Source organism: Theropithecus gelada, chromosome 9, assembly GCF_003255815.1.
Source record: "Theropithecus gelada isolate Dixy chromosome 9, Tgel_1.0, whole genome shotgun sequence".
NCBI classification, from domain to species: Eukaryota; Metazoa; Chordata; class Mammalia; order Primates; family Cercopithecidae; genus Theropithecus; species Theropithecus gelada.
This window is the reverse complement of record NC_037677.1, coordinates 92,468,819-92,535,875: the sequence shown is the minus strand read 5'-3', so window position 1 is coordinate 92,535,875 and position 67,057 is coordinate 92,468,819. Positions and strand designations below refer to the sequence as shown.

The window sequence follows — 67,057 nt, the reverse complement described above, 5'->3', positions numbered from 1 at the left end:
TCCAAAAAAAAAAAAAAATTTTTAAAATTTTTTTTTTTTTTTTTTTTTTTTTTTTTTTTTTTTTTTTTTTTTGAGACGGAGTTTTGCTCTGTAGCCCAGGCTGGAGTGCAGTGGCCGGATCTCAGCTCACTGCAAGCTCCGCCTCCCGGGTTCCCGCCATTCTCCTGCCTCAGCCTCCGGAGTAGCTGGGACTACAGGCGCCCGCCACCTCGCCCGGCTAGTTTTTTGTATTTTTAGTAGAGACGGGGTTTCACCGTGTTAGCCAGGATGGTCTCGATCTCCTGACCTCGTGATCCACCCGTCTCGGCCTCCCAAAGTGCTGGGATTACAGGCTTGAGCCACCGCGCCCGGCCTGAGCTTTACAAATTTTAAATCCATTTACCTGCCCCCCAATTTGTCCTATTGTTGTCATAGATTTCATTTTATAAATATTTTAAGCCCAAGGCATTATTTTTGTCATTTGATAAAGTCAATATTCACTCTAATATACCCACATATTTACTTTTCCCAGCACTCTTTATTTCTTTTTGTATTCTATACTTCCACCTGGGACCATTTCTTTTCTCTCTGAACAACTCCCTTTAATATTTCCCTTAGTGAAAATCTGCTGGCAAAACATTCTTTCAACGTTTTTGCCTGAAAATATGGTTATTTGCTTTTCAATTTTTTTAATTGTGAAGAATTTTTTTGCCCGTTGTAGAATTATAGCTTTATGGATAGTTTGTTTCAATAACTTAAATATATTGCTCTATTGTTTTCTGACTTTCATTGATCCTATTGAAAAGTCATTTATCTGGCTTTCCTCACTCAACTGCCCATTTGAAAGAAACATCTCATTTTTCTCAGGTTGGTTTTATAATTTGTTTGTCTTTGACTATGCTGATCCCAAGTATGATAATCTGTATTTATCTTACCTATGGTTCTTAGAGAGCTTTTCAAATCTGTGGTTTGATATCTTTCACCACTAGAAAAATATTCTCAGCCAACATATTCTGAAATACTGCCACTGTTCTATTCTCTCTCCTCCTATTTTGAGATTTATACACAAGTCAGAAGATGTCACCATGTTCTATATATTCTTATCTTTGTTATGTATTTTCCATCCTTTTTTCTCTGTGCTTTAATCTTGATAATTTCTACTCATATGTCTTCCAGTTAAAATATCCTGTTTCGATGTGTCAGATCTATTAAACACATCAACTTACTTCTTAATTTTAGTTACAGATTATTTTCAATTCTAAAATTTCCATTTGACCTTTTAAATAGATTCCTAGCATCAGCTGAAATTCTGTCTTTCCCTTTGTTCTATTGGCTATCTTAATCATTGTTTTTAGAAACAATTTTTTCTTTTTTCTTTTTGGTCAGCAATGAAACATGGATCATCATTATTTTAAAGTCTCTGTCTGCTAACTTCAATATCTGAATCACTGTGAGGCTATTTCTCCATCTGTTTTAAATTTGTTTTTTCGTTATGTGGTTCTTCTTATAGCATGCCTCATAATTTTTACTGAATACCAGATTTTGTGTATTAAAACTGTAAAAGGTTTAACTAATGTTTTCTCCTTCCTAAGTCAGTTTTCTTCTGACAGATGGGACAGATTATCTTAATTCTATATAGGCCTGGTTTTAGGCCTTATAAAAGATGATTCAGTTTTTTGTTTTGTTTTGTTTTTTGCCCTTACTCCTAGGATATGGCTTTCTGTGGTATCTTCTAAAAGTCTGTGGTATTTATATAGTTTTTCCACCTTTGCCGATCTTTTTAACTTGAACCTCTGTGTCCCTCCCACCCCAAAGCTGCTGAAATCCCTGTTCAGCTCTTTAGCCTCAAAGATGCTTCTTTATCCTAGATTTCTTGAACTTTCATCTTGTGCATGTAAAGCTTAGCAACTGGCAAATGTCTTGAGGGAAGATGACATGCAAGTTTTCGATTTACTTTCCTTGATTTTCTCTGCTCTGATATTTTGTCTCTCAATTTCTATTTGTTTGTCTCCTCAGCCCAGTGGCACTAGTGCTTTCTGTTTGAATCTATCTTATTTAATCATCTATGTTAAAAATTGCAAATTTCCCTCAGGTAAAAATCCAAGAGTCTATCAAAACTGGCCAGAGAAGTTAACAAAGTACCAGGTAGAATTTCCAAAAAGCAAAAATATAGTAATTGAAAATTAAAACTCTGGAACTGGATTAAACTAAATATTAAAAACACATGAAAAAGTAAGTGAAAGACAGATCTGGAAACATTTCCTGAGTGCAGCATTGAAAGTCAAAGGGATGAGAATAATGAAAAGGATGTAAAATACACAGAAGAAAGACTGGGAATTTCAACACCTGTCTAATCAGAGTTCTAGTAGGAAAAAAAATGCTGGAGAGGCAGTATTTGAAGAAATAATCACTAAAAATCTCTATAATTGATGAAAAGACACCATGACCAAGTGGGATTTATACAAACTATGTGAGGCTGATTCAGTATTTGAAAATCAATTAATGTTATATCCATCAAATCAATAGGTTAAAAAAGAAAAATTACATAGTCATATCAATAGGTGCAGAAAAAGCATCTGACAAAATCCAATACCTATTCATTATAAAAACTCTCAGCAAACTAGGATAGAGGGGAACTTCTCAACTTGATAAAGAATATCTACAAATGCCATAGCTGACATCATATTTAATAATGGTAAAGTAGATGCTTTTCACTAAAATTAGGAATGAAGCAAAATTGCTTCCTCTCTCCACTTCTGTTCAATATTATATTGAAAACCCTAGGTAATTCAGTAGGACAAAGAAAGAAAAGAAAAAATATACAGATTGACAAGGAAGTAATAAAGTTTTCTTTGCTTACAGATAACATACTTACCTATGTATAAAATCTCAAATAATTGACCAAAAAATGCTAGAACTAATAAGTGATTACAGCAAGGTTACAGGATACAATGTTAATTTACAAAAGTCAATTGCTTTCCTATCTACCAGCAGTGAACAACTGAAATGTGAAATTAATAACACAATACTAACTTATATCAACCGCACTCTTGGACCACAGCACAATAAAAATAGAAATCAACACTGAAAAAAATCACTCAAAACCACATAGTTACATAGAAATTAAACAACCTTAAGACTGTTCTAAGAAATTTCCAAAAACATGTAGCACTTAAAGGAATGGCCATTTTCTCTGAAAGAAACTGCTTTGATAGCCATGATCTTATTGCTAGCTGTTTTTACCAAAAGTCTTTTGTTGAAACTACCACCTACACTCTTTAAACAAGTAAAAACTGAAATCTCTTGCCAAAAAAAAAAAAAAAAAAGAAAGAAAGAAAGAAAAAGAGGAGAAATTAAACTATCTGCTCCTGAATGACTTTGGGGCAAATAATGAAGCTAAAGCAGAAATAAAGAAATTCTTCAAAACTAATGAGAACAAAGATACAACATACACAAATCTCTGAGACACAGCTGAGGCAGTGTTAAGAGGGAATTTTATAGGAAGCACTAAACACCCACATCAAACTGTTGGAAAGATTTCAAATTAACTACCTGACATCAAAATTAGAAGAACTAGAGAAAAAAGAGCAAACAAACCCCAAAGCTAGCAGAAGATGAGAAACAACCAAAATCAGAACTGAACTGAAGGAAACTGAAATGCGAAAAACCATACAAAAGATCAACAAATTCAGGAGTTGGCTTTTTGAAAAAAAAAAAATGATGAGATAGATAGACTGCTATCTAGACTAATAAAGAAAAAAGAGAGAAGATCCAAATAAACACAATTGGAAATGATGAAGGGGATGTTACCACTGACCCCACAGAAATACAAAAACCTTCAGAGACAACTATGAACAACTCTATGAACACAAACTAGAAAACCTAGAAGAAACTGATAAATTCCTGGATGCATACAACCTCTCAAGACTGAACCAGGAAGAAACTGAATCCCTGAACAGACCAAAAATGAGTTCCAAAATTGAATCAGTACTGAAAAGCCTGCCAACCAAAGAAAATATCTAGGACCAGGTGCATTCATAGCCGGATTCTGTCAGATGTATAAAGAAGAATTTGTACCACTCCTACTGAAACTATTCCCAAAAATTGAAGAGGAGGAACTCCTCGCTAACTCATTCTATGATGCCACCATCATCCTGATACTAAAACCTAGCAGAGATACAACAAAAAAAGAAAACTTCAGGACAATATCCTTGATGAACATAGACACAAAAATCCTCAACAAAATACTAGCAAACCAAACCCGGCAGTACATCAAAACCAGCTTTATTACTGTGATCCAAGGTTAGTACAATACATGCAAATAAATAAATGTGATTCATCAAATAAATAGAACTAAAAACAAAATCCACGATTATCTCAATAGATGCAGAATAGGCTTTTGATAAAATTCAACATCCCTTTGTCAGAGGCATTCAAACCAGAGTGACTCCATCTTGAATAGGGGCTGGGTAAAATAAGGCTGAAACCTACTGGGCTGCATTCCCAGGAGGTTAGGCATTTTAAGTCACAGGATGAGATAGGAGGTCCACACAACATACAGGTCATTAAGTCTTTGCTGATAAAACAGGTTGCAGTAAAGAAGCTAGCTAAAACCCACCAAAACAAAGATAGTGACTAGAGTGACCTCTGGTTGTCCTCACTGCTCATTATATGCTAATTATAATGCATTAGCATGCTAAATGACACTCCCAGTAGTGCAATGACAGTTTACAAATGCAATGGCAACATCAGGAAGTTACTCTAGATTGTCTAAAAAGGAAAGGAATCCTCAGTTCCCAGAATTGCCCACCCCATTCCCAGAAAACTCATAAATAATACACCCCTTGTTTAGCATATAATCAAGAAGTAACAATAAGTATCCTTAGTTGAGCAGCTCAAGCACTGCTCTGCCTGTGGAGTAGCCATTCTTTATTTCTTTACTTTCTTAACAAACTTGCTTTCACTTTACTCTATGGACTTGCCCCGAATTCTTTCTTGCGTGAAATCCAAGATCCCTCTCTTGGAGTCTGGATCAGGACCCTTTCTGCTAACATTTTCATATTAAATAAAACCCTCAACAAACTAGGCATTGAAGGAACATACTTCAAAAGAATAAGAGCCATCTATTACAAACCCACAGCCAACATCACACTGAATGGGCAAAAGCTGGAAGCATTCCCCTTGCAAACCAGAACAAGACAAGGATGCCCTCTCTCACCACTCCTATTCAACATAGTACTGGAAGTCCTGGCCACAGTAATCAGGCAAGATAAAGAAATAAAAGGCATCCAAATAGGAAAAGAGGAAACCAAACTATTCCTGTTTGCAGACAACATGATTCTATACCTAAAAATTCCCATAGTCTCTGCCCAAAAGCTCCATAAGCTAATAAACAACTTCAAAGTTTCAGGATACAAAATCAATGCACAATAATCAATAGCATTCTTATACACCAAAAATATTCAAGCTAAGAACCAAATCAGTAATGCAATCCCATTCACAATAGCAACAAGAAAGAATAAAATACCTAGGAATACAGCTAACTGAGAGGTGAAAGATCTCTACAAGGAGAATTTCAAAATGTTGCTCAAATAAATCAGAAATGACACAAACAAATGGAAAAACATTCCATGCTCATGGATAAGAAGAATCAATATATTGTTAAAATGGCCATACGGCCCAAAGCAATTTACAGATTCAATGCTATCCTTGTCAAACATTCTTCGCAGAATTAGCACAAACTATTTTAAAATCCATATGGAACCAAAAAGGAGCCCAAATAGCCAAAGCAATCCTAGGCAAAAAAAAAAAAAAACCCAGAAAACCAAAAAACAAAGCTGGAGGCATCATGCTACCCAACTTCAAAACAATCCTACAAGGCTACAGTAACCAAAACAGCAAGGTACTGGTACAAAAACAGACACATAGGCCAATGGAACAGAATAAAGAACCCAGAAATAATGCTGCACACCCACAACCATCTGATCTTTGACAAAGTTGACAAAAACAAGCAATGGGGAAAGGACTCTGTATTCAATAAATGGTGCTGGGATAACTGGCTAGCTATTTACAGAAGATTGAAACTGGACCTCTTCCTTACACCATACACAAAAATCAACTCAAGACGGATTAAAGACTAAATGCAAAACCTAAAATTACAAAAACCTCAGAAGATAACCTAGGAAATACTATTCTGGAGGTAGGCCTTGGCAAAGATTTCATGACGAAGATGCCAAAAGCAATGACAACAAAAACATAAATTAATAAATGGGACCTAATTAAACTAAAGAGCTTCTGCACAGCCAAAGAAACTATCAACAGAGTAAACAGACAACTTACAGAATGAGAGAAAATATTTGCACACTATGCATCTGACAAAGGTCTAATATCCAGAATCTATAAAGAACTTAAACGTAAAAGAAAAATCAACTCCATTAACAAGTGGACAAAGGATGGCCAGGCGCGGTGGCTCAAGCCTGTAATCCCAGCACTTTGGGAGGCTGAGACGGGTGGATCACGAGGTCAGAAGATCGAGACCATCCTGGCTAACATGGTGAAACCCCGTCTCTACTAAAAAATACAAAAAACTAGCCGGGCGAGGTGGCTGGCGCCTGTAGTCCCAGCTACTCGGGAGGCTGAGGCAGGAGAATGGCGTAAACCCGGGAGGCGGAGCTTGCAGTGAGCTGAGATCCGGCCACTGCACTCCAGCCCGGGGACAGAGCGAGACTCCATCTCAAAAAAAAAAAAAGTGGACAAAGGACATGAACAGACACTTTTCAATAGCAGACATACACATGGCTAACAAGCATATGAAAAAATACTCAACATCACTAATCATTAGAGAAATGTGAATCAAAACTACAATGAGATACCATCTCACACCAGTCAGAATTGCCATTATTAAAAAGTCAAAAAATAACAGATGCTGGTGAGATTGTGGTAAAAAGGGAACACTTATACACTGCTGGTGGGAATGTAAAATAGTTCAGCCCTTGTAGAAAGCAGTGTGGTGATTCCTCAAAAAACCTAATTACCATTTGACTCATAGATCCCATTATTAGGTATTGCCCAAAGGAATATAAATCATTATGTTATAAAGACACATTCATGTCTATGTTTGATGCTGCACTATTCACAATAGTAAATACATGGAATCAGCCTAAATGCCCATCAACAGTAGTTTGGATAAAGAAAATGTGGTACGTATAACCATGGAATACTATGCAGCCATTAAAAAGAACAACCTCATGCCTTTTTCAGCAAGATGAATGGAGCTGGAGGCCATTATCTTAAGCAAACTAATCCAGGAACAGAAAACCAAATACTGCGTGCTCACATTTATGGACACAGAGAGGGGAAAAACAGACACTGGGGCCTACTTGAGCATGGAGGGTAGGAAGAGGGAAAGAATAAAAAACTACCTATTGGGGACTATGCTTATTACCTGGATGACGAAATAATATGTACACCAAATCCCGTGACACACAGTTTACCTATATAACAAACCCACGCATGTACCCCGAACCTAAAACAGGAATAAAAGAAAACATAATACAATACCATTAGCATGAAGAAATGAAGTACTTCGGAATAAATCTAACAAAATATGTACAAAATCTATATGAGGAAAACTGCAAACTCCAATGAAAGAAACCAAAGAATATTTAAAAGAATGTAGAGACTATGTTCATGGATAAAAATACTCAATATTGTTAAGATGTTTGGTTTTCCCAACTTTATAGATTCAATGTAATTCAAATAAAAAACCCAGCAAGCTATTTTGTGGATATCAACAAATTCAAATTTATATGGACAGTCAAGAGACCCAAAGTAGCCAATACAATACCGAGGAGGCAGAATAAACTGGAAGAATTAATATTACCTGACTTCAAGGCTTAGCATAAATGTATAGTAATCAAGACAGTGTAGTATTGGTAAAAGAACAGACAAACTGATCAATGGAATAGAATAGGGAGCCCAGAAACAGATCCACACAAATATTCTCACCTGACCTTTGACAAAGGAGCAAAGGAGATTCAATGGAGAAAGGCTAGTCTTCTCAACAATTGTTCCTGGAACAACTGGCCATCCACATGTTAAAACAATATATATACTGACTTCACACATTTCACAACTCATAATTCAAAACAGATCTTATACCTAAATGTAAAATGCAAAACTAAAACTTTTAGAAGATAACACAGGAGAAAATCTAGGTGACCTTGTGTTTGGTGATAACTTTTTTTTTTTTTTTTTTTTTTTAGAAACTGATGTTTATTTTCTATCAACCATTTTTCCATGTTGCTTAAGAGCCCGTGCAAGAACAGCTTAAGACCATTCAGTGGTTGCTCCTACCCATTCAGTGGCCTGCAGTGGGAGCTGCAGACCAGTCTTCCGTGGCAGGCTGAGCACTCCAGTCTTCAGTAGGGAACTGCTGAATAGGCACAGAGGGCACCTGCACACCTTCAGACCAGTCTGCAACCTCAGGCTGAGTAGCAGTGAACTCAGGAGCTGGAGCAGTCCATTCACCCTGAAATTCCTCCTTGGTCACTGCCTTTTCAGCAGCAGCCTGCTCTTCTTTTTCAATCTCTTCAGGATCTCTGTAGAAGTAGAGATCAGGCATGACCTCCCACGGGTGTTCACGGGAAATGGTGCCACGCATGCGCAGAACTTCCCGAGCCAGCATCCACCACATCAAACCCACTGAGTGAGCTCCCTTGTTGTTGCATGGGATGGCAATGTCCACATAGCGCAGAGGAGAATCTGTGTTACACAGAGCAATGGTAGGTAGGTTAACATAAGATGCCTCCGTGAGAGGCTGGTGGTCAGCCCTGGGGTCAGTAACCACAAGAAGCCGTGGCTCCCGGAAGGCTGCCTGGATCTGGTTAGTGAAGGTTCCAGGAGTGAAGCGGCCAGCAATTGGAGTGGCTCCAGTGGCAGCAGCAAACTTCAGCACGGCCCTCTGGCCAGTATTCCTGGAGGATATAACACTGACATCAGCAGGGTTTTCAATGGCAACAATGGCACGAGCCGCCAGCAGAAGCTTCTCCCAGGTCCTCTTCAGATTTATGATGTAGATGCCATCACTTTTCCTTTTATAGATGTACTGCTCCATCTGGAAGTCAAGATTGGTGCCACCTAAGTGGGTTCCTGCTGCAAGGAACTTAAGGACATCCTCCTCCTTCATTTGCAGGACATCAAGGGCTCCGGACATTGTGAAAGTTTCCCTTTAAGTTACGACGGGAATCCAGAACAACGCCGTATGGACCTCTCTGTAGGTAGCGCGGAAAAGCGATAACTTTTTAGATACTACACCAAAAGCACAATTCATGAAAGAAAAAATTGATAATCTGGACTTCACTTAAAGTTAAAACTTTTGCTCTGTGAAATACACTGTTAAGAACATTAAAAGACAAGCCACAGACTGGGAGAAAATATTTGCAGAATACATATCTGACAAAGAACTTGTATTCAAATATATAAAGAAGTCTTAACACTCAACAATAAGAAAACTAAGGACTCAATTTAAAAAATAAGCTAAAGATCTGAAAAACACCTCACCAGAGGAAATACACAGATGGCAAATAAACATATGAGACCACATATACCATACACCATATGCCTAATGACATAATAACACCTTATGTCATTAGGGAAATGAAAATTAAAACAACAAGATACCACCTCACGCCTATTAGAATGCCTCAAATCCAAAAACTGACAATACCAAATACTGGAGAGAATGTGGAGCAATGCAAACTCTCATTTATCACTGGTGGAAATGCACAGTGGTATAGCCACTTTAAAATACTGTTTGGCAGTTTCTTACAAAGTTAAATATAGTCTTACCATACAGCTCAGAAATTGCACTTGTAGGTATTTGCCCCAATGAGTTGAAAATTTACTTTCACACAAAATCTGCTAGGAATGTTTATTACAGCTTTGTTCATAATTGCCAAAAACTGGAAGCAACCAAGATGTCCTTCCAAAAGGTGAATGGATAAACAAATTGTAGTATATCTATCCATGCAATGAAATATTATTTAGTATTTAGCCATTAAAGGAAATGAACTATCAAGCCGCAAGACCTGGAACAAACTTAAGTACATATTGCTTGATAAAAAAAAAAGCCAATCTGGGCTAGGTGAGGTGGCTCACGCCTGTAATCCTAGCACTTTGAGAGGCTGAGGTGGGTGGATTGCCTGAGTTCAGGAGTTTGAGACCAACCCAGGGAACAGGGTGAAACCCCATCTCTACTAAAACACAAAAACTTGGCCGCGCATGGAGGCTGAGGCAGGAAAATTGCTTTAACTCAGGAGGCAGAGGTTGCAGTGAGCCGAGATCACGCCACTGCACTCCAGCCAAAAAATAAAACAAAATAAGAAGCCAATCTGAACATGCCTAAGGTCTCCAATGTAATCTTGAATAGTAATGGTAACAGAAAATATCTATGCATCTATATAACGTCCTAACTTTTATAAAAATGCTTCTAAATGTAAACATTAAGTGGTAATGGTGTTAAGTGAAAGTGTTTATGGGTTTTGCACTGATGTCAATCACGACATTAAGAGGTGTCTTTCTTTTCCTCTTTTGCTAAGAAGTTTTTGTTTGTTGTTGTTGTTTTTTAAGAATCTTGAATAGATTTTAAATATCATCAAACAGATTTTCCTCATCCACTGACCATTAAAATGGCCACATTTTAAAATTTGATTCCTTAATATTGTGAGTTACAATGATGTAATTTTAGTTGTTGAACCACTGTTGTATTTCTGATGTAAAGTTGTCACGGTCTATTTTTTAATACGTTTGAGTCAACGTGTTGATATATTTAATGTGTTTACATCCATGTGCATAAGAGAAATGTGGCTATAATTTTCTTTCCTTGCTCTTGTATGTCTCAAAAAAATTAATAGGTCATGCTTCCTCTTTTTTTTTTTCTTTTTTTTGAGACAGAGTCTTGCTCTGTCGCCCAGGTTGGAGTAGGAGTGCAGTGGCACGATCTTGGTTCCCTGGAACCTCCACCTCCCAGGTTCCAGTGATTCTTTTGCCTCAGCCTCCTGAGTAGCTGGGATTACAGGCACCCACCACCATGCCTGGCTAATTTTTGTATTTTTAGTAGAGATGGGGTTTCACCATGTTGGCCAGGCTGGTCTCAAACTCCTGGTCTCAAGTGATCCACCCGCCTTGGCCTACCAAAGTGCTGGGATTACAAGTGTGAGCCACCATGCCTGGTCATGTTTCCTTTTAAAATAATTTTTTAAAATAATCTTGTAGCAGTTTGTGTAAGATAGGATTCAGTTGTTTCTTGAACATTTGTTAAGACTGCCTATAAATCTATATACAGATAATATCTTTATTGTAGAAGGTAGACATTTTAATATTATTGTTTTTGAATGATTATTTATTTGCTCAGATTTTCTAAGTTTTATTGGTGACTTATATTTTCATAGAAAATAATCTATTTCATCTAGGTTTTACAAATTTATTGAACATGGCTATTCAAATTATCCTTCTAAGGCTTTTTAAGTCTCTACAATAGCTGTTTTTCTTGTTTTGATTCTTTATGTTTTCCTTCTTTTTGTCTCTATCTTTATATTGGTCTGTTTATTATTCTTTCAAAATAAAAAAAATCTTTTGGAGGTATTATGTTTTTCTGTTATTTTGTTTTCTAAATAATTAAATTCTCCTCTGTTTATTTTCTTCTATATTATCTGAGTTCATTCTATCTTATTTTTAACTTCATGAATTAAATACTTGGTTTATTTATGGTTTTTTTATTTATTGTATTCTAAAATGTAAAGCCTATCAAGTTCCCTCTAAGTTCCATTTTAGCTGCACTGCACCAGTTGTTTATCTGGAGTGATTTCACTATCTTCTGATTTCTTAGTTGGACCTTGAGTTGTTTGGAAGTAAGGTTTTGTTTTCACAACTAATTTTTAACTGTTTGTATTGATTTTTAATTTTATTTCATGTTTTTCAGAGAACATTGTTCCTATATAATATCAGCTTTAAAAAATAAAAATAAAGACAGATTCTCACTCTGTCACCCAGGCTGAAGTACAGCGGCGTGATCACAGCTCGCTGCAGCCTTGAACTCCTAGGATCAAGCCATCCTCTGCTTTAACCTCCTGGGTAGCTGGGACAACAGTCACGTGTTACCATGCCCTGCCAATTTCTTACTTTTTTTTTTTTTTAAGAGATGGGGGTCTCTCTATGTTGCCCAGGCTGGCCTTGAACTCCTGGCCTCAAGTGACCCTCCTGGAGGTTTGTTTCATGGTTATATTGTGTGATGCTGAGGTTTGGGGTATGATTGAAGCCGTCACTCAGATAGTGAGCATAGTAACCAATAGGTAGCTTTTCAACCTTTTCTGTCTCCTTCCCTTCCCACTTCTGTAGTTCCCAGTGTCAATTATTCCCATCTTTATGTCTAACCTTTTTTTTTTTTAAATAAGCATCCTTTTATTTGCTGACGCCATTACAAAAACCGACTACATTAGCAATAAAAAAAGTGTTTTCTTGAGTTGAAGTCAGAGGCAGTTACTTCCCAAAATGTTGAGTAAAACAGTGTAGGTACCCATTGTTTAGCTTCCATGTATAAGTGAAAACATGGTATTTGGTTTTCTGTTTCTACATAAATTTGCTTAGGATAATGGTCTCCAACTGTATCCATGTTACTGCAAAGAACATAATTTCATTCTTTCTTATGGCTGTATAGTATTCTACAGTGTATGTGTACCACATTTTCCATTTTAAATTGAATCTAAAAAATTTTTTAAATGCTTTCAATTAAATTGTGAGATGCTTTCTTATCAGGATGTTTATTGTGTGCTTATTGAAATATACCTTTTTGATTTAGACATGTACTCAACTATATATAATTTTTGTATATATAAAAAGAAATATGTAAGCAAAACAAATCATTTAAGGTATTTCTAAAATTCCTTCACATTTACATTTGTGTTCAATCACTTTAACTCAGTGGCACAAGTATCTGTTTTTCTATCCAGTATCATCCCATGTACCATAGAGAAACTTTGTGATGCAGCATTTTTTTAAAAGTGCTCTGGGCTTTTCTTACAAATTGCTGATACTGGCTCAACAGGCTTTAGTGATGGCTATGACTAAGGGAAAAGAGTAAATTAGTACTGATTCTGCATAGGTATGGATCTAGATAAAATTTGGGGCTCTGTGTGTATCGAAGGGGAAAGAGGATACTGGGGGACAAGTGGCAGTCTCAGAAACATGGTAGTCATTTTCATATTATATACACAAGGTAAATGAAGCACAGAGAAGTAGACTAATTTGCCCAATGATGCACAATTACTGCCATGGAGCCAAGATGAAATCCAAATATATGCAGCTCTGCAATCCTACCCTAAAACATAAATCTAGAGTTAATAAGTAATACCAAGTGTTGGGTAACCCCAACACTTTTGCAGACTAAGGAGGATTGCTTGAACTCAGGAGTTCAAGACTAGCCTGGGCAACACAGGGAGACCCCGCCTTTACAAAAAATTAAAAATTATCTGGGCATGGTGGTGCATGCCTGCAGTTCCAACTACTTGGGAGCCTGAGGTGGGAGGATCACTTGAGCCTGGGAGGTAGAAGCTATAGTGAGCCATGATTGCACCACTGCACTCTAGCCTGGGCAACAGAGACCCTGTCTGAAAAAAATATGTAAATGTGCTTCTCCTTAAACTCAACAGTTCCTTTAGGAATTTAGTCTAAAAATACCAGTACAAATGTGCAAACACATATAGGATCTACATGAGTGAGTCACTTCTCCAGACTTTAAATTGGAAACTAGTGTTGTAAATAAGGGTGGAGGGTAAGGTGGCAGATACACTGAAATTTAAGAGTCAGAAGTAGCAGTATCATTATTGGTGCAAGCAATAGCATCCATAACCAGCAAGCACAGTAGTGATGTTCCCACTAGACCAGTTCCGCAGTGTGATTCTGGGAATTTGTCTTGGCAGGCCAGTCTCCAAGATGGTTCTTTGGCATCCCAGAGATTCTGTGAGCTGCTAAGTATCTTTCAATAAATTCTCTTCCTGCTTAAACTGTTATATTGGTTTCCACTGATTGCAAGGAGAAGTCTAACTGATACACTGGCCACCTCTCTTTTCCTCCAAACTGCCAAGTTGTTACCGCCTTAGGATCTTTGCTTTCCATGTTCGTCTGCCTTGATCACACAGGGCCCATTCCTTTGTATCATTCAGGATATAGGCCAAATATCACCCACCTTGCAGCAGAAATGACCCAGATCCTCCTCTTTTTTTTTTTTTTTTTAAGTGACAGGGTTTCCTTCTGTAGCTCAGGCTGGGGTGGCACGATCACGGTTCACTATAGTCTCCATCTCCTGGGCCGGGCCTCAAACAATTCTCCCACCTCAGCCTCCTGAACTCCTGTATATCTGGGACTAGAGGAGCATGCCACCATGCCCAGCTAACTTTTTTATTTTTAACTTTTTGTAGAGACAGAGTCTTGCTATGTTGTCCAGGTTGTTCTCAAACTCCTGTACTCAAGTGATCCTCTCACCTTGGCTCTTCAAGCACTGGGACTCCATTGGTATGAGCCACTGCTTACCTCCCCAGATCCCCCTTCTGAAGAAGTTCTACACCCACATCTTTCCCTTTGTATGAAATCTCCCTGTTTTATTTGTCTTCACAGAACTTATCACTAGATGCAATTATTTAGTTCACACATATTTGTTTTCTTGTTTATTTCTTCCCCCCTCTACCAGTAGAAGCTTGAAAAATTACTTGCCAAGAAAATTGTCTGGCATGTAATATGGGCAATATATTTCTGTTGAATTAACAAATGAAGCAAATAATTATATACCTTTGTTTTGTAACACCAATTAAATTGGGAACATCTTTTGAATATATATCAATAGGAAATTAGTTAGACATATAGGGGCATAACCATACAACACGTCTACTAAAAAGACAAAAGTGTATTTTCTGTATCCTGACACAGAATTCTGCAATATAACACTGAGTGAAATAGTGATGAAAGTAGTTTATAAAGATATAATTTCACATGTGTAATAGGCATAGAATGAACATGGAAAGATATTAAGAAAACTGTTGTGAGTAGTTCATACCATAATGAGAACAGTAAGGTAGAAGGAGAGGAGAAAATCCTTGCTTTTTGCTTGATAATTTTTTGTACGTTTTTGCAACAATCATGTATGCAATGAGACTTCCTTATGGTTGCAAACAAACTAGGCTGAAAATACAAATTTATTGAAAAAACATCAAGGTATGATATTCTTCATAATGAAATGAAGGGTTGAATACACAACTACTGAAAGGGTACACCATAATACTGGGTCTCAGGAGACCCCAGAAACAGTGATATAAAAATTTTCAGATCTCTTCCCATCAATCTCCTATCTCAGCTTCTCTTTACATATCAGCTTTATCTCACTGCAAAAAAAAATTTTGTCCTGGTAGTAAAGAATGTTATTGTTTCTAAGTCTTTCATGGCATCTCATCTACCCTCATATTTCTATCAGTTGAGAAAGACTAATCTGTCTTTTCCAGGCCCAGATTGAAAAATTCCAAACTTTTGTCTGGGCGCGATGGCTCAAGCCTGTAACCTCAGCACTTTGGGAAGCTGAGGTGGGCAGATTTCTTGAGCCTAGAAGTTTGAGGCCAGCCTGGGCAATATGGCAAAACCCCATCTCTACAAAAAATAAAAAAAAAATGAGCTGGATGTCTAGTTACTCAGGAAGCTGAGATGGGAGAATCATCTGAGTTTGAGAGTTTGAGGCTGCAGCAATTGTACCATTGCACTCCAGCCTGGGTGACAAAGTAAGACCCTATCTGGAAAAAGAAAGAAAAGAAAGAAAAAGAAAAGAGAAGGGTTCAAGAGATTCTCCTGCCTCAGGCTTCCGAGTAGCTGGGACTACAGGCACGTGCCACCACAACCCGCTAAATTTTTTTTTGTATTTTTATAGTGACTGGGTTTCACTATATTGGCCAGGCTGGTCTCGAACTCCTGACCTCGGGATCTGCCCGCCTCGGCCTCCCAAAGTGCTGGGATTATAGGCGTGAGCCACTATGCCCGGCAGACATTAACACCATTTCTTTTCAACATTATATTTTGTGTCTTCACTGGTACATAAAACAAGAAAAATAAATAAAACCATAAAGATTAGAAAAGAAGAATTCACATATGATACAATTTGGGATATAGAAAATTAAACAGAACCTACATATAGATGATTAAAATTAACATGAAAGTTTAGCAAAGTTGCTGGATATACAAAATCAACATATACACACTTGTTGCATTCCAAGCAGTCAAAAATTAAAAACTTAAAGATGATGCCATTTATTATAGCATTAAAATGTGAAATACTAGGAATAGATGTTTAAACAATAAGTAAAATATTTGTAGAGAAAACTATAATACTTCAGTAAAAGACACCAAAGAACAATGAAATAAATGGAGAAATATACAATGTTCATGAATTGGAAGATGCAAAGTTGCAAAGATGTATTTATGCCTAGTTGTTGGGTAAGCCAGAGGGTACAGGCAAGCTCAAACTGGTAGGTGGGTGTTAGGCAGGAAGTCAAGTGCACAGAACAAGACAGAGCACCACTGTGGATGCTGCTGGAACTGGGAGCTACAGGAAACTAGTGCTTCTGTGTGTGGCTTGGACAAGGGCAGCTCTGAGCAGCTGCATAGGCAAAGCTTGGGTGGCTGGCTCACTAGAGCCAGGGTTAGGGTTGCTTGCAGGGCTCCTCACAGCCAGCTTACAGGGCTCCAGGCATGTACACAATGTGGGTCTGAGGAGTGGGCAAAGAGAGCAGTGACCTGGGAAGGCACAAATTCATGCCATTCTCCTGGCTATGCCTCTGTCACCCAAGTCTAGAAATTGACACAGTAGCCACTAGAGAAATCTGCCTCCTTTAGGTACCTCATACCGGAGAAAACTACACAGGCCAAGCTATAGAAAATAAAAGCAATAGAGAATAGAGGTCAAGTAATAGAGAATAAAAGCCACTAGGACCAGGAAGGAAAAATTCCTCCTCCTACAATGTCTCTCCAGCTCCCAGTTCTTTAGAAGATTAACATCATGCCCACTGGCTAAGGAGAAATATTTCAAGAACCCAGGTCCATTTTTACTGATGAGGCAAAAGGCCAATTTGGGGCTGAGAGGCAATCAGTTGATAACTGGCATAGCTGCTTGATAAATAATGCCTAACAATGAGTCATCTTATAGTAGAAGGTATATCTCAATAAAACATTTAGAAAAGCAATGAGAAGTAGAACATCTGGATGCCTAATGCTTTTACAGTATGTCACTCACGGTAGGAGAAAAAGACTAATACTCAGGGGGCCTTCTGCAGGACAGGTAGCATTTAATCTACCAGAGGGGAGCCAAATACGCTCTTAGGGTCATCACTGAAGACTTCTTAGAACCATTTACAGAGCCCGTGCAGTTATCTGTGATTTGTCCTAGGTGAAGGAAGAAGTGATTTCTAAAGGAGGAGGGAAATGATTTCTAAAGAACCAGTATGTGGCATTTAAATTAATACCATGAGTTCTTTTGCATCAATGGACAGACATTTGAGACTCTGTCTCAAAAAAAAAAAAAAAAAAAAAGAGGTTAAACGTACATTTACCATAAGACCCAGTAATTTTACTCCTAGGAATATACCCAAGAGAAATGAAAACATAGGTCCACAAAAATATGTGTACATGAATGTTTATAGAAGCATTATTCACAATAGCTAAAAGAAAGAGACAACCCAAATGCCCATCAACTGATGAATGAATAAACACCCTGTGGTATATCCATATAATGGAATATTTGGCCACAGAAAGAAATGGAGTACTGATACATGCTACAATATGGATGAATCTTGAGAACATTATGCTAAGTGAAAGAAGCCAGTCACAAAAGACCCATATTATTGTATGATTCCACTTACATGAAAAGTCCAAAGTAGACAAATCTATAGAGACAGAAAGATTGGGGTGGTGGATATGGGGGACTGGAGAGATACCTAAAGGTTGTGGCATTTCTCAGGACAATGGAAATGTTTTAGAATTGATTGTGGTGATAGATGCATAATTCTGTGAATGCTAATAGCCACTGAATTTTACACTTTAAGTGGGTGAATTGTATAATGTGAATTATGTCAATAAAATAGTTTAAAAGAACATGTAGACATGGACGACAGATAAAATGGGCATGACTGTGTTCCAATATTTTATTTACAAATACAGGCAACTGACCAATTGGCCATCATTTGCTGACCCTTGTTATAGAGTAATAAAAACTAATTTTTCAGCTGGGCACTGGCTTACCAGAAAATAAAATACTACCCTTTCCACATGTCTTGCAGAAGCTTGTGTGTAACATTTGGGAACCATCCTTAAATGAAACAACGGTGCTTTTCTTTGAATCCCCTAGTCTTTCCTGTTCACTGGAATGGCTACAGCTCTACCAGCCATCTTAGATCATGAAATGACCTTGGAAAATGGACACCACAGATAGTGGAGCAACAAGATAGGAGCCTGGAATCCTCACACCATGAATAACTGTACTAACTCTAAATTGATTTCATCTAGACTTTTTTAAAATAAAAAAATTAGTTTATGTCATGTTTAAATAAATTTATTTTGGAAATTTATATTACTTCATCACAGCTGAACATAATTCCAACTATTATACCCCTTAAGGAATTAAAAAAACAGCTATGCCTTCTGGAAGGATCAAGTGGATGCTAAGGGAGGCTCAAATCTATGTCTGTCTTTTGTTTTGTTTTGTTTAACAGCAATTCATTCTTAACATACTGGCCTTTTAAGCTGGAGTCCTACAACTACTTGAGTTCATATTTGTAAGAAAGATGTAAGAGGATATACTCCCTGATTAACCAATCCTGTGTTAACTTTAAAAAAAATCAAATTTCATAAATAGAAGCAGAACCATATCTCTTATCAGAACAGTTCCACTGTTTACTAAGTCCCTGTAGCTAAATACAAGCCCCAGGGCTTAGACCAAGTCCTGATCACTATGTACACAGAGTCTGTTGTGGGTTTCCTCATGAGTTCAGTAGTGTGAATATTAGTGTGTGATATCTTCTGCTTTGCAGAATGCAAAAATAACAGGGTCCTCTGGGTATCCAACTTTCCTTGACAAGATTAATGTCTAAAAAGCTCTAAAAGTGTCACAAACGATCTCTAGAGATCATATTTACATTTGTTCATAAAGATACAGGGCTGCAAAGTCACCATAGCGCAACTCCTCCTTAAGAGTGTGAGACATAAACACAGACCTAATGTTCTCATGACCCCCCTTCCCCCAAAAAGGTATCTCTGTGTTGCAGAGTCACACTCTGTGATGGATTGAATGTTTGTGTGCCCTTCAAATTCATATGTTTTTTTTTTTTTTTTTTTTTTTTTTTTTTTTTTTTTTTTTTTTTTTGAGACGGAGTCTCGCTCTGTCACCCAGGCTGGAGTGCAGTGGCCGGATCTCAGCTCACTGCAAGCTCCGCCTCCCGGGTTCACGCCATTCTCCTGCCTCAGCCTCCCGAGTAGCTGGGACTACAGGCGCCCGCCGCCACGCCCGGCTAAGTTTTTGTATTTTTAGTAGAGACGGGGTTTCACCGTGTTAGCCAGGATGGTCTCGATCTCCTGACCTCGTGATCCGCCCGTCTCGGCCTCCCAAAGTGCTGGGATTACAGGCTTGAGCCACCGCGCCCGGCCTCAAATTCATATGTTAAAGCCCTAACCCCTACTGTGACTCTATTTGGAGATGGGGCCTCTAAGGAAGTAATTAAGATGAAATGAGGTCATAAGGGTGGATCCCTGATCTGACAGAATTAGTGTCTTATAAGAAGATACACCAGAAAGTTCTCTCTGTTTCTCTCCCATGTCTCCTCATCTTGAGTATGTATCAGGGAAAGGCCATATGAGGATATTGTGAGAAGGCAGCCAGCTGCAACCCAGGAAGAATGCCCCTCACCAGAAAGCAAATTGGTCAAAACCTTGATTTTGGACTTTGAACTTCCAGAACGATGAGAAAATAAATCTCTGCGTGTAAGCCATTCAGTCTATGGTATTTTGGCTGTGTCAAAAGACTGATCCAAAAAAACAGTGTGAAGAAGTTTTTCCTTTAGCATCATTTTCCAATTATCCTCTGATAAAATCTACTTTAACACTGGCATGGTCATAAACTGGGTTTACACTCTAGACCTGCTTGAAACTTAAACTTGACCCACTCTCACAGATGATTTTTAGGTTTGTTGGATGCTGCAACTCCTATGACATGTAGCATGATCAAACATGGATTCCTGAGACTTGGGACTTTTGGTACTAAAGCAGGGAAAGTCCAAGGCACACTGGACAAGTTGATCACTCTAGATAGGCAATGCATTCTATTCCTCCAGCTATTGCTCCATCTGCAGCTATGGTTTCTCTAATAATCCATACCATACAGATTCTCTCCATACACAAGAGTCAAAAAAGTCTCAGGCAAACTTCCTCTTTTTTTCATGTGGCCCACATCTGCTGCACAAGAAACACTCAGGCATCATTTGCCTTGACAAACTATGGCAGTGACTATCGATCCCAACATAGCAACTCTCCTTCACTCCTATGCCAACATTCTCACTGGCCCATCTCTCCTGCCCCTGGGGTTTCCCAGATGTGACTCACAATACTACTGTAACTCTCAAAACGCAGGGAATGCATATCAAGTTCTCTGAGTATTGCTATTGAAGCTCCCTTCACTAGACTTGAAGGTGAGTGGGGAAGCATAACAATGGCTCTCCCCAAAACTTCACCTCATAAACTCATCTCTTTCAACATCTTTTAACCCATGAAACTGGTGAAAGGTCCAAGAGTGGCAAAATCAGTTCTTGGACAGTGGCTGCCAATACAGGGAGCAAAACCGATCAAGGGCCCCAGATGCTTGCTGCACTCTGAATTCCCTGGCCACATTTTCACCCATGGGTTGCTCCAGCCGGTGACTGAGAGCAGCACAGATAATAATGCAGGCTGGTTCCCGAAAGAAGGACTCCTCTGGCAGGTGATTTTGGCTTGAGAATTTCCAATAGCCTTTCTAAATCTTGCTTAGACTATTTGGCAGTCTAGGAAACTTCCACCACCCTTCTCTCCCTTTCTCCTTCACTTAGTTTCAGACTTGCATCCTCTCCCAGCCTTGCTTGGCTCCCTCCCATTCTCTCTCACAGGCGTTTCCTCTAATAAAATTGTTGCACATTTAATCCCATCACAACAACTTCTCATCAAAGTCAGACTAACGTAAAGACATTTCTTTGGAAAATATGCATCTTGTCAGCACCTCACTTTGGTGTTTCATAGTTATTGCTTTATAATAATGCAGGCAAAACTTCCAGTTTATAGTTATGCTACTAACCACAGGATGAATGAATGCCATGGTAAGAGAAAAAAACAGGAAAAGTGATGAGATTTTACTTTACATTTCTTTTTGTTCAACCACTCCATTTTTGTTAAAATATATGTCTAATTTGAATGAGCATCAAGATGAATTTTTAGTAAGAGTTATCACCGTGGGTGCTGAGTATGTGAGCGGGAACATCATAGATGCTAACTTACCTTTTAGTAGGTAACCAGGCCTGTGCCAGGACTTGGATAAGAAGGCTGTTACATGCCACCCTGGAGTTCCAAAGTAACTCCAACCCCAATATCACCATGTGTCTTTGTTCCTCCACATTTTCTTCTTCCCGTGATCACTTCTCATTTTTCCCTTCTATCTTCTTTTTCTTGTTTTGTCACTGCTTTAGAAGTCACTAATAAGCAATAGTGGGAAGCAGAGTATGTGCATAAAGAATGAAGCTTTCTTTGGCAGTCTGAAATAAATTGCTTAAAACTGTACCCCAAAGCAGCCAGAATAAAAATAGCTTTTTATACTTGTTCTCCAGCATTTTAAGTACCCAAAGGCCCCACATTCCATGCCCTCTGAAACTTTGTTTTAGATAATGACTTTTGGTTGTGGCATATTCTCATACGAAAGTGTGTGAAAAACATCAATTTGCTTTTTTACTTTTCCTGTGAGGATTATAGAACCAAAACAAAACATCAAAAATTTTGAGAATACACCGACTCACAAAAATCCAATGCTTTTCTAGTCAAACAGGATTTCCCTATGTGATTTGTATCAAGGACGGTCATTTGTCAAAATATGACAACATGCCTTTGCCTTCATTACAACGGCAGGCAATTAAAAATGTTTTTACCACAGCCAGTTTGCTTATTTTTCTATTTTAAAAAGGTATTATAGCAGATATGCAACCGAGAAAGCAGAGAGAAAAAAATCACCCGCTATTCAAACACTATCACTGTTAATTTTGATGTATTTCCTGTGTTTTTTCTATGCATAATTTGTTTTTACAAAAACATAGCCTTAGTGGCTATTCACACTTTGAGTACTGGTTAACGCAGAAAGAAGATTAAACAATAGATTGGTTTTCAGTCATATTCTAAAGAAACAGAAGCCAAACAAACACTTGATCTGGTGGAAAGTCCAAGATTATGATCCTTGGCCCCCTGTTAAGGCCAGCAAGAGTATCTGATGATAGAGGCCTCCAACTGTCTTAGTCCTGGATTTAAAAGGGCCTAATCAGAGTTAAAATGCTCCCCAGAGCCTAGCAATCATTGACAGTTTCCTCAGGTAACCAGCGCTGCAAACACAGGGAGAGTGCTGCAAAGGTGAGGTGTCAGAGACCAAGTGAAATCTGAGGTTCAGCCAAGGGGACCCAGGCACACCATTCGGCCTTGTGTTCACCATAAAGAGCACACTGGCTACAGGTTGGCCCCTCTCTGGGCCACAGAGTGCCTAACTTAAAGGAGCTTACCAGGATGCCAAGGGCCAGCAGCTCTGGTTTTACAAGAGGGAGTCACCACAGAGAATGTGGTGTCTGAGTTACACCACGTCCACCAAGTACCAGCTATACGATCTCGGACAAATTTACTCGCCTTCTCTTAGCCTTAGTTTCCCCATATGTAAAATGGAAGTAATAAATTCCTGACTGCTGGGATTGTAGTAAGGAAGGGATTAAATGGCTTGCCAATCAGGTGTTCAGCACAATGCCCGCCCGACACGTAAAACGCGTTGGGGTTGGTTTAAGACCCACAACCTCTCTCCCCAACCTTCCTCCGCCCCGCCACCAGCTGCCCAGCTGCAGCCGCTTCCGGGAATCAGTTCACTTCGGTCTCCCTCGGCCGAACGCGGATCCCTCCGCGTTGCGTCACTTCCGGGAGACTCTGGCCGCTGCTATTCGATATTTCCGATGCAACTGTCATGGCTGCCGTCAGTGAGGGCCCGAAATGGAGATCGGGTTAAGGGTTGCCCAGGGGCACTTAGAGCCTTCGGCTTCAAGGAGGCCTCTCAAAGGACAAAGGATGAGATTTTCTGGCGGCAGGGTGCCCCCCACAATCCTAGGAACTCTGTTGTCGCGCTTCCCGTTAACTTGCCGCTAAGTTTTTCTAGAAAACTCGTCCTTCTTGGCAGGGTGGGGCCTCACTTCTGACCCAGCCCTTCTTTGTGTACCAAGTTTTTGTTTCCGTCACTTCCCGCGGCCCGGGAGCTCGGCGGGCCATACCGTGGTAGCCTGGGAGGAAGGGGCGGGCCGGATGCTGGAACCTAGAGAGGTGGGGCTCGTCGAGGAGTCACGGGCGGCTGAGGCTGGAGTCTTCTAAATGGAACCTTGAGTTACCCCACCCTTTGGTTCCTGGTCTCTCTTAATTCTGGGTGCTCCTCACCGTGGAGGCGCTCAGAGCTGATCATAAGGCTCTTCCCTGCTGACCCAACCACCCTCAACCACAGCCTGCCCTGCTCCAGATAGACTTTGATCCTAGAAAATATCTAGGATGGGCATAGTGCAGTATGTTGTTTTGTTTTTTTTTAAGTCTCAAACATAAGCAAACTGTTATTAAAAGTTTTAGAATTAATAGGCAGAGTTCGCATATTGGGTCATGTGATCGTTTTAAGGCTTAAATTTAGACAACATGTTAGCAAAAGCATTAGAAAAAAAACCAGTATGAGAAAATAGACTAATCTTTAGAATATTTTAACTTTGCTACTGCGCGGTGGTAACATGAAGACACCTCATAATAAAGTTTTCATTACCAGAAGCTTCTGAAAATAAAATTCTGGATATATTAATGTGAGTTTTCCTCTCTGCAGGGTGTCCTGTAGGTTTTGTCATGGAGTGAAACAGAAACAAATGTGAGTTAATCATTAACATTTCCTAGTGGTTAAAATTACTTTTTAAGCGCGTAACTGTATTTTTTAGATTGAAGATTTCAACTGAAATTTTGATTTAACTGAAATATTTAATATGTGATGAGTTGATATTAAAAGACAGAAGATTACTATTTTTATAGAAACAATGTAGAAGCTAATATTTAAAGCAAGTTTACTCCACATACTGTGTTATAATTTAGATTTTCACTGAAACTCTCAAAATTAGAAGAGCTGAGCTAGTAAGGCTTAAACCTCTAAAACTTGTGGTTTTAACCAGGCTTAATATACGTAGTTATAATAGTTTTTAAAAAAAATTTTATCAAGTTCCTTGGGTGATTCTGATATAGTATTTTAAATAAAGCAAAAAAAATGATCTGTTTATACATTAAATATTTTGCTCCCTGTTTATGTATTGAGATTGTGCTTATAAATGCATTCACACATATTGAAGTACGTAATTTGATCATCATGCCAGCGTGGAATCTTGCTTTTTGTTTGGTTTCTTGCAGGTAGGTCTACTGGGTTCTTGGCACAGTACCTGGACAAAACATTGTTAAGGTGGAAATTTTTGTTGTATTTATCACTTCAAACATTTGACCAGTTTATGTAGTTTTCTAGTGCTTTAGACAAACAACTATATGTGGGCTTGACTTAGTGTATAATAAATGTAAAGTCTGATCTCAAATAATTGACATTTATGGAGTACTTAACATATGCCAATCTTTGTGACAATTGCCAGACATATCTTATTTAATGCTTACAACAGTACTGTGAGTTAGGTTTGTTAAATCCCTGTTTTAATAGATGGAGAAACTGAGGCAAGGACGGATTAAGTTCCTTGCTTATGGTTACAAAACTAGAGCCATCTTCTTACCTACTTATTTTGTATGACACCCCTTTTCCTCCATATAACTGTACACTGGTAGAAGAGTGAATGACTGTAGAAAACCGACCTGGACTCTATTCTACCTCTCCAGCTTTGTGAATTAGGGCAAGTCATGTGACCACTCTAAATTTCATTTTCCTCACCTATAATAAATGAAAACTTTCAACTGTTATGTTTTATTGAACCTTGAATCATCAAAAATCCTTAAGGCTGGGTGTGGTGCCTCACGCCTGTAATCCCACCACTTTGGGAGGCCCAGATGGGAGGATTGCTTGAGGCCAGGAGTTTGAGACCAGCCTGGTCAGTCAGCATAGCAATATCTCATCTCTACTCAAAAAAAAAAAAAAAAAAAAAAAAAAAATCCTTACAATGGTGCCTTTACTATTGAACCTGGGATTTTCTTCCAAGCCCCTTGTGCTCATTCTGAGTTTTGAAGTTTTGATGCACATATAGGCAGTGCCAACTCCATCTCCATTGCTGTCTAGTCTGATCACATTGTAAGATGTGACTGATTTTAGAGATGTCAAAATGTAAAATAATGTGCATCTTGGAATTGATGAGCTCATTTTCAACCCTAACTCTGTAACATCTGTGACTTTTTAACATTTTATTGCAGGATTAAGTATTTTTGAATGTAAATGATTCAAGATAAAGCATAGATTTCATTTGATCACATCTGCAAAATAAATTTTTAAAAAATTTAGTCTTCATAATAATGGAAAAGTAGGAACCATGTTTGTCTTTATCACCTGTGAATCCCCCATACTGAGAACATGCTTGGCACATAGTGAGTTTTCAGCGAACATTTACTCAATGAAGTAAACAAGACTTCATTTCTTTTTTCTTTGTTTGAGACAGAATCTCACTCTGTTGCTCAGGCTGGAGTGCAGTGATGTAATCTTGGCTTACTGCAGCCTCTGCCTCCAAGGCTCAAGTGATCCTCCCACTTCAGCCTCCCAAGTAGCCAGGACTACGGGCACACACCACCACACCGGGTAATTTTTAAATTTTTTTGTAGAGACAGGGTCTTACCATTTTTTCCAGGCTGGTGTTGAACTTCTGGGCTCAAGTGATCTGCCTACCTCAGTCTCCCAAAGTTATAGGATTACAGGCATGAGCCACAGTGCCCCGCCACGTCTTCATTTCACATTACAAATACAACATTAAAAAATTGTATTTGGCTTGAATTAGACATAAAATACACAGTCACGCATCGCTTAATGACAGAGATACATTCTGAGAAATGTGTTGAGTGAGTTTGTTATTATGCATGTACTTACATAAATCTACATGGTACGGCCTACTACATACCTGTATGGTATGGCCTATTGCTCCTAGGTTACAAACCTGTATAGCATATTACTGTACTGGCTACCATAGGCGGTTGTAACACAATGGTATTTGCATATGTAAACATGTCTAGACGTAGAAAGGGTACAGTAAAAATATTATAACTTTATGGGACCATCAGTGAAATGTCATGCAGCACATGACTGCAATAGTATTAATAGAGCAAAAATATGTTGCACTGAAATTTTTTGCATTCAAAAGTTCACTGTTACAAACTGTCTTTCTTTCCAGATATCTTTTCTTCTGCTTGTTATTGTTGGTTGTCATCAAGTATGGGGTATATTTTGTTCGTTGAAGAGGTATAGTAAAAATTGAAGTGTTGGCATATAGACTTTCCAACAAGGAATCTAACTGATTTATTTTTAAACTGGCCAAAGTATAGGAACATTATTTAATTTTTAGCAATCTTCATTGTAAGAAAAGTTCAAAAAATGTTGATAGCTTATTTAATTTTTGTGAGTATTCTGGAGGTGATTAGGCGTACTGTCTTTCCCAAATATTATTCCAAATAATGTTGAATATTTCTGAGTTATGAATAATAAACTACAATTGGAAGATGTATTGAAATTATGTCAATGGGCAGAAAAGTGTTCAAGTTTTGGGGTGGGCAAGTGTGAGAATAATGTAACAGGAGAAATTATTCCAACCATAAGTATGGCTGTCTGATAGTCTGTACTTTCAGTTAGAACCAGGAAGGTGGCACAGGAATAATTACAGAGTTGTGGACTGTTTTCTGTAGATAATCAGCTGAGTATTGTGCTGTGGCCAGAAAAGCCAGTGTGTGACATATCATCTGGAAGGGATTTGGGAAAATTAACAAAAAAAATTTTTACCCTCAAATAACACAGTGTTTTAACTAAACATGAGATACAGGAAATTATTTTATATTAATAATCCAGATGTTAAAAATCATTTCAATTGTTAAATGTGATTATGGCTATAATTTTACTTACATAATTCTGTAAAGAATATATGCCTGTATATTCAATTTTTAAAGACCAAATACAGGAGTAAAGTCATTTACGTAATTACAAAAATTCCTGCCACTAAAATAAAACTCTGTACCACGTGATAGCACTTCATTACTGAGTGAACATTAACCATGAACATCTTGGAATTTTCACTATGAATTTCCTTTTCTCAGAGCCCTTTTTTTTTTTACAGAAAACACAGTTTTTATTCTTTAGTTATGCCTGTGCAGTAATGAGGGAATAGTATTCACTTCTGTTAGTACTTACTTCCTTGCACAGACTTTGTAATGTATACTTTACTGAGTTCCCCAAACCCAAAGGAGAATAAAGCCAAGGGCCTACAAAAAATTATTTTATTAGTCCAAAAAAGTAATTCATTTTATGAAGTTTTCACAGAAGTTTATGCTTATTAATCAAAGACCTTCAAGTTTGAAGAACTGAAGGAGAAGTGATATCACTACATTTGGAGCAAATAGTTTCTTTGAATAATTTTTTAAGTACCTAAGGATTGCTTTGTATTACCCTGAAAATTGTTTTCCTTTAAAATTTTTATTATTTCCACACCGTTTTTCTCCATCTTTCTGTTTTCCTGTAAACGAGTAACAGTAAACCCCCCACCCCAACAAAATGTGAATTCACCTAGGCTGAAATCGTAAGATATATTCACTTTGTTTTCCCTACTTTTTCTGCATCTTCAAGAATTTATATCAAATACGGATGAATTTGAACATTTGACATTTGGAGATATTCTGTGACTCAAAAGAATAAAACAGAAAGACATGGGACACTTGAAAGGAGGACCAGAAACAAAATTCTAAAACCTTCTCATTACTTACCTACAGCAAAGATGAATTTATAAGCCTCTCATGTAAACTCTAGGGTAAATAAATTTTTAAAAAGTTTAAAAATTTTAAACTTTTAAACAAGTAAATTTTTAAAAAGTTTAAAATTTTTAAACTTTTAAACAAGGAATACAAATGGATTTTGCTAATTTAAGACATCATTGTTTTTCATTTAGTGTACTGGTTAAAGGATTTTCCAAGTTAACTAACAAATTTATTTTCCAAATCCTGAGTTTTTCCTTTTAGGTGTCAGCCATGATTTCTCATCGGGAGTGTTTAAAAATGTTATCCTACCAGTTGGTGAAAAAATATCATACCTCCTTTCTAATCTTTATTGGAAAATCATTTTTCTTTTCTTTTCTTTTCTTTTTTCTTTCCTTTTCTTTTCTTCCCCTCCCCTCCCCTTCCTTCCCCTCTCCTGCCCTCCCCTTCCCTTCTCTTTTTTTTTGAGGCCTGATCTCACTCTTGCCCAGGCTGGAGTGCAGTGTTGCAGTCTCTGCTCACTGTAACCTCCGCCTCCCAGGTTCAAGCAATTCTCCTTCCTCAGCCTCCCAGGTAGAGGGGATTACAGGCACCCGTCACCACGCCCAGCTAATTTTTGTATTTTTCTTCAGTAGAGACAGAGTTTAACAATGTTGACCAGGCTGGTCTCGAACTCCTGACTTCAAGTGATCCACCCCCCCGCCCCCCGCCAAGCCTCCCAAAGTGCTGGGATTACAGACATGAGCCACCACGCCCACCCAGAAAAAAATCATTCTTTATAGTCAAAGCTTAAATGCTTCATGACCCATCTTCATAGGAGAGTATTCTTTTTATGCTCTGTTCCCTGATTTGGTGACTGTGAGAACTCTTTTATAACATTTATGAAGTGCTTGCACAGCATTAAGAGATAGGCATTAAAAGATGACTATATCTTGCCTCAGCCCTGGAAGTACCTATGGGAGAGTGACATTTAAATATATTCATGTGGCCAGATGTCGTGGCTTATGCCTATAATCCTAGTACTTTGTGAGGCTGAGACAGGAGGATTGCTTGAGTCCAGGAGTTCAAGACCACTGTGAACAACATAGGGATCCCATCACTGCAAAAAATAAGAAAACATTAGCCAGGTGTAGTGGTTTGCACCTGTAGTCCTGGCTATTCAGGAGGCTGAGGTGGGAAGATCGCTTGAGCTTAGGAGGTCAAGGCTTCAGTGAGCTGTGATTATGCCACTGCATTCCAGCCTCGTGACAGAGTGAGACCTTGTCTCCAATCGTTCAATCAATAAAAAAATACATAAAGTATGCGCCATACTGTGGTGGACATATGTGCGGGGGTAGAGAGAGGACACAAATGATCCTTCGAAAGGGCTTCAGAGATACCATGACACCCGGAATAGCCAGGCTTCTTTGAGAAGGCGCTCTAAACAGTTTGATGGCTGTGTTTCTCAGCAGGAACAGTAACATTTTGGATAGGTCAGTTTGCTGTACTGTCATTATACTCTCTTAAGCATTGCAAGCAGCTTTGGGTCTATGGTCTTTTCCCACCAGCTAGCATCAGTTGGAATTGGGAAGAGCAGTTGGCATCCTTCTTTAGCTGTGCTCATACAATATGACTATTATTTTCTGAGTTTCCTGTCCCTGCCATTCTCATTCATTTCCTTTCATTCACTGAAGACTTTGGCACCTGGCTTGTAGTTACTCTCTTCTCCCCAAGTCCCACCTTTATGATGGTCACTTCAAATTCCATGTGGTTAACTAAACCAACATCCTGGTTCTCAACTGCTTGACCTCAAATTTAGTGACCTTTTACCTTTTCACGAAGCCACCCAGTCTCTGAATCTTATAATTATTTATATCAGCAGCTACACACTTAAAAACTTAAAAATTTCTTCTGCTGTCTGCCCATTTTTCCAGCTTTTTAGCTGAATGACTTCCAGTGCATCTGTATTCAGCTTCAAGAACTCCAATCCTTTGGCTGTGCTGTTTTCTCTCCTAGTCAGCTTTTACTTTTTACTTCCCATCACTTCAACCATTACAATCTTGCACCCTTTTCCCTGTTAGACCTACCCAGTAAAACACAACCCTAGGTCAGATATTATGGTAATAGCTAACACATACTGAGTGCTTATTGTATTCTAGAATTTTAAGTTTACCTGGATTGTCTCCTTTAATATTCTCAATGGCGCTGTTATCTCCATTTTGTGCATGAGGAAAATAAAGCTCAATTTCTGTCTACTGTCAGTAGGATATAAACCATAGAAGTTTGCCCTTAGAAAATGTGCATTTAACCACTTATTTAGACTGTGTTTCAAAGCAGCTCTCTTCTCTGCTTCCACACTTGGACTGCTGTACTGTTTTCAAGACAGAGTAGGTTTTGCTAGGTGGAGAGTGTTGAAAGCACTCATCTTAAACCTTGGCTCTGTAACCAGCCCTCTTGGTAGGTCTCCAGCCAAGCCAGAAAACAGATAAGGAGGGAAGTAACAGTGATGAGGTATTTAATGTCACCAGCTGCTTCTGGGTGTCTGTAGCCAGAGGAAGAAAAAAAGCTAAAGAGAATAGACATCAGTTTGGAGATTGAGTGTGATGTCACCTTTGCCTGATGACCTACTGAACATTAGAGACTGAACTGACTTAAAATTGGTAGAATAGGCATGAGAGAGTCCTCCATTTGTTTGTTTGTTTCTTGTTTTTAATTTTAGGTGAGTCTGAGTGATTATGTCATGTATATGTATGTCATGGCTGATGGGCTGAGGACCTCCATTGCCCCCTCTGAGGCTTGGCTCAGCTGGCCTGGAGAGATGTGCTGGGGATCATGCACCCTCTTGTTGCCTTCCATCTCTATCTGTTTTGAGAAAACCACTCTAACTAGTCTTTGCTCTGGATTTCTCTCTCTAGATGTCCTTCCTTTTGTTCTGGATTTGTTGATGCTGACATTGTGAAGTGACAGGGTAAAGCTTTTGAGAGCTGATTGCTTCAGTTATTAGGTCACCTGTGGGACTCTCTAAGTACCGTCATGCATCACTTGACTGTGGGAATATGTTCTGAGAAATGTGTCATTAGGCGAATTCACCATCATGCTTATTTACACACACATAGCTGGTGTAGCCTACTACACACCTAGATTACATGTTATAGCCTGTTGCTCCTAAGCTACAACCCTGTGCAGCATGTTACTGTGCTAAATACTGGAGACAGTTGTAGCACAATAGTAAATATTTGCATTTCTAAATATATCTAAACATAGAAAGGGTACAGTAAAAATACAATATGAAAGTTGTTTTTGTTTTTTAATACACCTATATAGTGCAGCTCCATTTTAATCTTATGGGACCAGCGGTGCATATACTGTTCATTGTTGACTGAAACATTGTTATGTAGTGCATGATGACTGTACTTAATTTAGGGATTTGCTTTGACAATGGTTTTTTTTATTTGTTTGTTTGTTTTTGAGACAGGGTCTGGCTCTGTTGTCCTGGCTGGAGTGCAATGGCATGATCTTGGCTAATTGCAACCTCCACCTCCCGTGATTCTCCTGCCTCAGCCTCCTGAGTAGCTGGGGCCACAGGTGTGCACCACCACATTGGGCTAATTTTTGTATTTTTGGTAGAGACGGGGTTTCACCACATTGCCCAGGCTGGTCTCGAACTCCTGTTTTCAGGTGATCCGCCTGCCTCAGCCTCCCAAAGTGCTGGGATTACAGGCATTAGCCACTGTGCTGGCCTCGACAATGGTTTTCATTTCCCTGTACAAAAAAAATTTCCTGTCACCATTCTTAGTCCCTTAAAGAGGCAAACTTTTATTTTCTAGATATTTAAAATAATACCAATAACTTCCTACCTTAATTTCAGATTCACCATAATTTCTGCATGTGATACTCACATAAATGTATTTCCACCACAATTTTGAACCTGAATTTAAGTCACTTGACTTAATTCTCACTCACAAGAGATAAGGTAGCCTCTGGTGGCAGGGATTTTTCTTAGAAACCCCTTTCTGCTCAAAAGACTTCTTAGAGAAAAATCACACATTGGTGAAAACTAGTACTATGACATTTATGTTCATGACTTTGCCTGGCAATTCTTCTGTTTCCCATTCTCCACAGGAGCTGTTTTAAACTTCTGCTGACCTTAGACCCTTTCCTGTGTGCTCACTAGATCTCCTACCCTTTCATTCTCAGCAGGTTATTTTACCTCCCATTTTCTCAGAGAAAATAGAAGACATAAGATGGAAACTTTAGCAAATTAGTGTGACCACATCTTCAAACTTACTTCATTGATAACCCATTTTTTTTTTTGTCTTTTTTTTTTTTGTCCTTTCCTCCTTGCACAGTGGAAAAGGTGATCCTCTTCCGGTCTGAGGCTCTGGATCTCTTCCCATTCATTCCTACTCTTTAGGATTTTTCTCGTTTTACTTAGCTATGGCTGCTTCCCACTTGCATTTAGCCTTTCTCACATCTTTTCTATCTTAGAAGAAAAAAATAAAACCATCCTATGCCAGTTTGCCCTTCTCTCTTCTGTTTCATACCTCTCTATCACAGACAAGTGTTCATGAAAAAGTTATCTGGCCGGGCGCGGTGGCTCAAGCCTGTAATCCCAGCACTTTGGGAGGCCGAGACGGGCGGATCATGAGGTCAGGAGATCGAGACCATCCTGGCTAACCCAGTGAAACCCCGTCTCTACTAAAAAATACAAAACATTAGCCGGGCGCGGTGGCGGGCGCCTGTAGTCCCAGCTACTCGGGAGGCTGAGGCAGGAGAATGGCATGAACCCGGGAGGCGGAGCTTGCAGTGAGCTGAGATCCGGCCACTGCACTCCAGCCTGGGCGACAGAGCGAGACTCCGTCTCAAAAAAATAAATAAATAAATAAATAAAAAGAAAAGAAAAAGTTATCTGTACTCACTGTTTCTTTCCTTGAACTTCCTATTTATTCTTCAACCAACTGCAATATTTTACCTCAACTGAAATTACCAGTTTTAAAGGTCACCAACTACCACTGCATTTCTAAATCCACTGGGTATTTCTCAGACCTTGTCTGACTTGACCTCTGCTCAACATGTGACAGTTTATCCACTTTCTTCTTGAAATCTTCTTTTCCTTGGACTTCACTGACACCAATGTTTCCTGGTGTTAGATAATTTACTTCTGTGGTCATTCCTTTGAATGTCTTTAGGGCTTTGCCTTCATTCATTCTCTCATCCTTTTGTTTGTGTATTTATAAAGCATTTATTACATGCCAGGCAGTATATTAAGTACTAGAGACTGAGAATCTGAAGCAATATTGGGACTGTTTCTTCAGAAAAATATACTCCCAAACATACACTGAAAATGTGGCATACATTTTCAAGCCTCTCACACAGTGTTAAATACATGCATATCACTGTGAATCTTGCTTCAGGGCCTCTAATTTATCTTCGCAGAAAGTTTTTTGGGATGGAGTCTCGCTCTGTCACCCAGGCTGGAATGCAGTGGCACAGTCTTGGCTCACTGCAACCTCCGCCTCCCAGGCTCAAACAATTCTGCTGCCTCAGCCTCCCAAGTAGCTGGGATTATAGGCTCGTGCCATCACGCCCAGTTAATTTTTGTATTTTTAGTAGAGACAGGGTTTCACCATGTTGCCCAGGCTGGTCTTGAACTCCTGACGTCAGGTAATCCACCCGCCTCAGCCTCTCAAAGTGCTGGGATTACAGGTATGAGCCACTGCGGCCGGCCAGAACTTTTATAAAAATATTTTTTGAAACTGCCCCAAGAGGCTTAAGTATTTTTTAAAAGCCCATGGAAAGTGAAAATGAAAACAGTTTTTCCCAGAAAAAGATTTTGCTACCATTGGAAATTTTCTTCAAGGCATTAAGAATAAAGAAGTTCTTTAAACCTAACATTTGTGAACAATCTGCTTTTCCCCTTCTCCCTCCAACCCCAACTCCCATATGCTTTGATTGGTGTGATAAGAATACAATTCAGGAAAGAGACTTAACCCATCCATGAAAAGGAGAAAATGGAATGATAAGAGCTGATATCTTTACTTGAGAGTAGCTTGAATAGGGTTCTAGCATGTACCAGGGTTCAAATGATGGATGGGATACCAACTTCAGAGAAGGGGTGCAGATGAGAAGTTGAGTAATTCCTCATTTGATGAAGTTATTTTTAGTGTCAAGAGAAGGAAATGGTCCTGGTGTTGATATCTTGTGGTTACAAGTAATAGAGTATCTGCATTCTGGGCACTATCCCTTTATGCTGTCTATGCTTTACAACCCTCTTCCAAAATGGGTGGGTGCTAAGAAGATCCAGCCCCATCTTCCTCATGTAACAGATATTTTAAAAAAGAATCTTCTAGCCAAAGATTTGTTATTGGGGTTCTTTCGATCACTGGAAACAACTAGGGGAAAAAGATGGTGAAATTCATGTTGCTTTGGGGGCTGTTTTGTAGGAGATAAAACATTTGCCAATGTTTTCACCCAGTGAATACATACTGAGCATCTACTCCAACAGAGGGCTTGTAAATGGTGAGTAAAAGCAGGTAAAACCCTTGCCCATAAAGCTGATGGTTTAGTGTTATAGATCATCAGTAGCCAGATAATCACAAACACAAAAATGCAAATGTAACAGGTGTTAGGAAGAAGCAGAAGTTTCTATAGACCACCAGTAACCAGATAATCACAAATATAAATATGTAAATATAAGAAGTCTATAACAAGAGAATTTGACTTTCTTAGATTAGGGAAGTCTCCCTAAAGTGATGCTGAAGCAGAAATCTGAAGACATGAGTAAATGTTAACAAATGAAGAGGGAAGGAATGTGTGCCCCTGATAAAAGGGCTAATATATGCAAAGGACCTGTGATAGGAAAGAACTTTCAAATATAGGTACTAGAAGAAAGGCCGGTGGTCGGAGGGGAGAGAAGGAGGAGGAGATGACACTTGAGACCAGATTCGAATTTTGAGAAGATCTCCTTGGCTGCGATTGGAGCAAGGATTAGAGTGGGGCAGAGTAGATATAAAACCAGTCATCCAAGCATGAGATAATGGTAACTAGGACCCAGGTAGTGGGGATGGAAATTTAAGACATTGATCGTATTTAATACTTGGTCATTGGTTTTGAATATGAGTATTAGATTAGACTGTATATAATTGTTTGCTAGTATTTTAGCAGAAACAATTTGACGGTTTCTTTTGGTATTGAAATAAGAATTACTAGTTTAAAAAAGTGTGTGTGTGTGTGTGTGTATGTATAGAAGTATATTTTTTTACCTTTTGAAAATTACTATATGTATTTATTACTCATTCAAAACATTCTTAGTTCTAAAGCCTTTTTAAATATTAATTCAGGGATTCTCATTGAATTGGTTGAGAGCAGAGACAAATGTTAAGCAAATAAATCAATTCATAATTTCCAAGTAGAATTTTACCAAACCATAGATCTAATTGGTCACTGCAGCAAAGTTTCTTCTTTTTATTTGGGAAGAGCCTAAATATATTCTTCCCATATACCGCAGGACAAGGGGCAGTCAGTCCACTCCCCTCGACACAATCTTCAAAAGTGCCTAGAGAAGGATTCTGTTGTACAATAAGAATCAGAAACTAAAAAACATGGTGTGTCGAAGTCTCAACCCCCATTCTGCTCTCATGAAGGTTTAGAGGAAAGGGGTTGACTTAAGAGAGGCAGGGCAGGCCTCCAACTCTCCGGGTTAAGGAAAAGTGTTGTAGGTTGAGGTTGCTGTGAAAGAGACTGTGAGACAGTGATTTGGCTATAGGTGCCTTAATGGGGATGATTCTTGAGTGTAATGTGAGTGAGGGAGTAAAGGAAGCAGAATTAGGCAAAAGAAGGAGTTAGTTGAGCTGTGATGCAGTCACAACAAAGATGTCAGGAGATCCTGTAAGGGCACTCCGGAGCTGGGATGGCCCTTCAGAGTTGTTGCAAGTTGGGGCAAGGGCACAAAAGTATACGTACTTTTTTAAAGAGTCATGGAAGACTGTACACTGACGCACAAGCCAGTCCCTCCTTGAAGCCTATTACATCCATTGAATATGAATAACTAAGCCTTACTTTTGAGAAAATTGAGTCTTGGACCCTTGAGAATCAATCCTCAAACTAAAAAGTACCTCTGTGATTTTAAAAGCAATTTTTATAACCAGGGTTGAGATTATTTAGCTTGTTTAGATGGGCTAATGGAACAGTCTTTTGTCAGTATTCGACATGATTCCCTTACTGACATTCATTTTATAACCGTACCCAACTCATTCAAATGCAGATTTAGATGTGACACTTAAAGACCTGTAAAATTGCTGGAAGAGGGTGTTTGTCTTTCTAAGTGCGTTTTCTGTAATAGTAGGGTTTACTGAGTTTCTCACTTGAGTGCCACCAGCATGCTTTGAATAACAAGAATACTTACTATCTCTATACATATGGCTGAATTTCTAAGATGCGCAGCTTCTTCATATTAATTGGTGTAGGACATTCATAAATTACGGCACCCAGGTGGGTAGGTATAAGTAGCTAAAATCTTATTTTTTGCTTCAAAAATCATGGTTCAGTAGCATTCACAACCTTAAGAGCACTAGCAGCTGTAGGAACAGGAGCCACTAATATAACACATCTCCTCAAAAGACATGGGAAGTATAAACATCTTAAGTAAAGAGGGGTGTCTGTGTATGTGTGTGTGCGTGTGTCTGTATTTATGCACGTGTGTAAAAAAATCTGAGAATATTCAGAAATCCAAAAGATAGCATTTTGAGGAGGGCACAATGAAATGTACACAAATCTAGCCATATTGGAGAAGAATACAGAACATGATACAAAGATGTCTGTATCAGTTATAATGCTTTTGGCAGCAAGTAACAAATCCAGACTCCAAGAAGATTAAATAGTAAAATTAACTCATTGATGACAGGAACTCCAGCTATAGGGTAGGCTTTGAGGTGTGATTGCCTTTATTCACTGGCACAGTAATGTCATCAAGGGCACAGGTTCTTTGCAACTCTCCATCATATTTTATGTTGCAATTGGTGGGTGAAAGTATGTAATTATGACTTCAACATCAAGCCGTTGCAAGACAGCTGCAGCAGTTCCAGGCATCACATCCAGAGCTGGCAACATTTGCTCACAGTATTAGAAAACTTCTAGAATCCTCCCAGCGGAGTTCCCCAGTGTGTCCTGTTGGCCAGATTCTAAACATGTGCCCATTTCCTTTTTTGCTTTTAGAGACAAGGTCTCGCTCAGTTGCCCAGGCTGGAGTGCAATGGCATGATTATAGCTCACTGTGATCTCAAACTCCTGGGCCCAAGCAGGTAGCTGGGAATACTGGCATGAGCCACTATGCCTGGCTAATTAAAAAAGAAAATTTTGCGTGTAGAGACAAGGTCTTGCTATGTTGACCAGACTGGTCTTGAACTGCTTTCCTCAACTGGTACTCCCAACTTGGCTTCCCAAAACGCTGGGATTACAGGCATGAGCTAACGCACCTGGCCTCATGTGCCAGTTTCTGAACCAAGCACTGGCAAAGAAAATGAATAACTATTAGCCTTCTAAGTCATCTCCCTGTAATTGAGGGCGGGTTCAGCTTGCAATGTTGATGTTGGGGGAAAGGGGACATGACAAATCAAGCTTCTGTTCAAAGGAAAAAAGGAGAAATGGATGCTAGGGTAGGCAAACTGAATCTTCTGTAATACCTTTATTGTCTTCAAAGCTCTTTGATTAGAACAGTGCACACCAAAAGTAGGGGGATGATTAATGAGAAAGCTGCTTCATATTCTACCAGTGGACCACAGAGTTAGAAAGCTACTGACCTAATAGGCTCATTAAGAAGTAATTCTTTTGTCAGATAGCATTTAACAATATATTTGACAAAGAAGGTTAAAGGAGCATAGATTGGCTACTAATAGAAGAAACTAGAGCTGTTTTGGAGTTGATGAAAGTTCACCTCATCTCTATAGCAATGGTTCTTAAAATATGGACCTCCCAAAATCTGAATCAGAATTTCCCAGGGTAACTATTAAAAATGCAGATTCATAGGCCCTGCCCCAGACTTACCTTATGAAGTTGGGGTAGGGTGTTAGGAATCTGCATTAATTAGCTCTTTGATTAATGCACACTGGCATTTAAGATTCACTGTTCTGTAGACTTGTGTCATGTATAACAATAATGAACTTCTTTCCTCGGTGCTACAAATAAACTGTTCATGCTGGATTGGTCAAACAAAATCAATTTGTAACATATATGAAGACTAGTGCCATGAGCTAAAGGCTCACTCTAAACAAGGAGCCCAGATCCTGAAATAAACTTATATACTGTACCACTGAAAGATTCTAGCAATGGCTTTCTTTAACACCCCTCCCCCAAATCTCCCTGCATTTTAATTCTCCAGATAGCTGACTGTCTCTGTCATTCAAACTAGCATTTTACCTCATCCAAATAATATATTCTTTATGTATATAGGTTAGCATGAATGAAGTCTCTACTACTTAACTAATGAGGGGGCTGTGAGATCTTACTTTTTAGATGAACTTTCCAGAGTCACCTTTACATTTAATGTTCTTATTGGTGCCCTATTTATTCCTTAAAAAAAGATCCAAACTTAGTGACCAAACAGTTTTAGGGTATTTGTAAACAGAAGTGTTAGAGGAACTGTTAGTTTCTCCTGTTTCCACAGAGGGTAGGAGTTTCTACTGCAGTCCGTAGGGAGAAAGAGGAGTGAGGAACACTTTCAGCCACTCCCCCTCCTCAGGGTAGCAGGGAGACTTTATATGATCTGTGAGTTGAGGATAAGGAAATGGGCATGTTTGGCTTCTCTCCCCTTCTGATCTTCACATTGGCAGAGCGGAGGCATGTCTGGTTCACTCATACATGCAGGAAGTTTATCACAGTAAGCCTATTCTGGTAGGGAAGGCCTACAGTTGTCCTGCCCTGCCTGTGTCTGGTTGAGAATACTGAATTCTGTGGTAAAGTATCTATTAGGTCACGCACTGAGATAACACATCTAAGGCATGTCCTTTAAGGTGGGTTTTATTAGTTCTAAAGCTGATACTTTGGTCTTCATCTGCGTTATTCTCATTTTTATCTGTGCATTGATTCTGACTTTTCTCCCTTTTTGGGGAGAAGAAAAGGGTGACATTTATCAGCCCCCTGGAACCTAGAGTAGAATCATGATCGAATTTCCCTGTCTCGAGGAGCATACATGTGAGGTGAGGGAGCACGATAGGGAATAAGGCTGAAGGAAGATGATATGACTCTGGCTTCTCCTTAGAAACTGTGCTTTACTCAAGCTTTGGAGCTTGAGAGTGCCTTTTGGCAGGGACTGCAAATGTTCTCTGTCTTTATCTTGTCTTATAATTAGTGGGAGAAAGTTCATAATTATGATTTTATGAGCACGAATCCATTTGTTAACAAAAGTAAACGTCCCAATTGTGTATGATATTTTTGGAAGTCTCCAAAGATCTTATTTAGTATGGGCTAGGGAAGGTTGTACCCATCTAGTGGAATTCTTTTTCCATTCTCCACTTTATTACTCACATTGCCCTGTCTATGCCAGAGTCATCCTGAGGCTCCCTGCAGATGTCGTCATGAGAAGTCATGGTAGACACAGCATTTCCATATTGCCTACCCTGTATGTGTTTCTTCCATCTTTCTTGTTATTGAAACCTCAATTTTGCCTGGGATAACAATTGCCAGCCTCAGTCTGTGAGTTGTGATTCATATGTGTCAGTCATGACCATCTTATTTCATTTTGCAAGACCCTCATTGGCCTTCTTGTAGATGTGGATGGTTATGTGACCCAGTTCTGGTGGATGAGTCATAAGAGGAAATCTGCTGGAGGCTTCTGGGAAGATTTTGCTTTTCTGATAACAGTGACAGATGTTTCTTAGCTCTTGTCTTGAACATGGACATACTATCTTGGCTGCGCCATCTTACCTCATTCTTATGATGGAAAAAATAGACTATTCACAAAGTCTACAAAGAACACCGAGACACTGGGTGCCCAGCCATGTAAGTTTAACACTACCCCACACAGGTTTCACATTCCCATAGATAAGTAGGGCTACTATTGAATATTACACAAAATAATCTTTTTACTTAATCAAAAATCTTTTTACCTAATCAAAAATCTTTTTACCTAATCAAAATTAGGTACATGATCCCAGAACCAAGTGTGCAGCTTACATTTAACCAATGGCTAACACATTGCCTGATGCATAACAGGCAATACTAGAACAGTATTTGTTGGATGAGGGAAAAGTGAATCACTGGAAAGACGTATGGGTGAATGAAGTGACTAATGAGCCCAAATACCACTTATCATGAATTTCTAATATGATGTAGTTTGGTTTCGTTCACAGCTGAGTACAAACAAAATAGTATTGTACTCAGCAATAAAAACAACATGGATAAACCTTAAAAACAGCATGCCAAATTAAAGAAGCCACACTCAAAAGAGAACATCGTGTATAATTCCATTTGTTTGAAACTGTAGGAAAGGCAGACTTATTTCACGTTGATAAATCCTCATCTCATGGGTGCTTCTCTCAGTGGTTGCCGGGGCCAGGGGCTTGGATACAGGGAGGATGGAGTGGGAGGGGCACAAAGAATCCTTTTAGGGTAGTGGAAATGTTCTGTATCTTGGTTGTGGTGGTGGTTGCATAGGTGTCAAAAGTTACTGAGTATGTGCATTTTATTGTGTGTAAATTATACCTCAATAAATCTGAATTTTCAAAAGAAAGCTCACTTCTTCAGGACCAATAGTAGGGAGGGGCACTGATGCTGAGTGTCACTGGTAATTCATGCAGCCGTGAGAGATCTTCATAGAACAGGACGACAGAGGGGAAAAGGTTATCTGCCAGACAGATTTTTCTGAGTCTACAAGGAAGTGGCCTTAGACCAGGTCATTTTTGTAGGTTCCTTGCATCTTTATAGGCTCCTTTGTAGGCTTCTTTCTGCTTGAGCCAGGGAAGGCCCAAATTTTGTTGTATATCAAGAGTTAGAAGGTTCTCGTGGAATGAGGTCTTTAATACTTGAACCTCTGAATTTTTTTTAAACTGAAAAAAAAAAAATCTGCACAAATACCAACTAAGGCTTTTATCTAGAACCTGCTCTAAGATATAATGAAGTCAGTCTACCTTTTGATCTAAGAAGCTTTTTTCCCTAAAAAATATATTTTCTCAGTTGTAAAAGTAATCCTTTCGAGTGATTCTCCTGCCTTGAGTAGCTGGGATCACAGGCGCATGCCACTACGTCCAGCTAGTTTTTGTATTAGTAGAGACGGGGTTTCACCATGTTCGCCAGGCTGGTCTCGAACTCCTGACCTCAGGTGATCCACCCACCTCGGCCTCCCAATGTGCTGGGATTACAGGCAGCCACTATGCCCGGCCTGCATTTGTATTCTTGCACATTCTGCCTTTGAGGTTATAAAAGAATTCTTCCATAGTTTCTTTTTGGTCAGAATTTAAATGTTTTATTCATTTATTTAATTTTGTTTTAAGAGACGAGGTCTCACCCTGTTGCCCAGGCTGGAGTGCAATGGTGAGATCAGAGCTCACTGTAATTTCCAACTCCTGGGCTCAAGCAATCATCCCACTTCAGCCTCCCTAGTGGTTGGGATTACAGGTATGCACCATCATGCTTGGCTAATTTCTAAATCTTTTGTAGGGGTAGGATCTCACTGTGTTGCTCAGGCTTGTCTTGAACTCCTGGATTCAAGTGATCCTCCCACCTCAGTCTCCATAGTAGCTAGAACTACAGACACATACCACTACACCTGGCTAATTTTGTATTTTTAACAGATACGAGAGTCTCGCTATATCGCCCAGGCTGGTCTCGAACTCCTGGCCTCAAACAATGCTCCCACCTCAGCCTCCTAAAATGCTGGGATTACAAGCATAAGCCACTGTGCCCAGCCTAAAACTTAAATTTTTTGAGGTGTGGAATCTAAATTTGTTTTTCTAGGTGGCTACCCAGTTGACCTAACTCAATTTATTGAGTAATATTTGTTTTCCTCTACTAATTTAAGGTACAACCTTTATTATATCATAAATTCTAAATGTGTTTATTTTGGGAATTTCTATTCTGTTTCACAGAATTGTCTGTCAGCTTATTTGCCAGTACCATTGTGTTTTATTTTTCATAGATTTATATTTTAAAATGTCATGAGGCTTTTCTATATTCATTATTCTTTAACATTTTTTTCCTAGTTATTTTTGCTTATTTAGGTCATTTAAAACAATTACTTTGTTAGATTGTGTTAAATTTATAGATTAAGGACAATTGACATCTTTATAAAGTTTACACTTTCTATAAAAGTACATCGTATGCCTTGTGCAACTTTCTTTTGTGTCATAAGTATTTTAAAGTATTTTCTTCTGTAGATCTTGTGCATGTCTTATATTTATTGCTAGGCATTATATCTTATTTTGGTGGCCATTATAATTGAGTATATCTTGCATTAAATCTAACTGGTTGTTTGTATATGTGAGAGCTATTTTAATTGTGTAGCCAGCTAATTTACTAAATTTGCTTATTGTGTGTGATTGTTTTTCAGTTGATTACCTTGCATTTCCAGGTATACATTGATTCTGCAAATAGTTGTAATTTTACCTCCTCCTTCCCAATGTTTAAACTGTATTTTATTTTCTCTTGTTTAGTTGTATTGCATGTGTAGGTAGGTATTAGTTTTTTTCTTTTTCTCTTTTATAATTCATTTTTACTGCTTTTGTCTTATTTCTTTCCTCCTGCTTTTGTTTGGTTTCTTGTTCTTAGACTTTTTCAGTTGGATGTTAGTTTTATTCTGAGCATTGCTTTAGTTTTATCCCAAAGCTCATGATATGTAGAATTTTTGTTACAAGTGATTTTCTGGATACTTTGAAGTTTCAGTTTCAGTTTCTTATTTGACCCAAAGATTATTTGGGTTCTTTGGTCCTATTACATATTTCTTTTTAGTCACATTTTCATCAGAATGTCTTCTGTATTAATTCTACTTTTTGGAATTGATACATTTTTTTTTTTGGTGGATTAATACATAGTTAAGTTTTGTGAAACTTCACATTAGAGTTAGATATTATCCAAGAAAACTTACAGAAATATAGTCAGTTATTAGTATACTGTTGTGTAAAGTGAAATCCAGTAATGGATGGACCTCATCTAACAAAGGCCAAAGTGGAAGTGTTTTTGCAGTTTGGAAACCACGAATTTTATTTTCACTGGATAAGCTGCAGATTAGCTGGTAGCTAGCAAAGAGGCCAGCAAGGGTATTCTGATCTCAGGCACCTAGATGGGTCAACAAAGAAAGCAATTTCAGTTATCTAAGGACTCTTTAGAAGACAGAATTTTGTTGTTGGCATGCATGACAGGCTATCTCTGTACATCTGGCAGTATCCTTTGTTTTCTCTGCCATCTTTGTTATTCCAGGTCTGTAACATTTCCTTCTCAGAGTATCTTAATATGTGTCCATTAGATGTACCATAATGGTATGTTAGGGTTTTGTATATCCTTGCTTTTTTTTTAATGTTACTGATCTGTGTTGGACTTAAAGAAATAAATTAGTTTCTTACCTACCACCCATGTTTTTCTTTTTTCTTTTTTTTTTTGAGAAGGAATCTTGCTCTGTCACCCAGGCTGCAGTGCAGTGGCACGATTTTGGCTCACTGCAAGTTCCGCCTCCCGGGTTCTCGCTATTTTCCTGCTTCAGCCTCTGGAGTAGCTGGGACTATAGGTGCTGGCCACTGCCCCCGGCTAACTTTTTGTGTTTTTAGTAGAGACGGGGTTTCACCGTGTTAGCCAGGATGGTCTCGATCTCCTGACCTCGTGATCTGCCCGCCTCGGCCTCCCAAAGTGCTGGGATTACAGGCGTGAGCCACCGCGCCCGGCCCCATGTTTTTCTGTTATTTCTCTGTATAACCTTTATAGTTTTTGGATAATATTGCTACAGTTATTTGATCCAGAAGTATTAATAACTCTTCATCCTTATCATGGACTGTAACCCTTAGCATTATAAAGTGTTCTTTTTAAAATCTGGTTTAATACATTTTGGCCAAAATTCAGCCTTGTCTGTTATTAAGATCCTTTCTTTTTGTTTGAGTTTTTCTGGTATCTCTTTACTTATCCATTGATCTTCAACGTTTCTGAATCATTTTATTTTAGACCTGTCTCTCATACAACATAGATTTGACTTTCACTTTGTGATTCAGTCTGAAATTCTTTTTCTCTGAATAGTTGAGTTTGTTTTCATTTATTGATTTGATATGTTTGGACTTAGTTCTGTCAGATTATTTTGTTATACTTTTGCTATTTATACCTTTAAAGTATATTTTACTATATGGACAGTTCGCTTTGTTTTCTTATTTCTTTTAATAATTAGAAAGCTTTGTGTTTTTGTTCCTGTACTTACCTTTGTAATACCGATTATATAATAGCTGTTTTCTGTTTAGCCAGTATCTCAGTATCTATAATTCACTTTTATACGTAATAACAGAGTTAGTATATTTCCTTTCCTTTATTCTATCCCTCAATTCTACCAATTTTGTTTTCTTTCTTAGGGTTTACCTTTGTACCATGAAATATCCATGTACCACTCTTACTCAATTTGTCATTATTGCAGAAAGCTTTCTGACTCCCATCTCCTCTCACTAACCTATTCTGATATGGTCAGATCATTCTTCCTAAAACCATTTTCTAAAATCATTATTCTTTCTAAAACCAGTCTTCCTAAAATCATCATTCTTCCTAAAATCACCAGTATCATATCACAAATCCTCAGCGATATCTCTGACCCCACAAAAACTGTATTCTCTTCTGGCTTTCAAAACTCCATAACCCTTTGGGAGGCTGAGGCAGGCAGATCACGAGGTCAGGAGATCGAGACCATCCTGGCTAACAAGGTGAAATCCTGTCTCTACTAAAAATACAAAAAAAAATTAGCTGGGCGTGGTGGTGAGTGCCTGTAGTCCCAGCTACTCAGGAGGCTGAGGCAGGAGAATGGCGTGAACCTGGGAGGCGGAGCTTGCAGTGAGCTGAGATCGCGCCACTGCACTCCAGCCTCGGTGACAGAACAAGACTCCTTCCCAATAATAATAATAATAATAATAAAATAAAACTCCATAACCCAACCTCATTCTACTCACTCAGCCTTATTTCCTCTACAATTTCTCAATGAGTCTGCCTTCACTGTCCAACAATTGAGCTGAGAATACAAGAAGGGAAGGGCTTCAGCCAGGCTACTGCAGTCTGCTTTGTGCCAACGCTAGGGGTGATGACTGCCCTAGTCTAGCTGAAGCTTTTCCCTTCTTTCTACACCCAGCTCAAGTCCCAGGTTCATAAAGCCTTTAGAAACTCCCCAGAAACTCTTTAGAGGCTGAGAAGCTCTTGAGAATTGGAAGATGTTTACACCCAAGTTCAAGGATTACTTCCATCCCATTTCTGGTCTATGTCAGAGTTCTCTGTTAACTGGGAACTCAGGAACTCTCAAAGCAGCACTGCTCTGTTTGTAACATTCTGGCTTTATTCATTGAAATATGAGAAATTTTGGACCATTGCCTTAATTCTGCCCTTTGGAGTAATAGGACTTTTCACATCTGGGAAGACAAGCATTTTACCCTTCCTTAAACTTCAGATGAAAACACCACCAGTTCCTTCAGCTGTTACTCATATAACATGATTCCTGGACCCATCACCAGTTTGTGGCAAAACTTGGGTTTATCACCATTCCACTTAAAATTTGGTTCACACGATTTTTGTAGATATGATCTAACCAGTGCTGAATCTGATGGGACTGTGCCTTCCTATGATCGGAGTACTCTACTTTTTAAATCAACCCAAGGCAGCATTTATTAGTCACTGCCTACTTTTGGACTGCGTTTTTTTTGTTTGTTTTGTTTTGTTTTGGTGGTGGTGGTTGTTTTGAGACAGGGTCTCACTTTGTCACCCAGGCTGGAGTATAGTGGCACAAGCTCACTGCAGCCTCGACCTCCTGGGCTCAAGCAATCCTCCTGCTTCAGCTCCACAAGTAGCTGGGACTACAGGCACACACCACCACGCCCAGCTAGTTTTTGTATTTTTTGTAGAGATGGGGTTTTGCCAAGTTGGCCAGGCTGGTCTTGAATCCTGGGCTCAAGTGATTCACCCACCTTGGCCTCCAGAAGTGCTGGCATTACCGGTGTGAGCCACCGTGCTGGCCAATTTTTTGTTACCTACGTCCCAAGAGCCTATGATGTGCTATCATACTTCAGATCCCTATGACATACAGGGGCATAAGATGAGTAAGACAAAATCCCTGCTCTCAAGAAACATATGTTCATTCTATGAAATACCTAACCACGGATTTTCAGAACTGCCGAGGTCATCACAAAGTCTGAGTAACTGTCACAACCCAGAGTTGCCTAAGACCTGAGTGCTAAAGGTAATGTGATATCCTGCATAGGAATCTGGGAGAGAAAAAGGAAATTAGGGAAAAACTAAGGAAATTTGAACAAAGCATGGATTTCTGTTACTAATAATACATTGGTACTGGTTCATTGTGACAAATGTACCATTTCAGTATATTAATAAGAAGGGAGACTGGCTGTGGGATATATGGGGACTGTCTGTACTATCTTAGTAATAATTCTGTACATCTAAGCTCTTCTAAAATTAAAAATCTCAAGAAAAAAAAAAAAAAGGACAGCCTGGGTAACATGGCAAACCCCACCTCTACAAAAAATTGTAAAAATTAGCCAGGCATGTGGTGGTGTGTGCCTACGATCCCAGCTACCCAGGAGGCTGAAGTGGGAGAATTTTTTGAGCCCAGGAGGTTGAGGCTGCAGTGGGCCATAATGGCAACACTGCACTCCAGCCTGGCAGACAGAGGGAAGATATGTTTGACATAGTTTGGGTATTTGTCTCCACCCAAATCTCATGTTGAAATATAATCCCCAGTGTTGGAGGTGGGACCTAGTGGGAGGTGTTTGTGTCATGGGGGCGGATCCCTCATGGCTTGGTGCTGTCCTTGTTAGTGAGTTCACTTCACGTGAGAGCTGGTTAAAGTGTGTGGCACCTTCGCCTACCCGCGTTTGTTCCCACCATGTGAGATTCCTGCTGCTGCTTACCCTTCTGCCATGAATAAGTTTCTTGAGGCCTCCCAGAAGCCAAGCAGATGCCAGCTCCATGCTCCCTGTACAGCCTACAGAAGCATAAGCCAGTTAAACCTCTCTTCTTTATAAATTACCCAGTCTTGAGTATTTATTTATAGTAATGCAAGACCGGCCTAACACAAGGTTCTAGTAGGGAGAAACTAGCAAGTAAATGAATACAAGATAATGACTGTTACCATTTTTAACTACAGGTCCCTTTGAGTAACTGATAAAACTTTAAGAACAGGGGAAATCATTTACATATAAATTGCATACCATGTCAAGGCTTTATGGACTTGATTAAGAACTAAATTCAGGGTGGTGATGCTTACCTGGGAGGCAGAGGGTGTTATGGGAGGAAAGACAGAGTGATAGTCAAGGATAGGACAGCAGGTGTCCTTCCCATATGACCCCTGAGCCTGATCTTTATGCTGTCAACTGACTATACTTGTTACTTTTTTAAAATCTAAGGGATGGAAAAATGAATGTTGAGTGATTCCTAAACCAACACGATATTAAACCGAGTTCCAGACTACACCAGCCTAATTTTCAGTGGCAGAGTCTAGCTCTGTTGCCCAGGCTGGAGTGCAGTGGTGTGATCTCAGCTCATTGCAGCCTCCACCTGAGTTCAAGTGATTCTTGTGCCTCAGCCTCCCGAGTAACTGGGACTACAGGCACGTGCCACCACACCCAGCTTGTTTTTGTATTTTTAGTAGAGACAGGGTTTCACCATGTTGCCCAGACTGGCTTCAAACTCCTGGCCTCAAGTGATTCGCTGGCCTCAGCTACCCAAAATGCTGGGATTACAGGCATGAGCCACCGCGCAGGCCTCTACTAGCCTAATTGCTTCAAGTGTGCTAGTCATATTTATCATAGATGTAAGCTGCTTGAGGCTAGGGAGGCTTTTACCATGTGCCTGACAGGCAGCTGTTGGTTATAAACTTGTCACATGGGGCTCAGATCGCCTCAAGGCAAAGCTACCTGGCCCGGTTTGGAATGCTTGTTCTTTTTCTTAAAGTCAGCTCTAAAGAACATGGTATATTAACTCTTGAGAGCTGCTAAACCCTGGCACTGTGCCAGAACAAGTGACGATACAATACTTTTGAGACTGATTGCAAAAATGCTTTTTAAAAAGGCATGTAAATTCCTCACCCGCTTGTATAAACCTGTTAAACTTTACTTTTCAAAACAAATTCCATCTGCTAAGATTTGAGTTGAATTAAGTAGCAAATGATATTTATACTCAGGTAAACAGACCATTCGCACTCACTGTAGACCCTATGTTCCTTCTCACAGCTTTAACCATTTTCTGTGTCCCTACTTTTGAGATCAAACTTCAGATTTTCTGATGCTTGCATGATTGTTGAATAAATTAGAATCTGTAGATGCTAACATACTAACAACTGATTTTAAGCTCAAAAGGCAACAATGGTGTCCAATATACTTTTGTGAGCTTTAATGCTCAGTATGGAATACATAATGAACAGATGTTTTATGCCACTAATGGCTATATTCTACATCTTCATGGCTTTTAGTAAATATAATCATGATTCCAAGTCTGAATTACATGAGATGCTTCACTAGAGCTGCAAACATACAAGTTTGTATTTGAAACAAAAATACCAAAGCCATTTTACTGAAAACTAGTTTTATTTTAAAATTAAGTGCATAGCACTCATCTAATTCCATTGGTGTAGACTTTAGCACCATACTTGCTATTTGCAATTAATGTCATAACACAGATACATTTTGGTTTGCAGTCTGTACTTGAGTAGTGTTTATTTAGTGGACTTTGGTAAAGCCCTTCATACATATTAATCTCTTCACAGTACACATTTAATGATGGTCCAGTAATCTCAAAAAAAAAAAGCCTACTTTGAAGACTAATCAATAAATTAAACAAAACAAAACCCACACAATGCTCCCCCACCCCCCAAAGCTAGCAGTTGTGAGTTGTATTTATATTGAAACCTAATGTTTTAAAAATAGTTCTGGTTCTCCAACCACCCCATCCCACCCCGGGTATGCAGCAATAGTAATCAATTATTTTATTCTACCCTCCCAAAAGATTAATCCAGTGTTCTTTAGCTTTTTAAAATATAAATTGGGAAAGTGTTATTAATAAGCTTTTTTAAAAGGCATATTCTTCTATAACAAGTACGGCATATAAACCAATCAATAAAAGTATTTGACAAGACATTAAGTTTCCACAGGCACTGGCTGTTGTTTCAAGTTGGGATCTCTATCCCAATATCTTACATTCATAGCATTATTGAGGTAGTTAAAATACTGAAAATTGGACTCCAGGTTGCTGGGTTCTGAATGTGAATGTGAAAGATATATTCTCTTTTGAGCCTACTTTCCCCCCAAACAATTCAAGTTTTCTTGAGGTAAGAACTACCAAAATCCAATTAGCAGCCTTCTTTAAAAAGGAAAAGTGATGATACTTTCAGAAAACAATTTTCATGCTTAAAAACTGCCATGAGTGAGAGTTCTTACCTGAGTGGTTTTCATTTTATCTACCAGACTAATACATCCACATCATGCCCTATGTACTCTAAATATAAAAGTTATTTTCTTTTTAAGGAAAGGATATTTCTCTAAGCATTCATGCTGGCAGAAGCTACCCACCCACATTCATCCCCGGGAGCCATCTGGATCAGTCCATCACTGTGTTGAGCCCCTTCCCTTCCTGACAAAGGCCATTGGCTTGATTACTGAGACTCCTGCTGCATACCCACAACATCTTTATAGTAAGTTTGTCTTCAATGCATATTGTGGCAGTCACATATCTGCCACGCAGATTCCCTTCTATTCAAGTGCTATCTTAAAAAAAACACAAAAAGACACATCTTACTAATTTTTAAACCAGAAAGCTTCCCTCCACCAAATCTTTCTTCTCCCACAGAAAAGAGCACAATGTATACAGTTTATCAGTTATTACAATGACTTTTTAACTTTTTAAGGTTATTCTTCCAAAATTCTTTACCCCCAAACTGCCCTTGCTGTAATGACAATTATTGCTGTTTGCAGTTAATACCAGTACAGTGAAATGTCCCAGGGCAGTTGTAGGGTCAATCTAATGAAAGTAGCTACTGAAATTTAGTCATCAGTTACCTTTGCCTGCTTAGACGGACTAGAGCTGGATTCAAAGGTTGCTTAAAAAACCTGTCTTCCACATAACAAAGTGCTGCTCTAGCACAACCTGAGAACTACCCTGGCCACAGTCCCTTCCAAAATAAACCTACAGGACTTTATTCTAGCACTGACCTCTTAGAGTTATGCCATCCCTTGAAATAACTTTTTAAGAATGTTGATTCTGAGTATAAATCACAGATTGCACTGAGAAATGCAAAACCTACATATGTATTATGAATCACAGGAACTACCACTTCATTCTGAGCTATAATATTACGTTCTCATTTGAAAACACACCCTAGCAAGAGTATTTTAACCTATGTTATAAAGGTAGTTCACACTATAACATTCCCAAGGCATGTTGCATTACAGTTAAGTGTTTCCAAGTAGTACAGATTCCCTGAGTTAAATCTATTTTAATTCTAAAAATTTGAGGTTGATCACTTAGGGAAAAAAAGAAAAATTATGACCATGATTTAAAAAACAAGATCTTTTTTACCCTTAATTTTAGTATATTAATCCAGATACCTATACTATTTATGAGAGGAAGTTATATAGAATCATCTAAAAAAATTTTTTCACTGCACAGATTGGTACAGCATAACAATTCGTAAGTTTAAACTTAGTCAAAAATTCATGTGTAGAACAAAAATAAAAAATTGCAGAATAAAAAAACCTTTTCAAAAATTAATACTGTAACTTTCCTTCATAAAAGACTGTTTGGCAAGTCCATAGATAAGATAAACATTTAGTCTTTGACTTAGAAGCCAACATTAGGCCCAGATGCTACCACAGGTCAATTCTCAAAATGGCAAATTGGAGTCTGTCCAAATTTTCTGTTGTATTGAGTATTTTTGAAATATTTGGACCATCAGCCAGGACTTGAACATTTTTGTCATACAAGGATTTGTTGTAACAGAATTTGACATACTGTTAATTTGCTTAGTCCTCCCAGGATTCATGGTGCATTAAAAGGGATATTCAGTCTTCCTGGTGCTGGCACCTGAAGAGTTCTGATGTCACTTAGATCCCTTTCCTTTTGAACAGAAGTTTACAAAACGCTTACCCATAGCTTCATGTCACAAAGCAGTCTGGGTCAGTTATCAGCTTCACACATAATCACCTTTCAAAACATGGAGTAATACAAGGGTAATGTTCATTTATCTGATAACTCCGGTTATAAGAAACACTCAGACAGGGCTTAACTTCTACTGGTATTGCCAGTGACATCCCAACACCAGTCTGCATGTGCCCAAGGCCCTGAACACTAGTTTGGAAGCCAGCAGGACATGTCTGTAGTGTGTAAGATGAGGTGTGTGTGGTCGATACAATCTGCTGACAGCTTGGTTGTTCTGACGTAGGATGGCGATACTGCAGTGAGGTCTGATGTGTCTGATGGAGATACTGAGGTTGCTGAAAGTGAACTGGCCGTGAGGGCTGGGAGGCTGTCTGGAACATACTTAGTTGCGCTGACTGAGGTCCTGCTTGCCCTCTCTGTTTGTTTGCTTCTTTCACATCATTATCGTGAGCGCTGAAACATGGAGAGAAAGGAAACTATTAAAAATATTACTTGAGAAGAATTTGCAAGAAAGTCAGGCCCCATCCCCAACTCCCCAACAGCTTCTTCCACCACTTGCCACCACTACCCAGGTAGCAGTCACTGCACCATAATTCCAACAACAGTGAGACCCCGCTTGTGTCCTTCTAAAGCTATTTCCCTTGATGTGAACCTTCCTGGTAGCTTTGAGGATTATTTCCAGTTTGGGAGCTGTGTCCACAATAAGCACGTAAGTGTGGCTGCCACTTTGGTAACATCCTGGTGGCCCCCAAAATTCAAAGATGTTAGGAATGGGGCAAGGCTGGCCTGGACTGATCTCAGAGTTACTGACTTACAGACACAAAAAAAGCAGCTCCTTTCCTTATCATGTGCCCAGAATCATTCTAGCAATGACACCTTCTAACTGGTTAATGGCCAAAAGGGACTCTCCTTCCCCAGAGTTCTGCTCATACATGGGCTTGCTCATGGCAGCAAGTAACTGCTGCTAAAATCAAATAACCTAGAAACTCTGTGCCTTTCAGAAGTTGTTTTCAGGGCACCTCATGCATGAAAAAAACTGTTAATGAGAAAGTACAAACACAAGAATAAAAAGGCTTACATCAATAGTCGTTCAATACACTGTACTAAGAAATCCCAAGAGTAGGCAGTAAGACGATGCAGTCTTGTAGGCCACGTTGGAGAAAGACGAAGTATAATCCTCGAAGAAGCCACACATGCAGCAGCTACTAAAGAAGGTGCATAATTTAGAAAGGCATAATCTGTGGAGACACCAAAAATGAACTTAAGGAACAGAATACACGAGTCACAAGTGCACAAGTCACTTACTGGTATTCACAACAACCCACCTTGCAAAGACACTTCCAGGAAGTAATCTGCATATTTGGCCATGTAGAGTTTAGTCTTTTCCAAGCAAATCATTGGCCAGCCGTCATGAAGATCTGTTTCGTGTACTGCTTCAGAGAGGTAATACTCAATGAAATGGGCAGCTGTTGGAAGGCAGAGGTTCCACTGAAAGGTTTCTAATAATAATAGTTCCATATGTAGCAAATTTTGTTTTGTTAATACTAGATTCATATTAGTCATACAACCCAGGCTGTTGAGCTGCTCCAGCTTAGGCACACTATCTTCTTTTTCTTCAAATTTACCTTATAAGAAAAGGGGATGGGAGGGGAGAGAAAATGTTAGGCAAGTGATCATTACAGGTCTAGTCAGTAACATGGGATTTGCTGTCTTATTGCCAGGATTTAGATCCAAAGACGTAGTTTACCTTACACAGATACAATTGTGCCAGAACCTGTGTTTTCTTTCCCAGTGCCACCATCCCCAACCTTTCCCCAATCCCCTGGAAAAAAAAAATGCTTGAAATACATAAACATTTTGTTCTGTGTTCTAGTATAGAATGGAAATAGTCATGTGCCAGTGAAAAAAATAACTCAATCTCATCAGCTGAGTATTTTCAGGAAATTTTTTTTTGCAGTGGGTGGTAGCTAGCAAAATGAATTATTTGATTTTAGAGTAGAAGATAGCTTTAACAATTTAATGTCATAGTTTTATTTGAAATAAAACATAGTTAAGCTCCAGTTGTTTCATCTTGGCATCCATATAATCTCAATTCCAGAGAGAGAGAGACTGGAGGGAGAAATTGGGTGAACATTTAACACAAGTACTATCATTCCATAAAAAACCCCATTCCCCACTTCTTCTGAATTCAAAACAAAAATGTAGTCTGTTGAAGAAAAAAGGGGCATGGGGGAGATAGTTTATATCTGCTTTTAAATTCCCTTACTGAAAGCAGAATAGTAAAGACAATATGGCTGAACATTATTCAAAAGGATTAATTTCTTTTCTGGAAATACCTATCTATAAGGTTTCAGCTATGCACAGCTGAAGAATAAAGATTCTCTTTCCAGCCCCAGAATGTTTCTATCGATTATGTACCATCTTACACTTTACTTTCCAAACAAGCATTTTACTGTCTCTATATATTAAGCCTTCATTTTAGAAAGTATTTCTAGAACTGATGGCTGGAGAACATTTATAAACTATTAAGTACTATTATGATTTTCCAGATGCAGCAACAGAACCAGAGTTGTCATCAAGCCTCTTTGGGTCTTTGTTCCATGGTGGTCCACAAAAGAAAGGAAATTATAACTAAAGCTCTTACTATTGTGTTCTATTTTAGATTTAAGGTTTAAAACCATCATACTATGATTATTATAGATTTCTCACAATAGATTTTACACCCATACTTGTTCAAAATCATTTGAATGTTTCTATAGCAACACATATTACTATATAAAAATTATTTTAATATTTTGATATATTTCAATGTATTTTCATTTCCTTGGAAATTTTATAATTTTATTCTTTAAAACCGTTTTTTGGGAGAAGAACCAGAAAGAATGCCAAACCAGGAGAAACCAGAAGAGTTCCTCTGTGATGATTCTCTTCTACAGGGGACGGGTTTGCACTACACGTTAAAGTTGCTACACTCAGCCCAGATGCTCAGTGTACAGGCAGTGGTGCTAGAGCCAGTGCGGATTTGCTCATGTTGGTTTGCTTTGGAGCTGGGGGAAAAATGCTGCCGACTGCCTTGATCTTTGCTTAGGGAGCAGAACTGGTATAAAAGGCATTTTTCTCCTATGCCAGGAGATTCTAAGCTCATGTGTTGTGAAGAATCTAAGCCCAAAGAAGCAGGAGTGATGGCAGAGAGGTGAACTTCCTTATATCTAAACCACTCTAAATATTGCTACAGGTAGAAGTTGATCCCAAACTTAAGTAATTCAAACCTTAAGAATCTAGATAGCCTTTCCTAATTAAAATCACATAAAGATCAATTTAACAAGTTTTGCCAATAGCAAATACTTAAAGTTGAAAGCACTAAAGTGGTCTGTATGACACAGTTATCCAGCATATTGCCTGAAAAAAGAAGAGGAAACCAATGTTCTTTGTATAAAGTGAACTTTTTCAGAAGGAGAATGACCTAGAAATTTGGTTCAGTGTCTCTGGATGAATCATTACAGCTTTCAAGCACCCTGCCATTTGTGTAGCAACAGCAATACTGACAGAATACTTCAAAGGAATACTGTAGAAATTAATGAGTTTATTTATATTATGCTTAAAGTTCCTTTGAAGAAATTAATACATCATAATTGAAGGAGTAAGAATGTTTCATATTATCTCTTTGAAATCTTCAACACTGGGAAAAAAATTGCATATGACCAATTTCACTGCTCAAAAACCAAGGTAGTGAGGTTGGCCAATCCATTTAAGGTCAGATAAGTTCAATCAAACCAAAAATGGAAGCCAAAAGGAAAATTTATATCTGAATTCCCAAATTTGCACTTCTAGACCAGAACTGACAGGTTTCTATATTATTAAGTATCTATGAGATGTTTGCATTTATAAAATATTTGGCTACTACAAGTGTGAAGGACTTTGCATATTGATCTTGCTAAGTTAAGAATAATCTGCATTCTGAATAAATAACCATACTTGAAGTTTTAATTCAGGGTTCAAATTTTTTGGAACTTTTCCATTATGTATAGTAATAAATATTCAGATACATGGATATTAAAAGATTTCAAAAAGTGTGATGATGTCAATGAGTACCTGCATTCATATCTATAGTTTTTGTTGTGCTGACTTCTATGCATATGTTCATTTTAAGTTTACTTATCCACATTACCACACACAGATCACAAAGATCAGTTTCTTCAATTGAAAGGAAATACCAGAAGCCATGTGAGTATATTGATAAAGGCCCCAAACAGGAAATAAGGGCACAGGAAATTCATATCTGCTTCCCAGAAAATAAAGAATTAGAGGCCATAGAAACAAAAACACTGGGTTGTCTTTCCTTTATAGGATATGTTCATATCAGCCATGGAAACCAACACATTTTCAAAGCCAGCAGTGAATAGTAGGTATGTGGTAGAGATTTATATACTGAATAGGGCACGGATCAGATGTCACCGAGTGCTCTGCCAATCCACATTCTATTGTTTTATTACTAAGTAGGAGGAGAAAAAGTCATCCCTAACATATACTAAGAATTCTCACAAATTTATAAGATGAATCTAATATAAAAGTGGGCAAAGAAAAAGATAATTCATAGAAAAAAAATTCTAAGCTCATTAAAAATTGAGATGTAAATTAAACCAGCTGTGAGATACAAATTTTCACAGATCAGTAAAAAGCTTTGCTAACCCAGTATTGGTTGGCAAGGGGAAACAAGTACTTGTTACAAATTGTTACTACTATAAGCCTCTGTCTCACTTTTCACTTCGTCTTGACTCCAAGATCATTTCTTAGTTATGTTAGATCTTGAGCAAATTATGAGAAATCTTATCTCCAAGATTACTTCCACATGCTCCATAAATGTAATGTTGGTCACAGAAGCCAAGGGAAGCCAGGGCATACATGTGAAAGAGTTGGAATAGCAGAATTTCCCTGGACAAATTAGGGTCCAGTTTGAAATAGGCCAAAACCTTTAGGGTAAAGGAGGCAGGCTAAAGGTAACAGAGCAACTTATGGGGGAATTAATAATTACCATGCTAATCTTTTAATGTTTCCATTTCCTACATGCTTTTAAACATATTACCCCCACTTGATCCTCAGAACAACTTTGTAAGGTGTCTTTATTTCCATCTTATAAAGAAATAACCTGAGATTCAAGGGTTGTTGAAATTCATATTGCTGATGAGATTCCAACCCAGGGAATCCATCACTATAGTCATTGCTCGAAAACACTACACATAGCTCTCCAATCAGAGATAATCTGTAGGCTCTTTCTTCTAATAGTATAGACATAAGCATTTGCTTCTAGAACGTACAAAGTATGCTCCATCTTTGGCCAAACCACCTACAGCTTCCCATTACAATGAACTCCACAAATTTAAAACAGGAATCAGACATTGAAAACAGGTTATCAGTTTATAAGAATCCTAAGCTCTTCTGCTGTAAAGTTATAGACTAGGGTTGGGGAGCAACGGTAAAGAGACTGCTGCCTGCTAAGGGCCAACCTCTTCAATTCCCGAGCCTGGTATAGAACTGATAGCTCAAACTCTTTTGAACAACTTGCTACTTGCGAGGAGCAGAACTCCTTAAGAATACCTCACATACATTCCTACTCTCGTGCAAAAGGAAGAATGTAAAAGCAATTCTTTCCTCAAGGAAAGGGAAATCAGGAGTCATCAGCAGAAAAAAGAGGGAGGTATCCAGTTCTTTCAGTAATAAGTGATAATTCATATTTGAACCCTAGCAAATACAGATCCTAATGCCTAATTACTGGAAAGTCACAAATAACTACATCTTACCACTGATATTAATCCAAATAGTTTAATAAAATAAATTGTTCATGACCTTAAACTAATAGAAATATATAATTTAAAAATAACAACAATTGAAAACTCAATTCTAACCAACCTAAGATGGTACACAAAGATGACCCTCCCACTTGGCCCACACTACACTTTAAGAATTACAGGCATAGAGCAGGTGGGACATGGTAGTGTTAAAATGACAGTGATGGCCACACAGTTACTTTCCATTAATGATACCAAGCTTTTAAAATAATCTAACTTGCATGTCTGATTTCCAATGACACTCTACTATAAACTGATTCTATAATAAACATTCTGTACAATAACAAAAAGCCATTTTATTTGTGGACTCACATCTAAACTGTCAAGTGTGAGCTTTTCCAATCTTATACAAACTATTAAACCCCAAAGGGCTTCACAGCCAGTGATTAAACACATACGGTATTACACACATGGTTACTTATGAGCATGAAACTTTAATTAGAGGCTAAATTAAAGGTTAATTATAAATATACAAGCATTACTTCTCTGGCTCCTGGGTGGGGGGTGAAGGGTGAGGGATGAGTGAAGTGTCTGAATTTTAGAGAACAATAGATTAAAGGGGAAATGTAGATATTCAGGAAGTAAATGGTATTCTAAGAATTTTGCTCAACATACATGGGGATGAGACTGGAAAGATGGCTGGGTCCAGATGAAAGATTCTAAACACTACATTAAGCAGTTTCCACCTTAACATATAGGCAGTGGGAAGTCATGCTGCAGCTGTGTTTTATTTACATTCAGCCTGGTTCTACAATGGATCTGAAATAACTTACAAAAGGACATTCCAGGGGATAAAATAAGTAGTTGAGGTCATCAGATCAAAGAAAGAACAAAGGTCGGAAAATAAAATCTGAGAAGAGATTAGTACCAGAAATGATATTACACAGGACTACATTTGGTTTCAGGTTTGTAAGCAGCCAAGCACAGAAGTGCTCAAGAACTTTAGTGGCATGGATATAGGGGGAATGTTCTTTATTTCATCCCAGCCATATTTGACCCCAAAACCTCAAGTGGGAGAGGTGAAGGTTATCAGTATATCTACGTACTACTTTAAGATTCTATTGTAATGACATGGATAATACAGAAACTACATTACTGATTTAACTTCAATATCAAATACAATCTTTATCCCTCAAGTAGGAGTTAAAAGTGAAGGTTATCAATACATCTACATACTATAAATTTCTACTGTAATGACATGAATATAGAAACTATATTACTGATTCAACCTCCATATCAAATACAATCTTCCACATTATTAAAAGAAAGAAACACAATTTCAATTCCTTTACGTGCCCTATCTTCAGTGAGAGTACCAAAAAGCAATGAAATGAGATACAGGAAGATGTAAAGAGAAAGAGAGGCCAAAAGGTCCACCAGTATTTTCTGTACTGAGTAACAAACATGGTTGTATCAGATTGTATCTTGGAGCCTACTACATAGTTGGTCTAATGCATAAGCAAAAGTTTTCACATTTGTAGTAGTTGCACATTAACTTTTAGTTCATTAAGCCAACTCATTATGTAGTCAGTAGAAAGTATTTTAATATAAGAGTATGGTACTTTTAAGACAGTTTCTCAACTTCAGCTCCATTGATGTTTTGGGACAGAGAATTTTGTTATGGGGAACTGTCCTGTACACTACAGGATGTTTAGCAGCATCCCAGGCCTCTATGTACTAGATGCTAAAAAAGCATCTCCCACTCTATCACCAGATGTGACAACCAAACGTCTGTACACATTGCCAAGTGTTCCCTGTGGGACAAAACTGCTCCTGGTTTAGAACCACTGTTTTAAGACAATGGTTCTCAATTGGAAGGTAAAGCAAAATCACCTTTGGAACTTTTTCAAAAAGTTAAAAAATACCCAGTACCCATTATGTAGATTTTGTCTTAGTAGATCTGGAGTGGCCGAGGATGTACGGCTTAGGCACATGTTTTTAACAGGTTCCAAAGCCATTTTTCAATGTCTGGTTAAGAATTATTGCACTGAGAAGCACTTTTAAGCTTACTGATACTAGTGAACTGGAATGAATGGGATTTGATGATATTTCACTGAGTTCTACATAAATTTATTTTATTATATAAACATCAGAAATTTCCAGTCATGTAAATCAGATTCATACTTACTTGCTAGAAGCAGGCAGGAAAGCGCAACTAAATGCAGCTGCTGGATAGAGATGTCATAGCGGTCCATAAACAGGTCCAGTAAATAGACAGCAAGATGGCGGGCAGAAGGGCAGAGCGTGAAGCGATTGCTCACAATGGCAATCAAGTCAGCAAAATACCGTCTGAGACTTAATTGAGGGGACTGGCCTTTATAGGAGGGCAACTTCAGCTCCTAAGTCAAAAGGAACAACATTTAGTCTGACCTATCTGTAGACTTACCCCACAATGCAATGACTTAACATTGTTTTTCCAATATATTAGTATTACAAGTGCCTAAAACATACTTTTCTTGACTGGAATACAAAAATGAAAAAGTTAAGTGGAAGGATAATGAATGACACTTAAAACCAAAATTTTCTCCTTATTCTTAACCACCTCTGATGTGAACAATTATAGATGTTCTTGTTTCTTGCTTTCTCGAATGGATTCATCTTACAAAGATTTTTAATAAGGGAATCCTATTTTCCCTACCAAGTGTTTTCAGAAAAACATCCCTGACAAAAAACCAACCACATAACACACACACATCCCTACACCTCTCCAAGATGCTCAAAACTTTTGGTTAAAAGGTAATAGATAAGTGGAAATGCTGTATGCAGTATTATACTTGCATTAGTGTAGAAACCAGTACCTATACACTAGTATCTTCTAATTTTGTTTCCCTTTTAGCAGTTTTATGATCTGTCCTTTCCCATCATCCTCTCATACACCTAAAATCACTGTTCAATCTCAGGACTATATCAACTTGTTTTTTAAAAATTGGAAAAATTATATACTATTAAAATATTTCCAGAGCATAGAGAAAGATGAAAAGCTTCCAAATTCATAAGATCAGCATAGTACTGATACTAAACCCAACAGGTATCACAATAGAAGAAGTAACAGGGATATGACACCAAAAGCAGAACACCCCATGCCCTGCAAAAAAAGAAAAAAAAAGAAAAGAGAAAGGGGACTTTAACAAAATTAAAAACTTTTATTTAACAAAAGATGCTATCAACAGAGTAAAAGGGCAACCCGCAGAATGGATGAAAATATTTATAATCATATCTGATAAGGGGTAAATATCTAGATTATATAACTTATACAACTGGACAACAAAAAATCCTGATTATAAAAATGGGCAAAGGACTTGAATAGACATTTCTCCAAAGAAGATACATACAAATGCCCAACAAATATCATGAAACATGAAAAAGATGTTTGTTCAGCATCACTCATTATTAAGAAATGCAAATCAAAACCACTAACAGCACTTCACACCTAGTTGGATTGCTATTATCAAAAACAAACAAAAAAACAAAACCAGAAAATCACAAGTGTTAGCTTTAATGTGGAGAAATTGGAATCCTTGTGCATTACTGGTGGGAATGTAAAATGATGTAGTTGTTACAGGTAACAGTATGGCAATCCCTCAATAAATTAAACAGAGTTACCACATGATCCAGCAATTCCACTTTTAGGTACATACTCAAAAGAACTGAAAGCAGGGATTGAAGAGAGATTTGTACACACATATTCAAAACAGGATTATTCACAATAACCAAAAGGTGGAAACAATGCAAATGCCCACCAGCAGATGAATGGATAAACAAAATGTGGTATATACATGGAATATTATTCAGACTTAGAAAATTCTGATAATATGCTACATGGATGAACCTTGGAGACAGTATGCTAAATGAAAAAAGTCACAAAAGAACATTTATTGTATGATTCCACTTAATGAGTTACTTAGAATAGTCCTATTTATAGGGACAGAAAGTAGAACAGTGGTTATCAAAAGCTAGAGGGTAGGAAACTGGGGAGTAATCGTTCAATGGGTATGGAGTTTCAGTTTGGGAAAATGAAAAAGTTCTAAAGATAGATAGTGGTGACAATACAAATGTACCTAATGTCACTGAATTGTACAGTTAAAAATGGTTAGAATGGTAAGTTTTATGTTATGACAGGTGCTGGCAAGGTTGTGGAGAAAAAGGAACGCTTTTACTGTTGGTGGGAGTGTAAATTAGTTCAACCATTGTGGAAGACAGTGTGGTGATTCCTCAAAGACCTAGAGGCAGAAATACCCTTTTACCTAGCAAACCCATTACTCGGTATATAACCAAAGGAATATAAATCATTCTACTATAAAGACACATGCACGTGTATGTTCACTGAAGCACTATTCACAACAGCAAAGACATGGAATCAACCTAAATGCCCATCAACGATAGACTGGATAAAGAAAATGTGGTACATATAGACCATGGAATACTGTGCAACATAAAAAGGAACAAGATCACATCCTTTGCAGAGATATGGATGGAGCTGGAGGCCATTATCCGTAGCAAACTAATGCAGGAAAAGGAAACCAAATACTGCATGTTCTCACTTATAAGTGGGAGCTAAATGATGAGAACCCATGGACACATGTTGGGGGGAACACCACACACTGGGGCCTGTCGGAGGGTTGGGGTGGGAGGAGGAAGAGGATCAGGAAGAATAGTATATGCTAGGATTAATACCTAGGTGATGGGATTATCTGTGCAGTAAACCATCATGGCAAACGTTTACCTATGTAACAAACCTGCACATCCTGCACACGTACCCCTGAACTTAAAAGTTTGGGGAAAAAAAGTTTTATGATGATACATTTTACAATAAATGAAAAAGGGAAGTTATATATTCACCTAAATTAATATTATCTAAGATAAATGGATAAATAGTCAATGTAATTTAGTAGTATAGCCAAAGAATACATCAATTCTGGTTGTTTTTTGAGACACGGTCTCCTTCTGTAGCGCCGGCTGGAGTACAGTGGCACTATCTTGGCTCACTGCACCCTCCACCTCCCAGGCTCAAGCAATCCAACCACCTCAACCTCTGGGGTAGCTGGGACTACAAGCACTCACTGTCATGCCCAGTTACTTTCAGTAGAAACAGGGTCTCGCTATGTTACCCAGGCTGGTCTCGAGCTCACAGACTCAAGTGATCCACCTGCTTTGGCCTCCCAAAGTGTTGAGATTACAGGTGTGAGCCACCATGCTTGGCCAAAAAAAAATTTTTTTTTTCACATAAAGATGCCGATTTCTCATGCAGCTCCTAGGATTTTTTTCTCCTTAACTGTTTCTTCGGATCTTTATGATGGTGTAAGTGAGTGGCAACTTTACCTTTGCTGCTATCATGTGACATTTATTGAGCATCTCCCACGTTGCAGACACTATACTAACCCAGGCATAAAAGCTGGAAAAACAGTCTTAAGCCTATCTCTAGCAGGTGAATCAAATACATAGATTATCATACGATATAGTCATCACAGGTTATTATGGCAACACTTAGGAAGAAAATCTAACTTAACTCAGGGATTAGGGAGTTGGGAAAAAAGGCAACACCAGATCAGGTTTTTCCCAAAAAGTGGCCTGAACATGGTCTTAAAGACTCCCTGGAAAACACTGATGGACTTCACTTTCTTAATGTTTCTCACAAAGCTAGAATTGTTCCCATTTGTCAAGGTTCCTAAAAACAGTTTCTCCAACAGCCTATCACACTAACTATACACAGCAAAATAATGAGAAGAAAGGAGACAAAAGGGTGTAAGGTGACAGCTGCTTTGTAGGGTTTTTTTTTTTGAGGGAGTGGATAGCTGGCATGATTTCCATTTATTGTCATTTTCACTCTTCCCTAGTAAACACAGTGCTAGTCACACTAAATATTTTCTCCACAAACCTTGGGTCTAAACATAGAACACCTTCCGCAGTATCTCAATGGCAGCTGCACAAAGGAAGACCTAAATGTGGATGCTCTAAATTATAGATAAGATTAGACTATGAAGGCAAGGATCATGTCTTGTTCGCTGTTATGGCTCTAACACCTGGCATAATATCATGTATGTCATAAATAATCAACATGTTGAAGAAAAACAGATGACTATCCGACTGAATCACCAATTAATAGCCTGGAATTACCACGTCTTTTCTAGGAGAAAAGTCCATTTTAAGTTTCCTTCAGTGTATTACAAACAGTGGTCTCTCCAGTTCCACAAGTTTAAGTTTTACTGATTAATGTAAATTATTTATAAAGTGTTGCCAGTAAGAACCACGGTTTGCATAATGCTTAAACATAAAGACAACCCAGGGCAGTAGGCCATAGGTGGCCCAAGAAAACTTTCAGTGGCATTCCTTCAGACCCTGTGGTACCCTGTCCTCTGATAGGTCATAAGCAACTTGAGTGTAGGGTTGGGTCTTATGCCTTGGATGCTCCAGAAACTAATTCACAAAAGCCTTCAACAAATCTAAATCTAGAAAAAACAAACAAAAACAAACCAAAAAAAAAAAACCCATGTCCAACCTCAACTGACAAAATTAATTCAGATAATCATTCATGAATTAAAATGATACACACATAAAATGATTGAAAACTACAGAAATCACCAAGAAAAACCTTTTAAGTGTCATGCCAATTAAAAAATGTATTCTTGGCTGGGTGCAGTGGCTTATGCCTGTAATCCCAGCACTTTAGGAGGCCCAGGCAGGTGGATCACCTGAGGTCAGGTGAAACTCCAACTCAAAAAAAAAGTACTCTTAATATCAACTAATTTCACCACATACCAGAGGGATAAAGAGGCTGACACTTAAAACACTTTTCAAAATATGTACAACTCTATTAATTTTTTTAAAAAAGAAAAAATTGCACGTTGAAAGATGACATCTGCCAAAGAAGAAAAGATCAAAAGCGTATCTGGACAATTTTCCAAGTAAAGAACCTGTAACTCTTTCCTAAGACTCCAGAGATCCCACTAGTTAGAATTTTTATGTGGTACAAACCATCTCCTAGGGGGCTGAACTGTATTTTAGTGAATCTTAGAAACTGAATGTCAGAATTAGGAAGTAGCATTTAGAAATCTCAGGCCTAGAAAAGGGTAACAATTTAAGTCAGAATTAGGTTTTCCAATCTACTTGACCTGGTCAGAAACTCAAGATAAAAAGTTCGTTATCATTCCAGGATCTCAACCCCAAGATTCAGAATCCTTTTTGTTGAAAGAGTCAGCTATTTTGCTTCTTTCTCAATTTTCTACATTTAACAAATGGCTTTCTTTATCCAAGGTGAAACTGAGTTAAGTTAGAGATCATTTTGGATCTGGTCTCTCTTATGGTTATCAAAGAGGCAGAAATGTCTCATTAATCTGCCTAATGTGCCTTGCCACATGCAGAATAAAATCGTTACTTAATAGTAACAATATACAGACTCTGCTTTGTGTTGGAAAAGTATTTTTTTCGCAATATCTATTAAGTATATTAGGTCTACTTTCTGCCTTTGATATCAGCAGGAAGGGGCGGCCAACTCCCTCCACTTTAGGGCTTTTGAACAGCCCAAATCCTGAGGGGTAAGCGATAAGAAGTTATCACTTTGTGCTTACTATTTACCATGAGCAGTTTCTAAGCACATGTACAGTACTAACTTTAGTTTCACAATCGCCAGAATCATAAAGCACACTCGTATTATTCCTCATTCTACAGATGAGGAAATCAAGAAACAGAAATTTAACTTGTCCCAAGTCTTACAGTAAGGGAGCGGAAAGGTTGAGGAATTTATGTACAAAAGCGACTTAAACTGGCTGCATGCAACGGCAACTCTCGAACAAAGAGGGCTGTTCTGCCCAACAAAAATTCAGTATATATATCTTTTAAAATACAAGATAAAATTCATGATCCACCTGGATATCAGAACGTCCCTTTCCACCTTCCCTGGCCCAACTACAATCTCCCTCCCCATTCAAGTTGCAGGTTCTTCTGATACATCCCAGAGAAGGAGCCAAGAAGTTAATTAACCTTGAGCAAATGAGCAAACTCGTCTTTTCTGGCCCAGAAGATAGTCAGTAAAGAACCTGACCAAACCTTCTAGAGAGCCGAGATTCAGAACAACTGGCGCGAGACACAGGAGAAGGCAGGCCGGGCCTCGGAGTTACCTTGTAGCGAAGCGCTTGGTGAATGTCGGCGGCCAGCTGTCCTCGCCACCACTGCCCCTCCAGCTCCATGGGACCCGGCGGCGCGCCCAACCCGACGCGGCAACTCGAGTCTGTAAGACACACCCCAGGCGCGGTCACTGCCGCCTCCCCCGCGACCCTCTGCGCCCCCTCCCCGGGGGGTGTGACCTCAGGCCACCCGGTGTGGCTGCTCATCTTCACCTGACTCTTCCTCAACACAGCCCGACCCGAGTCGTTTCCCCCAACGCCACACGCGAGGCCGGGTCTGCCCCTCAGTAAGAGCCGAAGGACTCTGAGACTCCCTGCCCGACTGTGTGTCGGGCAAAAGGGGATCCACTCGGGCCCTGAGGTGCCAAAGCGCGGAGCCAGGTGCGAGCTCGGTAAGAGCTGGGGGAGGCCCGGCTGGGGCTCCCTGCGTCCGGCGCTGGAGCCCTCCCGCCCGTCCTGAGCAGCGGGGAGAGGTGACACGGTCATTGCCCCGCTGAGGGGAAACGCTCCCATGGAAAAGTCCGGGGGTGACCGTCTGCCTGGCCGGGGGTCTCCGCGTAGACGTCGGGGGCCTGCTCCTTCCCGGGACCCCCGAAAAACGCACGTTCCGCGCGGACTCAGAAAGGGGAACAAAAGGCCGGGCCAGCCAGGCTCTGCGCCTCACCCCGGGAGGGTCCGCTGCCTCGCGCCTACCCCAGGCCTGCCAAGCCGCCCGGCCCCACGCTGGCTCCCTTACCCGGAACCGCGGCCCTTACAGCCCCAGCCCCGCCGGCGTGCGGGGGACGCCGGCCCCGCTCATGTTGCGGACAGTCGGCCGCTAAGCGCCGGCCTCAGCTCGGGCCCAGCGCCTGGACGCTCGCGCCGCCCATTGTTAAAGGACCGGCAGGCGGCTCCGCGTACAAAGCCAGCGCGGGGGCACTTGAGGCCCCGCCGCTGCCAATCTCGTCTCGCGATACAGCGGGGTCGCCCCGAGCCGTCCAATCGGCGGCCGGGCCGGGTCCAGGTGCAGAGCCAGGCGGCGCCGCGGCGGCTCCCGCCGGGGCTGGGTGAGCATCGCGGACGGCGCGGCGGGGCCTGGCGCTTCGGCTGCCGGGGCGCGCAGCCGCCACCTACTGCGAAGCTGGCCTGATCGCGGGCTGGGGTCGGCAGAGTGCCGGAGAAATTGTAACGTGGATCACTGCAGTGACCAATCTAGTTAGGCCACTCACCTGCTGAGAACCTTCGATGGCTCCTCGGTGCCCGCGGAGCAAAGTTCCGACGCCTCCGTTTGGCGTTTAAAAGTCTTCACAGCATGGATTCGGTTTGCCTTACTTCACGTTGCACCAGCCCCTTCCATCCCAGGGACTGCTCCGTGGATCATCAGGCCCTCTAAATGTGCTTTAGCTGTTTCTGCAGCCCCTGAAGCGTTTTTTTTTTTTTTCCTATGAAATTCTCTCTTTTTAAGTTCCACCTCAAACTCCGCCTTTCTTCTAGAAATCTAATTAATCTCTTCCCCCTCCTTATTTTCGTTGCTGTAGGGATTCCCAAGAGCTTTGA

General features: G+C 39.1%; 2 protein-coding genes across 4 annotated transcripts; both read right to left on the bottom strand.

Moving 5' to 3' along the window:
- Positions 1–8,218: 8,218 nt before the first annotated feature.
- LOC112631111 (40S ribosomal protein SA-like) lies at positions 8,219–9,266 on the bottom strand. The gene has a single exon (XM_025395601.1). It carries the CDS (start codon positions 9,191–9,193, stop codon positions 8,339–8,341), a length of 855 nt encoding a protein of 284 aa, XP_025251386.1. The 5' UTR covers positions 9,194–9,266; the 3' UTR covers positions 8,219–8,338.
- Positions 9,267–48,970: 39,704 nt separating this feature from the next.
- On the bottom strand, positions 48,971–66,575 carry CCNJ (cyclin J). 3 transcript variants are annotated; one of them, XM_025397707.1, is made up of 6 exons: positions 66,258–66,575; positions 65,516–65,625; positions 59,530–59,740; positions 52,881–53,180; positions 52,634–52,793; positions 48,971–52,008 (listed from the first exon to the last, which is right to left on the bottom strand). In XM_025397707.1, the coding sequence occupies exons 2-6, from the start codon at positions 65,582–65,584 to the stop codon at positions 51,597–51,599; spliced, it is 1,152 nt and encodes a 383-aa protein (XP_025253492.1). In that variant the 5' UTR covers positions 65,585–65,625; positions 66,258–66,575; the 3' UTR covers positions 48,971–51,596. The 3 variants fall into 3 exon arrangements, with proteins under 3 accessions (XP_025253492.1, XP_025253493.1, XP_025253494.1); XM_025397708.1 differs by having other exon boundaries at positions 52,634–52,760; XM_025397709.1 differs by having other exon boundaries at positions 52,634–52,757.
- Between the last annotated feature and the right edge of the window lie 482 nt (positions 66,576–67,057).

What these genes read in the sequence shown, in the direction of transcription:
- LOC112631111 (XM_025395601.1), bottom strand. Translation starts at nt 9,193, where the DNA reads ATGTCCGGAGCCCTTGATGTCCTGCAAATGAAGGAGGAGGATGTCCTT.
- CCNJ (XM_025397707.1), bottom strand. Translation starts at nt 65,584, where the DNA reads ATGGAGCTGGAGGGGCAGTGGTGGCGAGGACAGCTGGCCGCCGACATT. An exon ending in ACCAAGCGCTTCGCTACAAG is followed by an intron (nt 59,741 to 65,515) that starts GTAACTCCGAGG and finishes CTTTTGACTTAG; the next exon opens with GAGCTGAAGTTGCCCTCCTA. An exon ending in CCTGGAAGTGTCTTTGCAAG is followed by an intron (nt 52,794 to 52,880) that starts GTGGGTTGTTGT and finishes GTGTCTCCACAG; the next exon opens with ATTATGCCTTTCTAAATTAT.